This window comes from Eschrichtius robustus, chromosome 7 (genome assembly GCF_028021215.1).
Source record: "Eschrichtius robustus isolate mEscRob2 chromosome 7, mEscRob2.pri, whole genome shotgun sequence".
Classification (NCBI taxonomy): Eukaryota; Metazoa; Chordata; class Mammalia; order Artiodactyla; family Eschrichtiidae; genus Eschrichtius; species Eschrichtius robustus.
In genome coordinates, this window is record NC_090830.1 from 127,468,237 (window position 1) to 127,524,518 (window position 56,282).

The 56,282-nt window shown below is 44.9% G+C and overlaps 3 protein-coding genes across 7 annotated transcripts; 1 reads left to right on the top strand and 2 right to left on the bottom strand.

Annotated features, from left to right (window-relative positions):
- Positions 1–4,156: 4,156 nt before the first annotated feature.
- Positions 4,157–22,582, top strand: DENND10 (DENN domain containing 10). 3 transcript variants are annotated; one of them, XM_068548637.1, is made up of 9 exons: positions 4,157–4,258; positions 6,333–6,529; positions 7,865–7,944; positions 10,892–11,040; positions 12,382–12,493; positions 14,098–14,198; positions 17,464–17,571; positions 19,474–19,568; positions 21,034–22,582. In XM_068548637.1, the coding sequence occupies exons 1-9, from the start codon at positions 4,204–4,206 to the stop codon at positions 21,208–21,210; spliced, it is 1,074 nt and encodes a 357-aa protein (XP_068404738.1). In that variant the 5' UTR covers positions 4,157–4,203; the 3' UTR covers positions 21,211–22,582. The 3 variants fall into 3 exon arrangements, with proteins under 3 accessions (XP_068404738.1, XP_068404739.1, XP_068404740.1); XM_068548639.1 differs by having other exon boundaries at positions 4,172–4,258; positions 6,313–6,529; XM_068548638.1 differs by lacking the exon at positions 17,464–17,571.
- Positions 19,236–43,570, bottom strand: SFXN4 (sideroflexin 4). 3 transcript variants are annotated; one of them, XM_068548641.1, is made up of 14 exons: positions 41,970–42,784; positions 40,014–40,088; positions 39,085–39,111; positions 38,947–39,001; positions 38,358–38,383; positions 37,378–37,431; positions 37,236–37,292; positions 37,038–37,103; positions 36,292–36,370; positions 35,195–35,310; positions 27,881–27,966; positions 26,003–26,120; positions 24,827–24,906; positions 19,236–19,705 (listed from the first exon to the last, which is right to left on the bottom strand). In XM_068548641.1, exons 1-13 carry the CDS (start codon positions 42,150–42,152, stop codon positions 24,829–24,831), a joined length of 1,020 nt encoding a protein of 339 aa, XP_068404742.1. In that variant the 5' UTR covers positions 42,153–42,784; the 3' UTR covers positions 19,236–19,705; positions 24,827–24,828. The 3 variants fall into 3 exon arrangements, with proteins under 3 accessions (XP_068404742.1, XP_068404743.1, XP_068404741.1); XM_068548642.1 differs by lacking the exon at positions 19,236–19,705 and adding an exon at positions 43,405–43,570 and having other exon boundaries at positions 24,502–24,906; positions 41,970–42,035; XM_068548640.1 differs by lacking the exon at positions 19,236–19,705 and having other exon boundaries at positions 24,502–24,906; positions 41,970–42,782.
- Positions 43,571–46,060: 2,490 nt separating this feature from the next.
- PRDX3 (peroxiredoxin 3) lies at positions 46,061–55,106 on the bottom strand. The gene is made up of 7 exons (XM_068548643.1): positions 55,025–55,106; positions 53,497–53,632; positions 51,817–51,958; positions 50,717–50,852; positions 49,777–49,880; positions 47,472–47,637; positions 46,061–46,818 (listed from the first exon to the last, which is right to left on the bottom strand). Exons 1-7 carry the CDS (start codon positions 55,058–55,060, stop codon positions 46,765–46,767), a joined length of 774 nt encoding a protein of 257 aa, XP_068404744.1. The 5' UTR covers positions 55,061–55,106; the 3' UTR covers positions 46,061–46,764.
- Between the last annotated feature and the right edge of the window lie 1,176 nt (positions 55,107–56,282).

Consider the following 56,282-nt stretch of genomic DNA (forward strand, 5'->3'; position numbering starts at 1 on the left):
ACTATTACTAGTAGCACTGTATGAAGATCCTTGCACATGCATATTTGTGTCCATGTGTAGTATGTCCTAAAAGTAAATTGCTGGGTATGCACTTTTCCATTTTGATAGATACTGCCAAACTGCCTTTTAAAAAGGCTTCATTAACATTTTTTCTTTAAATACATAAAACCCATATTAAACAAAATGGTATTTCCTAGTTAAATCAGTATGAACTACCGCAAACTCTATAAGCAATTATGTTCATGTTGCTTTTATCTGTCGTATGAAATTCTAGAGAATCCAGCTGCCTTATTAAGGGTTTCTTTCCAATTGTCCCAGATGCCCAGCAAACAAATCCAGGGAGTTTGTGAAGTAGTTCTGGGCATTCCACATGTGACTGTGGTTCTCACAGCCCCACAGATCACTGTTGAAAGACTAAGCCTGCAGCATCCGCTACAGTACTGGACCCTGTGATGTTCCTCAGGGCATGGATCCTTGTGCTGATTTTTGTGGGGGACCCTGAATCTCTGAGGAACTCTTGCTCTGGCTCCTCAGGGGAACCAGTTGCCTCAGGAGCAGCAGGTTATGTAGGGCTGGTTTCAGGGTCCATCACTCCATGCACACAGACCCCATGTTACTTTCTCTCCTTGGAGGTGTTGGGATCCCTTCAGGTGTCTGGCACATTTCCTCTTAAACTCCCAAACACAAAAGGAGGTGACTATATGTCTTAATCCCAGATGAGGGAACAATTGCCCATCCAAGGAAGACTATCTAGGTGAACTCAATGGCCCCACCCCTTTACTGCAGAGATAATGACTCAAAGGTAATTTTCTCAAGCTTCTCTGTTATAAGAGAACAGGGGGAAAGCCCCACAGAGATATAATATCCAGCAGAGCACTCCATATGCATCTAAAACTAATTGCCTAAGAGTAGCTATATTAGTTTGCTAGGGCTGCCATAACAGAGTACCACAGACTGGGTGGCTTAAACAACAGAAATTTAATTTTTCACTATTCTGGAGGCTAGAAGTCCAGGAAAAAGGTGTCAGCAGGTTTGGTTTCACCTGAGGCCTCTCTCCTTGGCTTGCACAGCAGCCTCTCTGGTCCTCGCGTGGTTTTTTCTCTGTGTGAGCTCATCCCTGGTATCTTCTTGTGTGTCCAAATTTCCTCTTAAAAGGACACAGGTCAGGGGCTTCCCTGGTGGCGCAGTGGTTGAGAATCTGCCTGCCAATGCAGGGGACACGGGTTCGAGCCCTGGTCTGGGAAGATCCCACATGCCGCGGAGCAGCTAGGCGCGTGTGCCACAACTGCTGAGCCTGCGCATCTGGAGCCTGTGCTCCGCAACAGGAGAGGCCACGATAGTGAGAGGCCCGCGCACCGTAATGAGGAGTGGCCCCCGCTTGGCGCAACTGGAGAGGGCCCTCGCACAGAAACGAAGACCCAACACAGCCAAAAATAAAAAATAAAATAAATAAATAAATTTTAAAAAAAATTTAAAAAAAGACACAGGTCAGATTGGATTAGAACCCACACTAACAGCCTCATTTTAACTTAATCACTTCTTTAAAGGTCCTATCTCCAAATAAGTCACATTCCAAGGTAATGGGGGTTAGAACCATACTATATAACAATGGCTTATTTCAGCTCATATCAGTAACTGCTATATGTGATTTTATATAGTTATCCTAGTTGATTGGGTGGCAGTGGCCTTCTCTAAAAGCAGGTACTTAAGGCGCAGATTGATGCAGGCTGATGTATTGTTGAGGCTGTTAAAGGGAATCCACAAGAGGATCTGTTTTCCTTGTAAACACGTTTTCTGTAGAACCCCACTAGACATTTCAAAGGCCAATGATACAGGAGTGCAAATGTCTGCTTGGCTTACAAACTGATTCCGACTCTGCATCCCACTCCTCAGCCCCCAATACTTGCATATTTTCTGTGGGAACTAGAAACATTAACAACTATTTACTACAATAGTGAGCACAAGGAATCCAAAAGTGCATGCCCTCCAGGAATTCAGTCTAATGGGAGAAACAGAAGAGCCATATACACACCTAAGTATACACCAATCCTAGCTCTCCGGCCGAATACTATTAGGCTTTGGAAGAGAGACAATGTAGTTTTGCCTGGGTTTAGGGAAGAAATCATACTTGAGATGTGATGATGAAGAATTTCTCAAGGTAAAGAGCAGGTAGAATGAGGAGACGTGTTTAAAATATAGCAGCACTGTAATGATACAGTAAAAAGCAGGAAACAAACTTAATGTCCATCAACAGACAATGGAAATAATCATATTTTCACGTGCAAAATATCACTCAACAGTTAAAATTACTGAACCAGAGCTATAAATATTAACTTGGATAAATCATAACGCTGAGCAAAAAAAAAAGAAAGAAAAAAGAAAAGCACTTTACAAACGAATACAAACAGCACGCCATAGCATGGGAGGCTGTGTAGCACAGTGACCCGGTGTGTGGCTAGAATCCCACGGCCTGGTGTCACATCCTGGCACTGCCACTTGTTATCCTGAGCAAGTTGCATCTCCTTTCAGCTTTCTCACCTGTAAATTGGGGATCATAATAGGACTTACAGGCAGGGGTACTGTGAGAATTTATGAAAGTAATACAAGTAAAGCACGGGGAACAATGCCTGCCACCCAATAAATGTTAACTATTGTTCCAATGGTATAAAGTTTTAGAAGGAGTATAATACTTTGTTGAGTGATACATACACATATACCAAAGTTTAAAAACATACGGGAAAACAACAATTAACAAATTTAGAATAGTGGTTACCTCTGTAGGACAGGGAAGTTTAAGAGATTAGGGAAGAGGAGAGTGCTTCAACTACATTTGTAATACTTTATTTCTTTTTACTTTATTATTTTTTTTTTTGGCTGCTCCTTGAGGCATGTGGGATCTTAGTTCCCCGGGATCCAACCTGCTGCCCCTGAAGTGGAAGCACGGGGTCTTAACTACTGGACTGCCAGGGACGTCCTTGTAATATTTTATTTCTTAAGCTGGGTGGTAACCATATGTTTTTCTTAGATTGGTATGTGTGTATGAAATATGTCATATTAAAAAAAAATTTTTTTTTAAAGATCGAATGAGATGAGGGTGGGATTGTATTCCTACAGACTCCAAAGATCTTTCCCTGATTAGTTTTGTGTGATTTGGGTTTGGAGGCACAGAGAATCCAGAAGAAAAGATCCTGCAGCCACCCAAACTGTCTGGTTCCTTCCCATCATTCAGATCTTGGTTCAAATATCCCTTCCTGAGGGATGCCTTCTTAACACCCATTTCAGATCAGCGCGCCCCTATCCACTCTCTAACAAACGGCACTATTTTATTGAATAGGCTTATCCCTCTGGGCTGTTTTAGTAAGTTCCCCATTGGAATGCTCTGTCTTGGTCAATACTATATTTCTAAAGCCATTTTATTTTTATTTTTTAAATTAATTAATTAATTTATGGCTGCGTTGGGTCTTCGTTGCTGCGCACGGGCTTTCTGTAGTTGCGGCGAGCGGCGCCTACTCTTCATTGCGGTGCGCGGGCTTCTCATTGCGATGGCTTCTCGTTGCGGAGCATGGGCTTTAGGCGCGTGGGCTTCAGTAGTTGTGGCATGCGGACTCAGTAGTTGTGGCTCGTGGCCTCCAGAGCGCAGGCTCAGTAGTTGTGGCGCACGTGCTTAGTTGCTCCGCGGCATGTGGGATCTTCCTGGATCAGGACTGGAACCTATGTCCCCTGCATTGGCAGGCGGACTCTTAACCACTGCACCACCAGGGAAGTCCTAAAGCCATTTTAAATTCTCAATTATTTTTTTTGTTTTGGATGGCTGGATGAATAAGGGACTGAATGAATGGAGTCCATTCCTTCATCCTCAGGACGCCTCTTTTGAGCCAGACTGGAGGGCAGAGGTAGAATGAGGAAAGCCTGAAGAGAAGAGCGAAGATTGGAGTGGGCTGAGGAGGGGGCAGAATGAAGATCTGGAGTAGAGAAATGCGGGCGATCTCTGAGGGTGAGGAGCCTGGGGTGAAGGTGAATGGAGGGGCAGACCCCCGGCAGAGCGGGGCGGAGGCGGGGGCCTCCAGGGAGGGGGCGGGGCCTGGAGGGAGGGAAGCGGGGCGGGGGCCTGCGGGGCGGGGGCCTGCAGGCGGGCGGGCCCCGAGGAGAGGCGGAGCTTATGAGCAGAGAGCTGGGAGCGGCGCTCTGCGGCGGCGGCGGAAGATGGCGGCACCTGAGGCTGCGGACCCTCTGCTGATGCTTGGAGTCGGGCTGATCGGTGAGGAGGAAGGCGCCCTGCCCCTCAGGCCCTCACCCAGTTCTGTCTCCGCCTGGCTCCGGGACGGCCCCTGCTCCCGCGGTCCCTGGCACCGCCCGCGGTGGGGAGGGCGCGGCCCCCTCCATGTTGGGCCTGGGCTAGGGGCTGCGGGGCCCGGCCTCCTCGGCGCAGGGGCCCGGCCTGCCGCCCTGGGCCCGTGCGCCCGCGGCCTTGTGTGGGGCCTGTCAGGCCGGGAGGCGGGGCCAGGTACCCTGGAGGCCTCCTAGGCTCTGGGAGGGAGCTCCTCCTGGACGCCCCGGGCTGCAGAGGAGCCCGGACGTGGAGGGTGACCGAGCCGCGTAGGCGAGTCGCCGGTCATGCAGAGAGGAGCTTGCAGGCCGCGCGTTTGTGAGGCTGCAGGGCCGGGGTCCCTGCGAACGAGGGAGGGCCACGCGTGACTGCCAGCCCGGCGCCCGGCTGGCCCCAGTCATGTGATCGAGCGATTCCAGACGCGGTGGCCAACTCCCAGCCCGCGGTGCTGCACGTTATGCATGGATTATTTCCCGTTTGACTCTCACCTCGGCTCCAGGGGATCTGGGTAATGTTTGATGCCCACTTTACGCAGCAGGTGGAGGCCCAGGGTGTCATTTGTGCAAGAACGCACATTAGGAAGTGGCAGACCCAGGATGGGGGACACTTGCAGTCTAGCCCCACAACCCCAACTCATACCAGTGGAGAACTGCATCCTAAGACAGAGGTCGTGCATATAACACAGGTGTCTACATAATCACAGTGGGTGGAATCCCAGTTCGTTTTGAGGAATTAATGGATGGGGAAGTGCGTTGGGATCTTTGGGCAGTCTGGAGTGTGTGCCGGAACCTTGTGCAGGGTTTTTGAAGCAACCATTCATCCGACAGCGACAGTGAGCACGGGGTTGCTTGAATGAACTTCTGTCGGTTCCCTGAGTGCCATTGTCCTTTGAAAAAGTATTCTTCTGAGATTTTTATATACCCCTAAACCCTAGTACCCAAGCACATTGCTTGGATCTAGCAAAACTGGCGGAAATGCGGCGAAATGTTGCTGATTATTTTCACTGTCTCAAAGGAGTGCGTTTATCTGGGAACGGCTTCCTGTGCTCATCTCTAATGTGATTTTTTAAAACTGTTTCAAAGCAAAACCTAATTACCTCAGGCATCTTAGTCCTTCTTGAAGGTACCTCGGAATTAAGGCTGAATTAAACTCTGACTTTATCTGGTAACAGCAAAGAAAAAGATGGCTTACCGTATTTTCAATTCAGTTTTTTTTAATTTTTCATGTGGACATGAATTTAAAAGGGATTTGCTTAAAAATAAGGGGTGGGGGGAAGGGGCGCTCCTTCCCCTTATGAACCAAGGAGTGCCAGGTGTTGATAACTGCTGAAGCTGCGTGATGGAGGCTCATTTATCCTTCTCTCTACTTTTTTTATGCTTGCTGTTTTCAATAATAAAAGGGTTTGTTTTTAAGTCCATAGATCAAAAACTGGATTTTTACTGCTGTATGTTCAGTTACTGTTTCTCTAAAGTTTAGGCTATTTTTGCCTGGAGTTATTATTAGCAAATTGTTCCTATTTTGTTACTGAAGTGTTGACTTTGATGGTGAAACTACATATATGACTGTTTAACCATTATTATTAAAATTTTAAATATAGAATACATACTATCAGTACATAGCATATGACAGAGATTTCACCATTTTCTTAATTTCCAGTTTTCAACAAACCCATCCATTCTATATATTTATTAAAGATCCTTCCAACTAGATTAAAAGGTAAAGTGTGGGAGGAGTTAGGGAAGACCCCTAGCAAACCTCTAAGGCTACATTTTCATTCATGATTTGTTAGAAAAGCTTTTTACTCAGGTGGCCTAAAATTCAAGATCAGGAGAGCTAGCTAATGTAACCAGGAGAGGTAGGTGAGAATTGGGGGGTCTCACGTGCTCTAGGTTGCTTTGTAAAATGGGGTGTTAAAACTGATTCCACGAAGTGCTTCTGAGTAACCAATCAATTCACTTCCTTGCTGCTGTTTGACATTCTCACAGTGACCATCTTTCCACCGTAGAAAAGGACACAAATGGAGAAGTTCTGTGGGTGTGGTGTTATCCTTCCACGACAGCTACTTTAAGGAACCTACTGCTGAGAAAATGCTGCCTTACAGAGGAAAACAAACTTCTCCATCCCTTTGTCTTTGGTCAGTACAGAAGAACATGGTTTTATATCACAACAGTTGAAGTTCCAGATTCTTCCGTTTTGAAAAAGGTATGACTGTATGAGGGTCAAAAAACAAAAAATATTTTAAGTGATGTAAGATTCCAGTAACCCTTAGCTTTAGACTTCATCATTCACAATACGGTTTGGAAAAGTATTAAATATATGACTTTAATTGGGAATGTTCTCTTTTACATTTCACTCTCATTCATTATATTTATTGGTGTATATTATTTGACTGACCTGTGGTTGGTATAGCGAAGCCTTTCCCAGGTTATACTTGGATGGAGTAGAAATGTAGAAATATTTTCAAAGCCTGGATTCTGATTAAAAGTGGGAAGAAGTATTTTTCCATAATTAAAAACTATTTTAAAGGATGTAATTATCCTAGTTAAGAAAACCTTTTCATTTGTTTATGGATGATAAGGATATGTTAAGAATAGAAAGGATAATTAAGGAAATTCATGTGTTCTGTAGACTTTGTGTGTGTGTGTCATTTCATATGAACACCATCAAGGTGACAGACTAAAAACCAGTAAGTATGTGGTCGTTGTGGACTTTCCGAGTCCCACACAACCAGTGGCTTTTTCAGAGGAAAGAATATTGGGAAGAAGTGGCTGAGCTCCTGGTCGGTTTCTGGGTGGGGACTTCTTTTACAATTTCAGGGCTGATTTTATAGTCAGTCACCAGACAGTATGAAGCATGTCCAGTTTAAATGTAAGGAATTACGTTTAAAGTAACAGGAAGGCAACAATTTAGAAACTGTAAGAGGTTTAAGATAAAACAAAGATTAATAATTAGAAAATGTAAATTGCAGAAAGATACTCATTAATGGGAATAATAGGTATATGATTATCAGAAATTTATATGTATAGTAATAGAGGCATATGAATAAATGAAGGTTATTATAACAATGCCCTTTAGCCTATATAGCATTTTACAGAGAATTGACTATTTTGGGAACTGTATGATTTTTACTGTATGAATTTTACTGAAACGTATTTTTGTTGTTTTCCATCCTTCTATTTCATTAGTGAAAAACAGTCACTATGTGGTAGGTCTGATGTAGCATTCTTAGTTCTGCTTTGATGAGGGTGGGGGGCTTAAATAGAAAGTCACATTTCTGATATTTTTGAAATATTTTTATGTTTTTGAGGAAAAAACTCTAACTCTAAAAAATTAAATATATATGTATATATAATTTTTTTTTATGTGTGTATATATACATAAAAGTATAAAGAGGCAAGTGAGGACTTGGTACATTTTGGTCTTTTCTTTTTAATGCTGGTATGTCTTATACAAGAGGCTTGTTAGGATATAGTAATAAAGATTAATTCTATTAAAGTGTCTTTAAAGAGTGTACTTTTTTTTGTTTGTTTTGGACAGGTGACTCATTTTTCTATTGTTCTGACCGCCAAAGATTTTAATCCAGAGAAATATGCCGCCTTCACTAGGATATTGTGTAGGTCTGTATGAAAACTATTAAATGCTAATATACAAAAATGAAGATCTTACTCAATAGTAATACAGCAGATTTCTACACTGAGGAAGCATATTTCAGCCTTCTGTTTCCCCAACTTAATCTTTACTGGCCCTTTGGACACTGTTTTATAAAGAGGAACTTTGTCTTCTGCTTCCATGGTACTGCTCTTATTAGGGAAAATGGTAGAGGGGAGGAGAAGAGGCAGTTTGCACAACGATTGTAATTTCTGGGTACTTTGAGTCACTTGCCACTTTTGGTCCGTTACTTCTACTCATTTCCAATCTGGAACTTTCCTTAGGATGGAAGTGGTAAGCTGGTTCATTTGTGTCAAGGTCTGTGTGTGGGAGTCATTTGGGGAAAGTCAGTGGGCATTTTGAATTATGCTAAAGCACAGGAAAATATTTCTTAGCTGGAATGCTGAGGAGCTGAGAAACTGATTTTTTGGTTAATCGTTAAACTGAAGGATAGACTCCTTCAGTTTCATCCCAGCTGTTGAAAAAATTTAACTAAAATATACAGTCTGCTTTTTTGCCTTGATAAGTATATCTGGTGGAATTAATGAAATCCGTCTTATATGTTAGGGATATTGGCTTTTTCTTTAATCAAGGCTTTTTCAGGGTTTGGGGTTTTGGTTTTTTTCTAATATCGTTACTAGATAGAATTATAATTCTCAGTGTTACGTATTACTCTCAGCCCTCAAGTTTATGCCCAATAAGTAGGTTTTTTTTAGGGGGGGTGGATAAGGGGAGTTGTTTCTGTTTTTCTCACTATAAGCCTGATAAATGGTTGCCTTTTTGCCATTTCTGTGTATGACCACGTGCACATGCACGCATGCGTGCGTGCACAGCGCAAGAATACAATCTCATCACCTAAGTGTTTCGGTTAGGTTGTATTTTGACAAAATGAAGTTTTAGTGTTTTTGCAGTCAGCTGTGATAAGATAAGGCTTCTTGCTTTCAGTGAGATAAATTCCAGGTGTACGGCTCACTGTGGAATATAAACAGTTTTCTGCAAATGCGGCACTGACACAAAGGGAGATTATTATTGTTAGAAGGGGCTCTATCCAGAAGCCGTGAACTAAAAACACTGCAAAGGTGTTTTTGAACAACCGTTGGACTCCTATTTCATTTGATTGAGTCAGGGTTAGGTTACTCAACTGAATTCACTGGGAAATGTTCTGGGGCCCAGAAGGCGAGGTTGCTTTAGACCCCACTTCCTGCCCAGGAGGAAGCCCAGAGGGTTTCTCCGCTTGTGCAATGCTGTGGCATTGTCACATTCTGGATTCTCTTCTCTGTCGTCGCAGTTACAAGAGAAATGAGGGCTCAAGCTATTGCCAGCCACCTGCTCTGCCCCCACCCCTTACAGCACTTGAGTGCTTGCCCTAGCGCCTGTCCACGCTCACGTGCTCGTGTGCACACACACTCACTCTCCCCGTGTGCACATGTGCCTGTTCACACACACAGAGACAAGCACTTTATTTTTCACTTTCCCTTTATTTTCTATTTTACTTTTATTGAGGTATAGTTGATTTACAATGTTGTATTAGTTAGACACACACTTTTTGATGGTGGTGAAGTGCTCCCTCCCATTTCTGGTGAGAGGTGCCCTCCACAGCGCGCTGCTCACCGTGGCCATGGAAGCCCGCATGGAGGGGTTCATTCCCTCTGTGGGATCTGGGTCCAGAGCTATGACCCCTTTCTATAAGTTTAAATTTAAAAATTTTTTAATAAATTTTATTTTATTTAAAAAAATTTAATGATTTTAATGGTGTTTTTTGGTTTCCTGCTTTGTTTTGGTGGTGGTTATGTAAGCACATCGTAAAAAGAAATGCAAATAATACCGAAGAGTATACAGTGAAACCTAAGTCCCTTCCTTCCCCTATTCCCCATCTCTAGTTCTACCTACCGACTCCCCACCCCAAGGCAGCTCCTGGGCTTCCCTTCTCTATATCTTACTGGAGATATTTTCTTCATATATAAGCATGTATATGGGGTTGACTGTTCTATATATATGATAGTTTACCATATTCATTGTTCTTTGCCTTTTTTCCCCAATTTATGCATTGAAATAATTTAAAAACACTGATGATTGACAAAATTTAGTAAGCAGTTAAATCACATGCTTTTTTCACTTAGTCTACAGTAAATATAGTTTTCAAGTGATCTTTCTTGAACAATTATTTTATTTTCGTCCCAATTTTCTATCCCTTCAGCTACTAAAATGCCCAAGTAGACCCAGTCCTGCTTCTCCAGAAGAATTTACATTTACTTACTTACAGGAAGATATTTCAGGGGAAGGGGCTGATTTCACATGTGAGCTATAAATGTAGCCAGTTTCCTGTCAGCATTTTCTGGAAGTTTTAACTTGATGAATGTGTCTAGTGTGCATTTATCACCGGAAACTTAAAGGAGTTTGATTTCTTAATTATCTACATACAGCTACCTCTGAGAACTCTGATAATAAATATAGGTTCTACACCTAATTACTGCTTTCTTTGTGAACAATGCATAAAACTCCTTTCTTGTCAGAGGATATCCAGCAGTAAAACAGTTGTTATGACTAACAAAAACAGTTGTGAATGTAAGACATAAAAAGAGATAAGGATACAATATCCTTGAGAACAGCAGGGCCTCAGAAAGTCCACAGTTCATTCTCCTGCCTAAGTGGACCACAGCAGGCCTCCCCAGATGTAACAAGAGAGCCGACTTCACAGAACTGTTGAAGGTTGTTCAAGTGGTTGTTTTGTTTTTCTAGTACATTTTCTAATTAAATTTATAGAAGTAACCACATCATGCAAAGATTCAGGCATTCAGAGGTGTATTAGCAAGTTGGCTTAGATTCTTTAGAATATACCTGTGCCTGGCCTTGGTGCGTTTCTCCAGGTGGTTCATGCTAACTAGTAGCATGCTTGCTTTTTGTCCTTTCTCACAGAATGTACCTGAAACATGGGAGCCCAGTTAAGATGATGGAGAGTTACATCATGGTTCTCACAAAGGGGATGTGCCAGAGTGAAGAAAATGGCTCTTTCCTTAGCAAGGATTTTGATGCCCGAAAGGCATACCTTGCAGGCTCCATCAAAGGTAAAAAATAAATAAATAAATAAAAAGAAGAAGCAAAAAAGAAACAAAAACCCATCCCAGATGAGTCCATCCCAACAACAACAAAATCCCCAAGCCAAGGACAATCTGTCATTAGACTCTGTTATTTCATCTTTCCATATATTTTCATCTACATTATATTTGTTTCCTATGCAGGAGGGTAGTTCAACTTCTACATTTCCTTATGTGGTTAGAACTCTGTCAGGAAAGCAGACTTTTGTGGTGTTTCTCTTCATATGATTCCAGCTGTTAATATAGAAATGTTCTTTCACCACTGAGCTAAAGTTCACAGGTCAAGGTCTCCACTGGCTTCCATCATTTTCCTTTCCTTAGATCTTAGCAGTGACCTGTTCCACCTGGGGAGCTCAAGCCCCTGCCCCAGAGTTCCCATTCTAACTCCCCATCACTCTCTCCTCGCTGGAAAGTCCAGCCTAGGGCTAAACCGAGACATCGCGCCCTTAAGAGGGAAGAGAGGGGAACTCCAAGGGCGATGCTGGCCTTCGTTCTCATCCTCCCACAGCACCTGTCTTCACTCTTTTTTTTTTTTTTTTTTTTTTTTGACTGTGTGGGATCTTCATTGCTGCGCGCAGGCTTTTCTCTAGTTGCAGCGAGCGGGGATTACTCTTTGTTGCGGTGCGCAGGCTTCTCGTTGCGGTGGCTTATCTTGTTGCAGAGCATGGCCTCTGGGCACGCGGGCTTCAGTAGTTGTGGCTCGCGGGCTCTAGAGCACAGGCTCAGTAGTTGTGGCGCGCGGGCTTAGTTGCTCCGCGGCATGTGGGATCTTCCCAGACCAGGGATCAAACCTGTGTCCCCTGCATTGGCAGGCAGATTCTTATCCACTGCGCCACCAGGGAAGCCCTGTCTTTCACTCTTGATCCTACTGTTTTATATGGTTTCTAAGCATCCCTGTTGAGGTGTTAGGTGTTTGTCCAACTGTCTCACAAGGACTTATGCAATGATGTGTATGTGGGTTTGGGGGGGTGGTGTCAGTGAACATATTTTAAAATTTAAGTTTGCACGACACCGAGGATGGTGGTTCCCTTCATATAATTCCACTTTCTTGTGAGTCTGGCTTCATCTGTGCATCCAGCATGCCGTCCCTTGCGGGAGCAGGTGTAGCTACGGTAACGCCCATCCTGGGGAGCAGATGTATGGATTGATATGCCCATCCACCAAAGAAGGTGCTTCTGTACTTATAACATTTACCTAAATGTATTCTCTGTGTTGAAAATAATTTTGCATTCATACAAGAATAATTTCCAATAAAAACTTGATTTCCTTATATAATGTTTAATGCAGTAACATAATTTTTTTTGTTTTAAGACATTGTATCTCAGTTTGGAATGGAAACTGTTATCTTACACACAGCACTGATGCTAAAGAAAAGAATTGTCGTCTATCACCCCAAAATAGAAGCTGTCCAGGAGTTTACCAGGTATGGTCTCTTATCATTAAAAAGTGTAAACTTTGTTGGCAGCCACTTTGGGGCCCTCTGTGTCACTGTGTGCCCTGTTCCTTTGCACATTGGTATAAACAGGCTGCGTTAGGTTGGGGGTGAAATATCATTTTGCTGTAATGTTTTAGTTTAGATTTAGTAGTTCAAGGTTACTGAATTTGAACAGATTCTTCTTTAAATTTTGAAATATGAATATTTTGGAGCGGGGAGTTTGCAAACTTTCCCTTGCCAGAGAGTAAATATCTTAGGCTTGTAGCCATACGCTGTCTGTCCCGACTACTTAACTGCCACAGGTTGCATAAAAGCAGCCATGGACAATACATACGTAAATGAATGAACTCGGCTATGTTCCAGTAAAATCTTATGTGCAAAGATGGGCAGCCGACCCATGGGCCATAGTTGCCTGACCCCTGTTTTAGGTAAGTTGTTTCTTCCATTCAATTTTATTACAGACTGTATTATTTATATAATAAATATAGTTTGTTTTGTTTTCTTTGCCAAATCTAACTTGTTCTTAGATTCTTCTATAAAAGCAGGGGAACTAGTATTTATGCTGTTTACTGTATGCCAGGCATTGTATAAGTCACCTTAAATTATTAAATTTACTCATAACAAGAACCCTGGGAGGAAGTGTTACTGCCCTGTTTATAGATGAGAAGATGGAGGCTAAGGGTTAGATATTGAGAAGAAGAAAGGCTTGCTAGTCAGAAGGACCTGGGCTAAAGTCCTGGGAGGCAACTTCTTAGCTGTGTGACCACATAAAGTGTACGTAATGTTTCTACGCCTCAGTTTCTTTACCTGTAAAATGAAGATGATAATACCTGCCTCGTAAGCTTGGTTTCAGGATTGGAAATAATTTGTGTAACGTGCTCAGCATGTACCTTGTCCATAGTGTGTACTCTAGAGACAATCATTGTTATTATGATTGTGATTGCCTTAGATATTAGGTAACAAGACCAGAATTTTTACCTGGCTCTGACTCCCAAACCCTGTATTTCTCCACCCAATTACCCTTTTCCTCTCCATTTGTGCTTCTGAAACTGGAGTGTCCACAGCTTCTGAGATATGTAGCAGGCCACCAGGGGGCTCACAAAACCACAGATAAATTCGGCACATACTTCTTCCTGAATGAAGTAGCTGTTTTATTGGAAGTTTCTTTAAGAAAACTTACTTCTGTATAAACACAAAGTAGTTTGCAAGTTTGGCTGGAATTTTAAATACGAAATGCGAGACTTCAAAAAAATTTCTTGTTTGCAGGGCCCACTTTGGATTTTACCCTCAGACTCCCTCCATGGCAGTCTGCAGAGCGGGCGTTGGGAGGAACATTTTAGAAGCATCCTTCCTTGCCACCATGGAGATCTTTTGAAACTTTACCTTGAGCTTTTTGTAGCCAATCTGACCCAACAGTCGGTGTTTAAAACATTGCATTACTTTACTTTGAAGCCTGGAGGTGTTGGCATGTGTAGGGTTTGTTCTCCCTCTGCATCTGGTAGCCAGTTTCCTCCCCCAGAAGAAGAGGGAAGAGGATGGGCTGAGTCTCAGGTGTGGGCTGGCAGCCATCTGTGTTCTCACCTTGACCCCAGGACTCTGCCTGCCCTGGTGTGGCATCGACAGGACTGGACCATACTTCACTCCTACGTGCACCTGGACGCCGATGAGCTGGAAGCCCTGCAGATGTGCCCAGGTAGACAGCAGGCTCCCAGGGGATGAGAAGCTCAGCTTTACCAGGGTTGTTTGTTTTGGGGGATTTTTTTTTTTTAAGTGCATTCCTAAGGGGCATACTGATCATTTATTTTTTTTGGTAAATGCAACCAGTTTTTTCCCTTAAAAAGTTTTTTTTTTTTTTTAATTTTATTTATTTATTTATTTATTTATTTATTTTTGGCTGTGTTGGGTCTTCGTTTTTGTGCGAGGGCTTTCTCTAGTTGCGGCAAGCGGGGGCCACTCTTCATCGCGGTGCACGGGCCTCTCACTATCGTGGCCTCTCTTGTTGCGGAGCACAGGCTCCAGACGCGCAGGCTCAGTAGTTGTGGCTCACGGGCCTAGTTGCTCCGCGGCATGTGGGACCTTCCCAGACCAGGGCTCAAACCCGTGTCTCCTGCATTGGCAGGCAGACTCTCAACCACTGCGCCACCAGGGAAGCCCTAAAAAGTTTTTTTAATTAAAAAAAAAAAATTGTGCACCTGAAACCAACACAACATTCTAAATCAACTATACTCCAATAAAAATTATAAAGTACAAAAAAAAATTGGTTAAAATACACATCACATAAAAGTTACCCTCTTTTTTTTTTTTTGGCCGTGCCTCATGGCTTATGGGATCTTAGTTACCCGACCAGGGATCGAACCCACGTCCCCTGCATTCGAAGGCAGATTCTTAACCACTGGACCACCAGGGAAGTCCCTAGAAATCTTAATTTTAATGTGTTGGGATTTTTTAGGCTTTTATGATTTTATTTTTTATATTTTGTTTAAGAAAAGTTCTATCCCAACAGTAGAAAGGTATTCTCCTATATATTCTACTAAAATTTTTTAAAGTTTTTTCATCCCCATTTAAGTCTTTAATCTACCTGGAATTACTATTTTTTGTAGGGTGTGGGTTTGGGATCTGGTTCCATTTTTTTCCATTTGGATAGCAACTTGGCTGAGGAACACTTATAGAATAGTGTCCCCTCTCCAGGAATCTGCAGTATCATTTCATTTCATTTCATTGATTGATTGATTGATTTATGGCTGCGTTGGGTCTTTGTTGCTGTGCACGGGCTTTCTCTAGTTGCGGCGAGCAGGGGCTGCTCTTCGTTGTGGTGCGCGGGCTTCTCACTGCGGTGGCTTCTCTTGTTGCGGAGCACGGGCTCTAGGCGCAGGCTCAGTAATTGTGGCGCATGGGCTTAGTTGCTCCGCGGCATGTGGGATCTTCCCAGACCAGGGATAGAACCCGTGTCCCCTGCATTGGCAGGTGGATCCTTAACCACTGCACCACCAGGGAAGCACCAGCACCCCCCATTCTTAGGGGCTTTTTTTGTCACTTCATTAACAAAAACTCTGGTGTGGTTGAAAGGGGGCTTGTTATAAATAATAAAAGACCCTCCGTTCACCTTTAACACTCTGGAACTATTTCAGGAACTGGGGACAAAATCCAGGTATTATAACAAAAGGTGCTCCTTTAACTCTTATCACTTAGGAAATTACATGTGTTGTAGGAGCTCTGGCCAGGAGCCTGGATAACCAAATATACATTTCTTATTATATCACAATATTATAGCCCCTTTATATCCCAAATGATGGAAGAATTATGGTGTGTATTAGTCAAGGAAGCAAGTCATCATGCAATAAACATTTGTTAAGCACCTAGTGTATGCTGAGGTCTTGGCAAGTTGCCGTATTATATAAGACAAGACGCTTTTCCTCAATGACTTTATGATCCAATTGGCAAGAAGAAATTGAAACTGAGCAGGGCCCTATGGGCCTCCCAGGCACAGAGGCCTTTTTGTCCCCCATTTTTTGCAGACAAGACTCCAGCCTCCATGACCTTCCCTGAGTTCCAAAGGGCAGATTCGAACAGTTGCAAATCAAGGCAGGAGCAGCCCGGTCACCACATCTAACTGCAGGAGACTACAGATATCTTCTGTGAAGATCCAAATTGGCTTCGGCCATTTTCAGCTTCCTCCCCGCCTCTGGAGTCCGTCCCCAGCAAGGGTCCTTCTGCCCAGTGTCATTCAAGCCAACAGAATGAGTTTTCGTTTCGGAAGCAAAGGAAAGCTTCATCCTTTGATCAAAGAAGGGAGAGGTCGCAGCCGGTGCATCCACGCTCGCCCCCGCAAGCCGTGGTTGGGGCTGTTTTATAGGGATCTCGTTTTGTGGGTGGGACAGCAGAGCTCTCGCGAGTGGCCTGCAGAGCCCACGTTCCAGGTGGCAGTGCCGGGCGCAGTCTCTCTGCCCACGACCCACCGCTGCCATCTTGAGCTCCAGGTTTTTGATTTTGTTGCTGCTGCTGTTTTTTTTTTTAATATATAAATTTATTTATTTATTTATTATTTATTTTTGGCTGTGTTGGGTCTTCGTTGCTGCGCACGGGCTTTCTCTAGTTGCGGCGAGCGGGGGCTACTCTTCGTTGCGGTGCGCGGGCTTCTCATTGCGGTGGCTTCTCTTGTTGCAGAGCACAGGCTCTAGGCGTGCTGGCTTCAGTAGTTGTGGCATGCGGGCTCAGTAGTTGTGGCTCACGGGCTTAGTTGCTCCGCGGCATGTAGGATTTTCCTGGACTAGGGCTTGAACCTGTGTTCCCTGCGTTGGCAGGTAGATTCTTAACCACTGCACCACCAGGAAAGTCTGCTGCTGTTGTTTGTTAAATGTTGTCACTTGGTGAAGTAAAATTGGTCCTCAAAAAAAAAAAAAAAATTTTTTTTTTTTTTTTTTTTAATCATACTGCTCTGTGAAATCCGAAGTCTGGGAACCATTGTCTTAACACCAGTTCCAAAAGTCTGCTAATTCTTGAGTTGCCCTGATTCCTTTACCATTTATTGTATCAGATCTGAAATTGGTGAAGATCATGCTGTTTCCACCATGCTATCCCTGAGGAACCCGAGTGTTTGGCTATGACTTTCCTGTTGACAGAGACCTAGGGGGGACAGTGGTCAAGAGAATCCTTGCTGCCTGCTGCCTCCTCTGTCATTCTTGACCCAAATAGCAATGACTGAAAAGCAGATGCTTTGCTTCAGCCTTCCTCCTTGACACGGAAACCTAGTTTTGGAACATTTTGAGTTGCTTGAGTTTCTTCAGGCAATTGGCAAAAATGTCATCTTAATAAATGCCACGGGATATAGCTAAAATGCCCTGGATAAATAAAGCAGAGAAGAAAAGCAGCTGATGAGCTTTTAGACTCACTCCTTTTTTGGTATGTTCAAAATGTGATTTCTTCCTACTCTAGTAACGTTGGTCCTCTCTGTAATGCAGGTTACGTCGCTGGATTTGTAGACTTGGAGGTGAGCAATAGATCAGACCTGTATGATGTGTTTGTGAATCTGGCAGATAGTGAGATTACCATTGCCCCGCTTGCAAAAGGTTAGTTCTCTGTTCTGTTCTGTTGTTGACACAAGATGTAAGCCAAGCAGTTGTATTTTTTAGGCTGATTCTCCCTTTTGAAGGCCTGCTTCACCTGTTGTGCTGGAGGGATTTTTCTGTTTCTAGAACACAGCATTCATTTTAATAGACCTAATAACGCTTTTAGGGATACATCTGAGTGCTTACGCTGTACGGTATATGTTAATAAGATAAATGGTCTGTTTATCTTGTTTCTTCAGTTTCGTATTCAAACAAGGTGTATTTGTTATCTATTGCTGCATAAGAGATTACTTCTAAACTTAGTGATTTAAAATAGCAAATACTTATCTCACAGTTTTGGTGGGCAGGAATTTATGAGTGACTTAGCTAGGAGGTTCTGATTCAGGGTCTCTCATGAGGTTTTAATCAAAATATTGCCAGGGCTGCAGTCAAATGAAGGCTCAACTGGGGCTAGAGAATCCATTTCCAAGCTAACTCACATGGCTGTTGACAGGAGGCCTCACCACATGGGCCTTTCCATAGGGCAGCTTGAGTGTTCTCACCACGTGTCTGCTGGTCTCCCCAACAGTTAGTAATTCAAGAGAGGGGGGGACCACAGTGCCTTCTGTGACCTAGTCTGGGAAGTCATACATGATCACTTCCTCCATATTCTATTTGTTAAAGCAAGTTATTAAGGGAGAAGAATTAGACTCCACCTTATAAAGGAAGGAGTAGCAAAGAGTGGGCAGACATTTGTCACTACACGAGGGTTGAATATGACTCCCGTGTGGAAAATCTTCTTGAAGGATGTCTCAGTAAGCACCAGGGAATGAGAGTATTATTGGGGCTAATGACCAAGAAAGGGTGTTCTAGTGTCATAGGGTCATCTCTGGCAACTGTAAATTATCCTAAATTACAGCTGCATAAAGTAGAAAAGATTGGGTTAAATATGTTTTGAGCCTAGGACACTATGAGGTATTGGTTTTAGACAGGAATTACATACAGATAACAGCTTTTGTAGTGTCATTTATCTTTCTCCTAAAAGTGGGAGCAGCTGAATGCCAGCCAATTGGGGATTTTTGTTAGCTAGGTTCTGATTATGTGAGGTTTTATCTAGCAACCTCAAATTAATAGAACCAGAACTTGTTTTCACTTTGAAATTACAAATATAATAAATATTCATGGTGGAAAATTCAAAATATAGTATCAGGTCTTTAGGGGATATTGCCTTTTGTAAAGCCAGAGTGATAGAAAACTAGCTGTGGCCAGGGCCACTGAAACTGCTGAAGCGTTAGGACCGGAAGGCGTGGCAACTCCCTGCTGCCCTCTGCTGCTCTGAGTCTATAAAACGGGCTCATTCCAGTGGAGTTTGTCCCTCAGAGTATCAAACAGAAATTTCTGTTAACCTTCTGGCTGCAGAAAATAGCAGTGTATATAATTAATGTAACTTGGGTTGTTGCCTTAGCTCGTTTCCAAGGGTCTTTACACAGTGAATGTTGAGCTGCTTCTGCAGAACTGACAGGAAGTGCTGCTTTCACAACATCCCTGCCAGAAAGATAAACATGAATTCTCAACTGCGAAGACCTGGACAGGAAAGTCAGGCTGTTGGCTTAGAGTCACAACCTATAGGCAGTCAGATTTCATTAGGTTTTGTCTAGAAAGAAAAATAAAAATTCTTGTCAGAATTTTGGTTTTGTGGTGGTGTATTTTTATTTTGGACGTGAAGTATATAAATCATGATCATGCCTTACCTCCTATTGTGTCACCATATTTGTGTGTAGTAATAAGATGGAAATGGGAGGGTTGTCAGTTGCTTTTTGAAAATTCCCTCTGTGTGATCGTTCAAGTTTTCAGATGGATGATTACTTTTCATTGTGTAAACATCTAAATATTCACACAACATATTCTTCTTGATCTCACCAGAGGCCATGACAATGGGCAAACTACATAAAGAAATCGGTCAGTTAATTGTCCAGTCGGCAGAAGATCCAGAGAAATCAGACAGTCAGGTTATACAGGTAATGCCTTAATCTTCCCACTGAGTCTCGAAACGGCATCGCTGGGCAGCGGCTGGTTATCTGCTGTTCACGGGCACAGAGTGAAGTGACTGGAGAGGCCGGTTGGCAGCTGCTGAGATGAGGTCTGCAGGATGGCCCTGGCGAAGATGAGCCAATCAGTTACCAGGTTCCAGGGAGAGATGGACAGAGGGCGTTGGTGCCAAAGCCAAGCGTTTATAGTGAAAGATGTGATTGCCAAGTGGTGAGAGGGGCCATAGGGTTTGGCGGGGACCTGCCAGCAGCAGTGTCCTTTCTCTTCAGTGCTATGGCCAGGAGGAGTGGGCAGGTTTTGTCCCGAGAACCCAAACACTGAGACTGTCTTACCGGACAGATGGTCATTGCCCACCCATTGCCCTGTCAACATTAGAGGGAAAACAATGTTGGTGAAATGTGTAAATTTGAGTTTTGTATTACTGTGTTTTTCATGGACTAAAAGTGATACACAGATGACTCAGTATAATGTATGATGAGAGTGCCTGCCATGTTGTACGGGTTCAAAATATTTGAATAAGTTAATGATGTCAGCAAACCAGGGGAAAGACATGACTTTAATGCGAGCTCTGCTGAGTCCTCAGCCACCCAAGGGGAATGTCAGTCAGTGAAGGGGAATAAAGCCCTTGCGGCAGGTGCTGGGTCACTCATCCCAGGCAGGAGGGGACTTTGGGGAGAGATCTGTTCTAAAGACAATAGCAGTTCCTCAAAAAGTTACACATCGCATTAACATAGATTTGGTAATTCTACTTCTGGGTATATATCAAAAACTCCAAGCAGGAACTCAAATAGATATTTGTGCACGCACGTCCCACAGCAGCATTATTCACAATGGCCAAAAGGTGAAGACAACCCAGATGTCCATCAGCGGATGAATGGATGAACAAAATGTAGTATATACATGTGGTGGAATATTACTCAGCCTTAGAATGAAGTTCTGACACGTGCTACCACATGTATGAACCTTGAAAACATGTTAAGTGAAATAAGCCAGTCACAAAAGGACAAATATCGTGATTCCATTCATATGAAGTACCTAGAATAGACAAATTCGTAGAGTCAGAAAGCACAGTGGTCATTGCCAAGGGCTGGGGAGAGGCCGGTGGGGAGTTACTTTTTAATGGATACGGAGTTTTGGTTTGGGATGATGAAGAAGTTCTAGGAATGGATAGTGGCGATGGTTGCACAATACTGTGAATGCACTTAAAATGCCACTGAGTTGCACACTTTAAAAATGGTTAAACCACCCCCCCCACCGACCCCACCATCACCACTGCTCAAAATTAACCATGACATGGGTTTTTTGTTGTTTTAAATGTTTCATTTTTTATAATTTATAAAGTTAGTCTGATAAACTTAAGAATAGCAGGAAGAATTCTGGAGCACTCAAATTTTTTGATACTAACGTATTGTGTATTTTCCTGTTCTATTAAAGGATATTTCCCTAAAAACAAAAGAAATCTTCACCAACCTGGCTCCATTTTCAGAAGTTTCGGATGATGGAGAAAAGCGAGTGCTCAATTATGAGGCACTAAAGCAAAGACGATTTCCACCAGCAACAGAAAACTTCCTCTACCATCTAGCAGCCGCGGAACAAATGCTGAAAATCTGATGGTGGGACAGAATGTATCACTGATAATTGATCTAAAGCCCTAGCACCATGATTATCCATTAACTGTGTAAAATACTGGAAATAACAAAGAAAATGTTATATTTTTAATGATTTATTTGAAAGCATTGCAATTTGACCTGAAAAAGCACTGAAACACATAAGAAGACACTTCTGATTTCCTCCTATCTGATTAATTTCATGCCTACTCTCAATGTTTACAAAGTGCTGTAACCACCTATATATATAACATTATAAAACAGCCTGATGTCCTGGAGTAAGAGCAGAACAGCTCTGTCAAGTCCTCCTGCAAATCACAGCAAATCTGAAAGCCTTCATTATTATAAGTTCCAGTTTGTCTCAGTGTGTAACCACAAACTAATGGTTTATTTTCAGAAAGCTGCCTGAAATTTTGCTTTGTATTCTTCTAGGAAGAACTTTAATTCCTCATGAGGAACTCTACTTTCTGAGCCAAACTACTAAGTTTTCTGCAGAACCATCTAGAAGATCATTCAAAAGACCCTGCAGTTGCACTTTCTTGTAAAAGAAATTTTTTTTCCTTAGCCTTTGAACATTTTGCCTATAGTATGAGGGTTCTGCATAGATTTTATACTTGAGTAGACAACTTAATAATCCATATTTATACTGTTGCAGAGGCAATAAGCATTTGGCAAACTTAAGCCATTAGTACTCTTTAATTAACCCAGTTGCTAGCAGTATTCTTTTGAAAAAGATGCCAGTCCTTATGTAGTAGAGTAAAAGAAGAAAGCCCATTTGGAATATAAATGTCTCTATGGCTGAAACAGCAGCCTTATGTAATTGGTGAGAGAGTGTGAGAATTACCTTCTTGTAAAGGCCAAAACCAGAGAATGTCTTCAAACAACATCAGTAAAAATAATGTGGCCACGTATGAAGGTAACCGTTCTTTGTTTAGTTAGGTAACTTTTTCATAATTGGAGACCTAAAAATTGCAAAATAAGCATGGGGGTCTAAATTATGTTCTTCTTATATGTATTCATATTAGTTATGAAAGGTTATTTTTCACTCAGTACTGTTGCCCTTAGAAATCTTACCCAGAAAAATGTTTGCAAAAAAGCTTGTCTTTATTGGATCTTTCATTTATTCCTGGTGTTAGACATTTGTTAAGGAAAAAATTTTTTAAATAGCCCCTCCTTGGGTGGGGGCAGGGGAGGATTTGAAATGAGATGATGTTTACTGAGGCAAACAATTGAAAATTAAATCTGCACTTTATGAGAATGAATACTAACATCTTTTTTGCCCTCGTTTTTTTGTATTACTCTATTAGCTAATGGTCAAAGTTGTTAAAATGACAAATTTATGATACAGAAATAAAATGAAATATTTTGATACTCAACAGTTTTAGGCATATGAAAAATTGTGCCCTCTTTCTCTAATTCTCCCCACCCCAAACAAACAAAAGAAAAAACCCTTTTTTGTCAACTGCAAACCCACCGGGGAATTATCCAAAGACCGATTTGAAAGTGAGGCAGTCTGGCTCCTTCCACCACTGGCTCAGCCCTTCTCTCTCTGCCCGGCCCTCCTCCACCCCCCACTTCCTGGAGCTGACTGTGAGGTCCATGTGCCTTCTCTGAAAAGATGCTCTCACATTACTACTCAGTTATCTGTCAGTGGCTGAACCTCCACTTGGAGCCATTACACATTTTGTTAAGTTTGTTTGGTATAAGCCTGTGGCTACATGGAGCTGACTGATAGATCACTTTTACTGATTTTGTCCTTTTAGGCTGTTGTGAAACATCTTTTACTTACCCAATTTGGAGATAACCGTCATTGTGGCCTAGGGAAAATGGAAAGCCACAGGTGCATTCTTAGATGACCTGGGGCAGGGTGTGTTGGAAACAGCCCTCCATCCAGTACGCATACGTTTGGGTACCTACTCTACACCGTGGACTGCGTATCCTGGGGCTTCCTTGGTGCCCAAGACAACAGTTCCTGCTCTCAAGGTGCACAGCCTGTGGGCACATAGGTTCAGCAAACAGGGGATTGCATGCGGTGTGGCAAGTGCTAGGCATGATACGAGCGCTATGGGAGCACATTGGAAGGGCACCTAATTCAGTACTGTGAATCCTGGAAGGCTTCCTGGAGAAGAGTGATTGACGTCCAAGTCAGACCTGAAGCACAGGGAGGAGTTAGCCCAGAACAGAGGGAACAGCCGGTGGGAAGGCCAGAGAAGAGAGACCACAGCACATCTGAGGAACTGGATGTCAGTCCAGAGTGAGGAGAGGGAGTGGCAAGAGATGAATAAGGTAAAGGCTCCTGCCTGCCACGGCGAGGAATTTGGACTTGATCCTGATGTACTGGGAAGCCATTTAAGGCTTTTAAGCAGGTGTGGTTTAGAAGAGCGGGCTGGAGATGGACTGACGAATGACACCAGCAGGGGATATGCTGTTGGGCTGGGCAGTGGACGCGGAGGGGTGAGTTCTAGAGACTTAATAGACTAAGCCCAATGGTGCTGAATGGGGTAGGGCGATGGGGGAGTAAGGCTGAGGCCAGTGATCCTGTCTGATGAAACTGGTACGCGGTGGTGCCATTTCCTGAGGTTGGGAGGGAAAGATGGTCTCAAGTGGACATCCAGATGGCAAAGCGCAGGGGGCCACTGGACGTGGGCCTGTTGGGCAGGGGAGAGCAAGCCTCACGACAGGCCTGCACAGGGGGCAGTGGCAGTATGACCAGCATCTGGGGGGGCACGGATGACAGCAGTCTCAGCAGTGGAGGGCGGGGTGGAAACAGTGAGGGTAGAAAACTCTTTGAAAAAGTCTGGCTACAAAGGGAGGGTTTTGCTTTTCTCATGAAGCAGGTGACTCAAGCAGTTGAAATGCTACTGAGAAGGAACAGAGGGGGGGAGGCTGGAGCCAGAGGAGCAGTGGAGGCTGCAGAGCAAAGGCCCTGAAGAAACAGGAAGGGTCGGGCTCAAGCCCAGGGCACAGCTGACTTTGCACGAAGGAGGGGAGGCCGGGCGTGTGTGGAGGTAGGTCAGCAGGTTTGGTGCCAGGAGGCCAATAGCCTTGGCTTTCACAGTGGAGGAGGAGACAGGGTCACCTGCCAGTGAGGAGAAAGAAGGAGCTGGGCAGCAGCTGGCAAAGATTTTAAGCAGCTGTCCAACAGGAGTAAGCTGAGAAGGGAAACAGGATTGCTTTGGGGGTTGGAGGCCTTCATTGGCTCCCCACATATACACCTCGAGATGGGCCATCAGTTTAATACCTGTGCCTTGGGCACATGGGCATTGGTGGACCTTTCTCCTTTGTTTTCCAATACTCAACTTTAGAAAAGTTTATTAGTTCACAGTATCCTTTCACAGGCTTGACGAATAGAAAACTGAATCTTATATCACACATGCATCCCCTCAGCAACCCCGTGTGGTGGGTTAGACAGGACAGCCCCCGTTTCTCTCCTTCCACCCAAGCTTGTTTAACCCTAGGCACGATCAGCCTCAAAACAGTCTTGGCATGTGTAATCGGAAGCCATCCTGTTGGCGCAGACACCTCTGGGGGTTCCAGGACACTTCTGGCAGGGCTGTCCAAACTGAAACCTTGGAGGAAGGTTTTCACGCAGGTACCAAACAAATTCACCTAAAACTCACCCCTACACCCCTCTGTTATAGAAGAGTTCTGTTTCTTCTGTTGCAGATTGAATTTCCTTTTCAAGCTCACTGCACTGTATCTAAAACACAAAGTTAAATTCTTAATATTCACATTAAGACGTTTTCTTGCCTTAGAAGCCAAGTTTAAAAATAAAACAACACAATTTCAGAAAGCATCTATTTCACATAACCTTTTCAGTGATGTCTAATCTATAACAAAAAAACATTAACCTAACTTCTTAAGAAATTTCTTATGGAAAATTTCAAATATAAACAAATGCTGTGGCCCATGTAATGTCCAAGGAGGTGCCCTGGGCAGGGGCCTGGCAGAATCCCTCTTAGCCTTGGGCTCTCTCTGCAAACCACCCTAGGCAGGACAGGACCACCATTCAGCTACGTCATGCCCACCTTGGACCAACAAGGTATTTTAGAAGTCCAGCAAATGCCAAGACTTGCTTGGTGGGGTTTGGGGACGGGGGTGACAGCAACAAGCATTTGAAATGTTCAGCCAAGAAATGCTAGAAATCGATATCTACTACATCAATAATGTCCTTGATACCAGCAACAAGGCTTTGCAGAGGTACTATGATCATCATCTGTCTTTAATAGAAACTAAGCCTCAGAGCGTTTAAGCAGATTGACCAGGGTCATGGAAGAGCTGGGAATCTGAGTGCAGGCAGTCCGACGCACCATAGGTCATAATACACCCTGGTCTATAGAACAGCAGCCACTAGCTGCATGTGAGCACGTAAGATTAAATTAAACTAGATTAAAAATTCAGTTCTTCAGTCACACTAGCCACGTTTCAAGTGCTCAACAGCCGCATGTGATAAGCGGCTACACACATTGGACAACACAGATATAAAACATTTCCATCACTGCGGAAAGTTCCATTGGGTGGGGTGTCGCTATAGTATATTATGAAGTATTTAAAATATCTCAAAGGTTTTTTTTTAACGTCCCAGAAAAATGCTTCAGATATATAGTTAAGAAAAACAGAATCCAAAACTGTACAAGTGACCTGGGAGATGGGATTATGCATAAATAATGTTACTTTGTTGTATACTTTTGTAAATTTCGCAGATTTTTTCGGAGAATAATTTATTTCACTCTGATAACTAGGGGAAGAAAGAGTTACACATAGATTTTTAGAGGCAGTCGAAGGGGGACACTTACCCGTCCAATCTGTGGGAATACACTAAAAGAAACTGGCACCATCAGTCCCATGACAAGAATAGTACAAGAAAGCTTTAGGGTCCACAGTGACCATGGACACTGCAGGAAAAACTGGGTCCTGTAAGAGACAAGGTACCAGGGCTTTTTTTAGAGGCCGGCCCTCTGCTCGAATGGTGTCCAATTGTCTCGCCAGCAGCTGCAGGCCCGGACTTGGTTCCCACTTGCCCCACAAACAGGCGATACTAGCAGCTGCACCCACAGAGCGCTCACTACACGTCAGGCCCGGGTCAAGCACTTCACACGCATTTGCTCATTAGATCCTCCCATGACCCTATGAGGTCTGTGTTATCATCATCCCCTTCACACGAACAAGAGGCTGCAGCCACAGACCGTGAAGTCCCTTGTCAAAAATCTCCAAATTCTTAAAAGTGAGAGGTCAGATTCTAGAGCCTGTGCTCTCCCCTGGGCTACACTGACACGGATGTGACATTCTGACCATGGCCTTTGAGAGTGTGGGAAGAAGGTGCAAGAAGCCCAGCCTGGGAGTCAGAGACCTGGGGTCCTGGGGTCCGGCTGGGGCTCGGCCACTGACAGACTGTGTGCTCTTGGGCAAGTCACTTTCCCCTTCTGAGCCTTGGGTATTTTCAGATGCAAAATGAAAGGGTTGAGTCGGAAGAGCCACGGTGGTCACTCCAGCTTGGACACCATCATGGCTGTGGGATGACATGAGGTCCTTCCAGGCACCCAAGGCCCACTGGGAAATGAGGACCATCTCTCGTCACCAGACAGCGGGTGCCATTGTGCAGGCCTCAGGGGACGAACCGCAGGACCCCCGCTTTTCCAGAAGCCCCCACTCTGAGGCCAGCCAGAGAGGTTCAGGAAGATCCCGACCCAACAGAAGTCCCCACACCCACCTAGCTGGATCGACCACGGGAAGTAACAGTTGGCTCTGCTCAGGACACTGCTACTTCCTGAAATGTGTTCCTCGTGTGGTCCTAGCAGGGACTTCCTAGCTCACCACCTGGACAGAGCAGACTGGTTCAGCACCAGGCAGGTGACCCCTCTTGGGCCAATAGAATCCTTCCTTGGGAGTTTGTGAAGTGAGTGGAAGACATTCCCTGCCTCCAAACCCCCAGGGTTTGCTGTGTTTTTCTCTCATCAGGACACTGCAAGGATATGAGCTGGGAGGTGGCTGCAGTCACGCCCCTCAACATGAAGAAGCCAGTGTGTGGTGGGAGAGAAGGAAGACAACACCCACGAAGGAGAAGAGAGGACCGTCCTGCACCAGAGCTTCTGATCAGCTGCCACAGGCAACGTACCCTGACCGTACCCAATATCTAAACCAACGCATCTCCCTTCTGCCCTAAGCTACTCACTGCAAGTGGGGCCTCTCGTACTGGCTGATCCCAGGCTCTCCTCCTAACAGGCCATGTCTCGCTTCTCAAAAGGGATGGCAGTCTACTGATTCTGGGCCACTTAAGCTAATTTAACACATGCTTGGAATGAAGGGGGAAAAAGGGGCTTGAGCAATATTCATAGCATATCAGAGCTGGGAGAACCCGCAAATCATCCACACTCATTCATTCTAGAAGCGAGGAATCGAGCCTCAGCAGGTGCCGGGACATGCCCAAGGAGCAGACGTAACTGAGGACAGGGCCTGGGCGAGATTCCAGGTTTGTTGGAATGTGCACATCGGGATTTGCACATCTGCCCTAAATCAGTCCTACTGTCTTAACTGTGATGAAGCGTGTTTAGAAGGAAGATTCCTGAAACAACTTATTCCCACCTCTCCAACCAGGTTCAGTATTTGACAAGTTTTATACAATTTTGATTGTTAAAATGTTTATTCCTACCTGGGGAGATGAGCGTACCTCTTACCTTTTAAAAAAGTATGAGAAGACTTCAGGGATAAAAGCTGAGGTCCCAAACAGCACAACTCTGGATGTTGCCGTGTCTTTAATGGCCTAGTGGAAATGAAAAGCAAGCAGCTTAGCACGTGGAGTGAGACAGTTTCCAGGCATCTCGCAACTCATGACAGAGGCTGGCAAACAGGAGCTCTCCCTTCTCTCTTAGAAAAACAATGCATGTGCAAAGAAGTGAAGGCAGCGCCTGACGTGCGCACGTACAGAGGATGCCTGGGGTTGGTGCCAGAGGAACCGGAGATGGGATTTACCTCCCTGACTCCACAGTGGTCTCCATCACTCCCACCAACCACCCCAACTAAAATACCAGGCACAAGCAAAGGCAGCTTACAGACAAATCCTTACTTAGAAGCAGATGGCAGTCCGTTTGATGGAAATGCTGGACTTGCCACTGAGGACCCTTCCAGACTAGGACTCTGCCACTGGCCTTCCTCTCCCGAACAGGCCCCCCCAGTTATTCCCACCCCTTCCAGTGGAGGAAGCCCGGCTCCGAGTGCACTGGTGTGGCATCACACCCACATGCAACATGAATATGTCTTCCTGTATGCACCCATCTTTGGCTTGTGTAATTAACAATGTGCTATAAAATTTTATTTTGTGTAAACACGTAGGTATATTTCCTACCATGTTGTCATCTTTTCTAGAATATACATTACTCTCTATATTGAACATTTAAACATATGATTGACTGGGTTATATGCACAAAATCATGCATATTTAAGAACAATGTCAGAGACTTTCAAGGGAAATTTTTGACTATAAATGACACTTGCGTGCGAACTTCAGAACCCAAGCCCTGGACAAGACGCAGCTCCACACACAGCACCGCTCAGTGCAAGATGGACAGGCTCGCTCCCCACCGCCCCCTCCCCTGAACTCTGTTCTGTGCACTTCTGTCCTCCCATGACCCCATGACCCTGTGACCCTGGGGCTACAGCCCGCTGTCTGGGCTCCTCTGCTGTACCCAGCGCGCCTGTTCTCTGCTTAGGACACTAACGCTCAGCTCATCCGATCCTCTGCGGGAATGTCCTTCCCCCACGAGGACACAGGGCGCCAAGAAAGGTGGCTTTTAAAATAAACTTTCAGGAATACAAGATAAAGTTGTTCGACTCCAGGAGGAGAAAAGTGGCTGCTGAGCAAGCTGTGTTTCGACGTCAGTGAGGCGAGGCCAGCCTCACTCCATCTGTCTCGTGTGGAAGAGAAGACATTCCAAACCAGACACCGGTCATGAGGAGACACTGCAAGACGCGTGACAGCTTGCAACTGAGTAGCTGACAAGGCCAGGCCAAGGAAAACAGCACGGACTAGGATCCTGAAATCTGATCAAAGGTGCCCCATTACAATCAGATATTGCTGGTTACGCAGTTTCTGAAACTTTAGCCAAAGAAAATAAACCTTTCGGTGACAGGGAAGTGATAAAAGAATGCTTCCGCACGGTCGCAGACACTTTATTCTTAAGAGAAAGATAAACATTTAAAAAAGAGCAGACCATCAAACCTTTCTTTTACCCTAAATTGGCCTTCATGCAAAAAAGGAAGTTTCTCTCGATGAGCTGGGCTAGGTAAGTGGGTAGCAGGACCCGAGGCTGCCTCCCCGCCCCCAGCCCCTGGAGAGGAGGGACGCTGACTGGTGAGGGTGTGGGTCTCCAGAGCCCAGCACAGCGCCCAGCAGGGAGGAGGTGCTGAGGAACAACTTGTGGATTAAACATTTGCTGTCACTCTTCTCTCCAGCTCTGTGAACAGTTCACAACAATACCCATGCCCTGCACTTAAATTTGAGTTGAAGAGAAATGCAAACATATATCCACACGAAGAGTCGTACATAAATGGTCAGAGCGGCATCACATGTAATAGCCAAAAACTGGACACAATCCAAATATCTATTGCCTGGGGAGTAGACAAGCAAAACGTGGTACAGCCATACAATGGAACACTGCTCAGCAATAAAAAGCCACACACTACTGATGCCTTAAAAGTTGGACGGACCTCAAAAGTCAAAGAATCCAGACACAAAAATATTGTATGATTCACTTGTATGAAACTTCTAGAAAAGGTAAAACCATGACGATAGAAAGCAGATCAGGGGACTTCCCTGGTGGCACAGTGGTTAAGAATCTGCCTGCCAATGCAGGGGACACAGGTTCGAGCCCTGGTCCGGGAAGATCCCACATGCCATGCAGCAACTAAGCCCGTGCGCCACAACTACTGAGCCTGCACTCTAGAGCCCATGAGCCACAACTACTGAGCCTGCACTCTAGAGCCCGTGAGCCACAACTACTGAAGCCCGCATGCCTAGAGCCCGTGCTCCGCAACAAGAGAAGCCGCCGCAATGAGAAGCCCATGCACCACAACGAAGAGTAGCCCCCGCTCGCTGCAACTAGAGAAAGCCCGCGTGCAGCAACGAAGACCCAACGCAGCCAAAAATAAATAAATAAATAAATTTAAAAGCAGATCAGTGTTTTCCTGGGGTTAGGGGTGGGAGGGAGAGTGACTGTATATGGGCACATGAAAAATTTTTAGGGTGGTGAAAATGTTCTAAAATTGGACTGTGGTGATGGTTGCACAACTGTTTGAATTTACTAAAATTCATGAAACTGTACTCTTACAATGAATTTTATACTATGTAAATTCCTCCTCAATAAAGCTGTTTAAAGATGTCTCTTTAGGGTGATTCTTTTTTTGTTTTGAATTTTATTTAATTTATTTTTTATACAGCAGGTTCTTATTAGTTATCTATTTTATACATATTAGTGTATACATGTCAGTCCCAATCTCCCAATTCATCCCACCACTACCCTACCACCACCACTTCCCCCCTTGGTGTCCATACGTTTGTGCTCTACATCTGTGTCTCTATTTCTGCCCTGCAAACTGGTTCATCTGTACCATTTTTCTAGATTCCACATATGTGCGTTAACATACAATATTTGTTTTTCTCTTTCTGGCTTACTCTGTATGACAGTCTCCAACTCCATCCACGTCTCTACAAATGACCCAATTTCGTTCCTTTTTATGGCTGAGTAATATTCCACTGTATATATGTACCACATCTTCTTTATCCATTCGTCTCTTGATGGGCTTTTAGGTTGCTTCCATGTCCTGGCTATTGCAAATAGTGCTGCAATGAACACTGGGGTGCATGTGTCTTTTTGAATTATGGTTTTCTCTGGGTATATGCCCAGTAGTGGGATTGCTGGATCATATGGTAATTTTATTTTTAGTTTTTTAAGGCACCTCCATACTGTTCTCCATAGTGGCTGTATCAATTTACATTCCCACCAACAGTGCAAGAAGGTTCCCTTTTCTCCACACCCTCCCCAGCATTTGTTGTTTGTAGCCTGTAACTGATTTCTAATCTCATAGCACTGTGGCCGGAAAAGATGCTTGATATGATTTCAATTTTCTTAAATTTACTGAGGCTTGATTTGTGACCCAAGATGTGATCTATCCTGGAGAATGTTCCGTGTGCACTTGAGAAGAAAGTGTAATCTGCTGTTTTTGGATGGAATGTCCTATAAATATCAATTAAATCTATCTGGTCTATTGTGTCATTTAAAGCTTGTGTTTCCTCATTAATTTTCTGTCTGAATGATCTGTCCATTGGTGTAAGTGAGGTGTTAAAAGTCCCCCACTATTATTTTGTTACTGTCGATTTCCTCTTTCATAGCTGTTAGCAGTTATCTTTTTTTTTTTTTATTTTTTTTATTTTTGGCTGTGTTGGGTCTTCATTTCTGTGCGAGGGCTCTCTCTAGTTGCGGCAAGCGGGGGCCACTCTTCATCGCGGTGCGCGGTCTTCTCACTATCGCGGCCTCTCTTGTTGCGGAGCACAGGCTCCAGATGCGCAGGCTCAGTAGCTGTGGCCCACGGGCCCAGTTGCTCCGCGGCATGTGGGATCCTCCCAGACCAGGGCTCGAACCCGTGTCCCCTGCACTGGCAGGCAGACCCTCAACCACTGCGCCACCAGGGAAGCCCAGCAGTTATCTTATGTATTGAGGTGCTCCTATGTTGGGTGCATATATAATTGTTATATCTTCTTCTTGGATTGATCCCTGGATCATTATGTAGTGTCCGTCCTTGTCTCTTGTAACATTCTTTATTTTAAAGTCTATTTTATCTGATATGAGTACTGCTACTCCAGCTTTCTTTTGATTTCCATTTGCATGGAATATCTTTTTCCATCCCCTCACTTTCAGTCTGTATGTGTCCCTAGGTCTGAAGTGGGTCTCTTGTAGACAGCATATATATGGGTCTTTTTTTTTGTATCCATTCAGCGAGCCTGTCTTTTGGTTGGAGCACTTAATCCATTCACATTGAAGGTAATTATCGATATGTATGTTCCTATGACCATTTTCTTAATTGTTATGGGTTTGTTTTTGTAGGTCCTTTTCTTCTCTTGTGTTTCCCACTTAGAGAAATTCCTTTAGCATTTGTTGTAGAGCTGGTTTGGTGGTGCTGAATTCTCTTAGCTTTTGCTTGTCCGTAAAGCTTTTGATTTCTCCGTCGAGTCTGAATGAGGTCCTTGCCGGGTAGCATAATCTTGGTTGTAGGTTCTTCCCTTTCATCACTTTCAATATGTTGTGCCACTCCCTTCTGGCTTGTAGAGTTTCTGCTGAGAAATCAGCTGTTAACCTTATGGGAGATCCCCTGTATGTTATTTGTCATTTTTCCCTTGTTGCTTTCAATAATTTTTCTTTGTCTTTAATTTTTGTCAATTTGATTACTATGTGGCTCGGCGTGTTTCTCCTTGGGTTTCTCCTGCCTGGGAATCTCTGCGCTTCCTGGTCTTGAGTGGCTATTTCCTTTCCCATGTTAGGGAATTTTTCAACTATAATCTCTTCAAATATTTTCTCGGGTCCTTTCTCTCTCTCTTCTCCTTCTGGGACCCCTATCATGCGAATGTTGTTGTGTTTAATGTTGTCCCAGAGGTCTCTTAGGCTGTCTTCATTTCTTTTCATTCTTTTTTCTTTATTCTGTTCTGCAGCAGTGAATTCCACCATTCTGTCTTCCAGGTCACTTACCCATTCTCTGCCTCAGTTATTCTGCTATTGATTCCTTCTAGTGTATTTTTCATTTCAGTTATTGTATTGCTCATCTATGCTTGTTTGTTCTCTAATTCTTCTAGGTGTTTGTTCTTCAGTTCTTCTAGGTCTTTGTTAAACATTTCTTGCATCTTCTCGATCTTTGCCTCCATTGTTTTTCCGAGGTCCTGGATCATCTTCACTATCATTATTCTGAATTCGTTTTCTGGAAGGTTGCCTATCTCCACTTCATTTAGTTGTTTTTCTGGGGTTTTGTCTTGCTCCTTCATCTGGTACCAAGTTCTCTGCCTTTTCATTTTGTCTATCTTTCTGTGAATGTGGTTTTCCTTCCACAGGCTGCAGAACTGTAGTTCTTCTTGCTTCTGCTGTCTGCCCTCTGGTGGACCGTTTAGGGTGGTTTCTTAAACATAGAACCTTCATTTCCAAAACAAGGTATTTTATTTCTGGCAGCAATTTCTCTCCCGTTACTTGCAATTATGATGTCCCTGTTGTAATTCATTTAGAAAGGTGGCCACTATTTCCAGACCTGCTATTAGATGGGCTGGTGGGAATACTGTAGCACGTATCCAGTGGTTTACAATTCAGCTTTGTAAATCGGTGACAGGATTTAGAGTAACATGTTTCACGAGCCAAATAATGATGTATTTAGCGATCGACTGAGAGGCCATCTTACCTGACCACCTCTCCCACCAGCATTCTGGGCAGAAGGAGGTCAAGCTGGCTCAGGGAGCCCCCTTGAACGCAGACACTGTGAGAAGCCCAGCTACTCCCTTTGCTTTGTGAGCAACTGCCTCACGTTACAGTTCTTTAGCTAAAGTCACTTCACAGAGATCAAAAAAGATCTCACTTCCTGAAAGGTATTTTTTTTTTTTTAAGTCTATACCCAAAATGAAACCATAGACTACTGCAGGTTCTTTGAGCTGAATGCAGACAGAAGCTACTGTGTTGGATTGAGCAAAAGAATAAACTATTTAACAATAAGAAGTCTTAGAAATGGAGGCCTTTTAGAGGAGTTTTAGGTCAGAGCATTGGATTTCCTCAGGCCATTCTTGACAGCAGACTGGTCCTTAAAGATGAAGACTCTAAGAAAATCCACTGGGAGGTGGACACGGAGGGCTTCTCTTAAACCCAGAGACAGTGTCCACTGACTTCCCCGAGTACAGAGCAGGCTGGGAGGGCAGATGCTGAGCTTGGGGGACAAGATCTCACCTTCAGACAGGGGCCAAACGTTTGGCGGACATCCATCTGTGACACATCTTAGGGGTCAGTTTGGCTGGGATGTAGTTCCCAGGTATTTAATCAAACACAACCGAGGTGTTGCTGTGGGGGTGTTTTGTAGATGTGACTAACATCTACAATCAGTTGACTTTAGGTAAAGGAGATTGATTACCCTCCATAGGGTGGATAGACCTCATCCAATCAGTTGGAAAGCCTTCAGAGCAAAATCTGAGGTTTCCCAAAGAAGAAATTCTGCCTCAAGACCACAGCATCAGCTCCTGACTTTCCAGCTTTCAGGCCTGCCCTACACATTCCCAGTGCAAAAACTGCACAAGCCAATTATTTAAAATAAATGTCTTACTATATATATAGATAGGTGATAGATAGATAGGCAGATATCCTATTGGTTCTGTTTCTCTGGAGAACCCAGACTAATGCATCACCTTTTAAACATCAGGGTGGGGCTTCCCTGGTGGCACAGTGGTTAAGAATCCGCCTGCCAATGCAGGGGACACGGGCTTGAGCCCTGGTCCGGGAAGATCTCACATGCCGCGGAGCAACTAAGCCTGTACGCCACAACTACTGAGCCTGAGCTCTAGAGCCCGCGAGCCACAACTACTGAGCCCTCGTGCCACAGCTACTGAAGCCCACGCACACACAGCCCGTGCTCCACAACAAGAGAAGCCACCGCACCACAGAGAAGAGTAGCCCCCGCTCACCACAACTAGAGAAAGTCCGCGTGCAACGAAGACCCAATGCAGCCAAAAATAAAAAATAAATAAATTTATAAAAAGAAAAAGATCTTACTGCAGAGAACAGATTAAAAATTTTTTTAAATTTAAAAATTAAACATCAGGGTACAAAATGTAAACTCTCTCTCTCAGCCTCCTAAGAAAAGACAGATAAGAAAAGGTTAAAGGGAGACATGAATTTGTTACCAGCTCTCAAACAGGCAATTCAATTCTTTTCCCAAAAGGCAAGCAGCTTACAGCTCCATCTCATGCGTCCCCCTACCTTTGTCCCGGCTTTTCTGGAATAGCCTATGACACTGCCTTCCTTGTCCATGACCTCAATCCCTCGCAGAGGCTCCAAACTTCTCGATGCAACCACATTCAGTCCACTGAGTTGGGCTGTGGATGTAAAGAAGAAAACACACAACAGAGAGGTAAGTGTCGGTCCAATAAAGCAACATCTTTTCCAGTGTCACGCCTGTTTCTTTGATGGTTGCACTTCCTGATCCTCGGGTGGTACTGGGCCAACCAAGCTCTCCTCTGGGCTGTGGGGTAGGGTCAGAACTGCTGGGCTCTCAGTCTTGGATCCTGACCACAAACCAGCACCAGGTTCTGACACCCCTGACAGGATTCCCGGAGAAACCCTGGGGTCCTTGAAATACGCCTACCTGCTTTGCTGAAGCTGGTTTGTTTTTTTTTTTTTTTTTAATGTTTCTTTGGCCGCGCCACGTGGAAGGTGGGATCTTAGTTCCCTGACCAGGGATCGAACCTGTGCCCCCTGCAGTGGAAGCGCAGTCTTAACCACTGGACCACCGGGGAAGTCCCTACTGAAGCTGGTTTGACCAAGTTTCCGTAACATAATTTCCCAAAGTTTACCACTGACATAATTCTGCTAACTCTTCAAGCTGCTATGATTCCCAAACCCAAATGTGGAGCGTGAACTAGTGAACTTGCAGGCTGGCAAACTTAAAACAGTTGGTTAATATCTCTGTCACTCCCTTGGAGTCAGACCACTGGGTTGGAATCCCCTAGACCACCACTTTCTCCCTGTGAAACCCCAGAAAAGTTCCCTAACCTCCCCTTGACTCAGTCTCCTCATCTGTAAATGGGAATAATAATATTACCTACCCTAAGTTGTTGTCAAGATTAAACGAAATAATACATGGATAGGGCTTGTACAGAGTCTTTCAAATGTAATTTGTGTTTCTAGGTTTGTGTTCACCCTTGGACAACTAAAGGGGTTATCTACAGAGACAAGTGTCACCTCCCAAACCAAAGACCTAACTTGGGCCTGGGGGCACCGGCAAGATGCAAACAGCGGCCCTCATCAGCCACAGGGACTTGGGTATCCCTGAAGATGGAGGGAGGCTCCCTGCTTACCGAGAATGATGACAGGAATGACGTTTCTGCTCAAAACGCTATTCAGTGAAAATCTTACTTGGAGCAAACGAGGGAATAACTAGAAAATAAGAGAGAAAAACCATTACTGCATGGGACCAGCAGAGAGCTAGTGTCAACTTACTTCCTGTTACAGGTAAGACCCCTGCAAGTGCTCTCCGTGTATTTCTTGTTTTAATTCCTGCAACACTGACGTGTTCTCCCTGATCATCAGAGGAACTCTTGGAGACTTAAGAGAGGCTAAAGAACTTGTCCAGAGTCACTAAGCCATTAAGAATTTGAGCCAAGATGTGAACCCAGGCTTACCGGACTCTGAAATCTAAATTTTCTCCCATTAGTGTCCTGACATCTAAAGCAATACACAATTTGTGTAACATATTTATAAACGTGAATAAATTTTTTTTTTTTTTCCTTTGGCTGTGCCGCGCTGCCATGTGGGATCTTAGTTTCCTGACCAGGAATCGAACCCACAGCTCCTGCGGTGGAAGCGCAGAGTCTTCACCACTGGACCACCAGGGAAGTCCCCCGGATTAATTGTTTTTAAAGATAACAGTACTGAGTCCATGCCTAGAAACGTGGAAAATAATCACACAATTTTGGGGTGATAGGATTACAGATGACTTTTATTTTCTTCTTCATGTCTTAATCACACCTTCTAAATTAAATTGGAACGTAAAATTTTCATTCTGAGGAATAAAAAAGACTTGACAGATTTTTAAAATACATACTCCAAAAAAGGTGGAAGAAGCAATCACTCCTGCTCCTAGTAATATACTCTCATGGGGTCGACGATCCTAGGGGAAAACAAAAGTTCCTATTTAGCAAATACCAGAGTTCTACCCAGGAAAGATAATTAAAACAAACACACAAGATCGCCAAAAGAAACAATATGAAATTGCATACCCTGTGGGCCTCATAATACTCACATAACTTGCATTTCCATTGACAATGTTGAAGACTGTACTGTAGGTGTAGAAGGAAACCTGCAGGAAGGCAGAGGCTAACATGTCACATTTTGGTTTCAAGCACAAAAAAATTCAATAATTATGAAATAGACAGAGTTGCTACCTGAGGTAAAATCATGGACTTTAGACTTTTTACTGGCAGCACTGACAGAAATACCTGTAAAGAAAATAAAGCAGATACGGACTACTATATGTATTATAAAATAAACAGACAAACAACAAGGACCTACTGTGTAGCACAGGGAACTAGATTCAAGAACCTGTAATAACCTACAATGGAAAAGAATCTGAAAAAAGAATAGATATATATGTATAACGGAATCACTTTGCTGTAAACCTGAAACATTGTAAATCAACTATACTCCAATTAAAAAAATAAATAAAAAAGAAAATAAAGCAGAGTTGTGAGTGTCTGGGGATAGGGAGGGCTTGTGGAGCAAAGAACTTCCCCAGGGTAGATGCAGACCTGAGACCCCAGGAGCAGGGAAAGTAGAGGAAGGTGCGATGCAGGGGGCTAGTGGGCAGTGGACAGGTGATGTTGGATGGGCACCCACGGGCACTGAGAGCCCCTGGGTGCTTCACAGTGGTCCCCATCTCCAGACAATTGAGCAGGGCAGCTAAGAAGCAGCACCTACAGGGGCAGAGGGGTGCTGTCACTTGGTGAGAGCACCTCATGAGAGCCAAGGTGGACGGCCTCGCGGGGGGCGATTCCGGTTTCCAGGGGAGGGCCTGAATGAAGGGGAGGGCTTGCGGAGAGAAGGTGACAGCCAGTGACATGGGCTTGTGCCAGGGAGCACATCTTAACTCATCAATCTGCTCCATAGTGCTTTGCACACGCTAGGTGTTCAAAGAAAGGATTACCTTATGACACTGTGTACCCTCAAGAGGCCCTGGTGCCCGGGGGGGATATGTGGGAGTGGGGTGGGGAGTGGACAAGGGTCGGAGGTGCAGGGTCCTAACCATCTATCAGGCAGTCACGGGACAGAGGTCCAGAGCTGGAGGACACCAGCCACTGAGCTTAGGAGATGGGTGGACATCTTCCTAAACCCCCAGCTTCAGAGCGGTGAGCGGCAGCTTACTCACCATGGGCGCCGTGAAAGGCAGGAGAGCTGGCAAAAAAGACAAGAGGGTCAGTGACAGCAGAGCGGGTGGAAAACCACCCACCTAAAAACCTCTTCTCAGGCCGAATGAAGGCACGGACGCCAAAGGGTACTTTTTACACATGCTTTTTTGTTCCTAATAAAAATAATAGCTGTGCATGTGGCAGAACTTTAAATCAGCACAGCAGAGTTAGATCTGACCAGGCTCCTGCTCACTGAAGGTAAGTGGTCACTTGTTCCAAGTCCTTGTTCACCCTTCCACATGAATTCAATACATCCGTGACACTGTGACTTATAATAAGACATGTATACTTGCTCTTCCTCTCTGTTCCTGGCACACAGCCTAAAACCCTTGAAATGTCCTAAGTGAGAAGGGCGACGAAGGTGAAAGGAGTGTCTCTTATTCTTCATAACAAGCCCCTTTCAACCACACCTGAGATAATGTCAATGCAGTGACCTTGGGAAAGCACCTAAGGAAGGGGGCTGGTTGCCAGGGGGACCAACCACTTGACTAGAGGGAGGCAAGGTTTTCTAAAGGTTACAAACCACTCTGAAAATTAGAATCAACTCACCTGCAGGTCGAAAAGGACCAGGGATCAGCTTGCTATTGTCAGGATGCACTGTTGACTTCAGAAGGGAAAACACAAAGGTGAGTCTGATGTTTGGTTTTGTTATCTTAGGCTAAAAATTAGGATGGGGCTGAAACTTACAAGACTTCTCTTCCAAGCTTCTTGTACCTAAAAAGAGAAAAACCAAGCAATAGCTTTTAAAGGTGGCTTAGCAGCCAGAATATCTCCTCTACAGTCTCATTTCTGGTGCCACCTTTGCTCCACCTTTCAGAGACTGGAGGGCAAACTGTTCTCTACCACACGGACCGAACAAATCAAAACAAGTGAATCAAATGAATCAAACAAATGAACTGACAGGAAGCAAAGAGAAGATCCACATGAAAATGACCAAAACATTAAAAAGCCCGAAGTCTCTAACCTGGGAGAGTCCAACACCTAACTCGTCCCTCGGGTGAGTCCCCGAATGCAGCCAGCCTCCCCTGGCTCAGAGCAGAGTGGCCTGTGTGCAGACCACGCCATTAGCCAAGTCACTTGTAACAGAGCCAGGCTGTGAGCTCAGAGGCCCCAACAAGTTCTTAGAAAAACCAAGTTTAAACGTGTGAGCTTTCCGCAGGCTGCCTGGAGGGACTGATGTCTGCGGCCTCCGGAAAGCCCTGTACACTGCAAGGTAGATAACAAACACTTGGTTTGAGTCTTTGGGCAGGACTATCACCTCACTGCCTCTAGTAGGAAGTAGCTTCTGACTCTGGAGGCCTGCCTGCGTTCTGGAATTTGCCATGGGGCTCCAGGAATCAGCTACAGAGAATCCTCACAACAGATACTGCAACTGCAAATATCTGTTGCACAGGAGGAACCCTATACCTTTTCTTCTTAATACCAGCTCCTAACACTAGTAACTAATATTAATCTGGTTTACAAGAAGGAATCCTACCTACATTTAAAAAGCTAACCCAACTGGGCAGTGTTTACAATGGCAAAATCCCACCTGATTTCACGCCATGCAAGTAAAATCACCTAAAGGCAACCCTACTCAGCCTTGAGCCAGGCACACCTGGGAACAAGAGCCATACCGTTTTGTCCTCCAAGTCACTTCTGGATGCATCTTCATGTGTTAACAATAGCTGCCTTGATTTTTCTATTTTTTCCTATAATCAGAGATAAGGAAATCAAGCAATGATCTCAACATTGTTCAGATTTATCCACAGATTTAAGCAGCACATGCTCACTCACACCTGATTTTAATTTTAAAGCAACGTGTAGCTAAGGCTCTGTACCCCCTGAGTTTCCATTAGATAGTCCTGTGTGTCATTCAGATTCAGACCACCCAGGTTCTTTTTTTTTTTTTTTTTTTTAATTTTTATTTATTTATTTTTTGGCCACACCTTGCGGTACGTGGGATCTTAGTTCCCCAACCAGGGACTGAACCCCCACCCCCTGCATTGGAAGCTTGGAGTCTTAACCACTGGACCACCAGGGAAGTCCCCCACCCTGCTTCTTAGACAGCTCCAGCGGCTTACCCCACTGTTGCTGCCACCTGCCCCATCCCCTCCACCAGTTCCTCTCCGACTGTCACCATCCTCCTGACTACACAGGTCAGAAACCTGGAAGTCCCTTCTCTCTCTCTCATACCCACATCTAATCAGTTTAGTCTTATTTTCTCTCTTCTTTTTTACTTAATCTGAGAAAAAAAATTAAATAAGGAAATTTAAAAAATGATTACATACAATCCCCTCACCCAGAATTAACAACTGTGAACATTCAGTTATATTTGTTTCTAATTTTTTCCCCCAAAAGATCCATCACCCCCAGTCTCAATTTCCTCCCCATTCTATCAGAGGTAACCACTATTATGAATTCAAGGTATAAACTTCCAGCCCATTGTTCGTATCTGTACATACATGAATACATGTATCCATAAAACAAATATGTAGTTTCGATTTTTTATGTTGTAATTTGCATAAATGCTGTACTATATGCATCTTGAGTTCTTTACAAAACATCATGGATACCATGTTTTTCCATTTAAGATCACACATATCGTATGTTTCCACTTCATATCATAGGTTGATCACCAGATCATCATTTTTAACAGCTGATCAGTATTCCACTGCATGAATATACTACATTATACTTCTCTATTTCCCTACTGACGGGCATTCAGCTTGTTTCTTGTTTTTCTCTATTATAAACAAGACTATACGGAACACTTGAGCACAAGGACAGGAGCATCCCTGTGGATCTGGCCCCGAGGATCATTGCTGGTGACAGGGTCTCTCCTCCTCTCCATCCCTCAGCCACACCTGGTTCAAACTCTCATCTTTCACTCGGACCGCTGAGCCATCCATCCCCTGAACTGCTCACAGTCTGGTCCCTTCTGGTTACTCACCACATGGCTAGGTACAAACCCCCCTCGTCTGAATGACACACAAGGACCTTCAAGAAGTGCCTGGTTCACCTGAATTAAAATAAAAGCCCCAGTAGGACTTCCGTGGCAGTCCAGTGGATAAGACTGTGCTTCCACTGCAGGGGACACAGGTTCGATCCCTGGTCAGGGAACTAAGATCTCACATGCTGCGCAGCACGGCAGAAAAAACAAAAAACAAAAAACCCTAGTAACTGGGTGACCTGGCCCACCTGGCCCACCCTCCCCCATTTCGCTTACAGTCCGCTCTTCCTGACATTTCCTCCCTGGCCCTCCCTCCCTCCCTGCCTTCTCTAAACAACCTCCCCCAATTCCTTGCTATACCTTGCCCTTAGAACCCTAGGTCAAGGTCTGCAACTAGCTTTGCCAGTCTGTCCTCCATTACCAGGGAGGTTTGTTTGGATCCCCTTTGTTACTACCTGTTAAATAGATGTCTGCTTTTATGTACCACCCTTCCAATCCAACAAGCTCATTCGCAAGGAATAAAAACATGATAACATATATGAATTCTGTTATCTCAACTGCTTTCAAAAGGGACACACAGTCTTCACGTTTCAGAATAAAATGTGAAATTCACTATCTCTGAAAACAAGAAAATACTTACAATTGAAACGACCAAATTTGTAGGATCCAATAATTCTGTCCACTGAAGAAATCTTTGAATAAAAGACTTAAGAGGGGCAAGAGCACCAGAGAGGTTACTGGCAGCAGAAAAACCAAGATACACGATAATAATAACAGTTAACATTATTTTTGAGAACCTAATAGGGCCTTCTTCTTGCAGCATCTCCTGGAATCCTCACAACATCCCCATCTTACAGATGAGGAAACTGAGGCTTCCAAGGACTCATGAATGGATTCAAGGAAACCCAACCAGGAAATGACCCAATGGCCTGTGCTCTTAACCACTCCAATATCAAAGTGCTCTTGAGGGTTAAAAGCCCAGACTTTGGGGTCAAATGGGCCTATGTTGACACCCCATATATGACCTTGAAGCACTACCTAGAAAGGTCTCAGAATCTGTTTCTTCACCCTCCTGTGGTGGTTATAAGGCTTAACTCTAGTCATAACGAGTTAGACATAAAGACACCCCAGTGAAGGCTCAATAAAGGCAGTTCACATATGGAGAAAGCAGGCACGGTTTGCTCCCAAAAGTCCCCAAATTTTGCAGTGGTTTCAGCTTTGAGGTCTGGCTCTGCCAGGACACCTGGAGTACCCTGTCCTTCCTCAACATCCCCACCTAAGAGAACCAGGCTAGGCTCTACTTTAGGTAAAGGCTGAAAGAGAACACTCTATAACTGTGCTGTCCAATTAGCCACATGTGGCCAGGCTAAATTGAGAGTGCTGTATGTGTAAAAACATACACGGGATTTCGAAGACTTCCTACAGAAAAGGATGTAAAATATCTCATTCATAATTTTCTATATCGACTACATGTTGAAATATTAATATTTATATCTTTTGGGCTAAATGCAATATATTATTAAAATTTAAATTTTAAAAGCCATGTTTTTTAATGTGGATACTAGAAAATCTGGAATTACCTATGCGGCTCCCATCCTGTCCCTACTGGACAGCGCCGCCCAGCCCCACTCTGAGATGGGGCCTAGGTTACTTTCCGGCCATGGCGGCTTCCCGCAGCCCCGAGTCTCACTGTCCGTTGGCTGAGCCTACAGACTCAGGGAAGCTGGGGCCTCCTGGGAGGACCTGTTCCTCTCCAACCTGATGCTCAGCAACAGCTTAGGCAGCGGAAGGCAGACCCCTGAGTGGTGGGGAGTGACTCCTCAGTTCGTGCGATCTGCAGGGGGATACTGTGCGACCCTCGCTAGCGAGACCTGCGGCAGAGGCCACGCACGGTAACAGCCATGGCCGTCGGCATCCGGCAAGCTTGGGTTTCCTTCGTCCCCTCCCGGGGTCTGAGATGGGAAGGCGGGTGCTGCGACCACGTGGCCTGCCCAAGGTCACCGCGGCCAGCTGCGACTCCACGCCGCGCGGCCCACGCCCTCCCCGTCCCCAGACGCGCCAGGCCCGGGCCGTACTTGGCGTTCGGTGATCCAGAAGCGCACGTTGGGCTCCATGCGGGCTGCGGCGCCGCTGCACCCTAGGAGCCGCCCGGCCCCCGCGCTTCTTCCTCCTGCTTGCTCCTCTTCCTGAGACCTACGAGGAGCTGCCGGGAAAGGCCGCGACCGCCCGGCCCGGCGCGGAGGAGGAGCCGGGCGGCGAGCCCCGCCCCGGGCGCGCGCGTCCCCTATCCCCGCTCCCGGGGCCGCGCGCCCGCCGCTCCTCCGCGTCACGCGCCCGCTGTTCCCGCGCCCGGGTCCCCGCACGCCCGCTGCTCGGCGTTACCACGCGCCAGCGCCCCGGGCCCCGCGCGCCCGCTGTTGCCGTGAGCCCACCTCTCCCACAGGTCAAGGCCTCCCACCCTTGCTTCGCCCTTTCGGGTAGCCTGGTCGCCTCCAGGCCTAGAGGGGTCACCTATGGAACCCCCAGATCACGGTACCTACCGCGAAGACCCGATCAGGTGGCGTGTGGCGCCTTCCACAGCCTCGCCCTGCGCTCCTGCAGCGTCCAACCCCCGCCCAGCACAGGCTTTTGGATATCACCCTCGAAAATCCCTTCAATTGCACCTAAAGTCCAGCGTACACGGGATCAGGGGTAGTCAGGACTCGCTACATAATTTGCGTGGCCCAGTGAAAAATGAAAACGTGGCGCCCCTTATTTAAAAAAGATTGCGAATTTTCAAAAGTCGACATCAGAGCATTAAAACAAGCCCCGGGGCCCCTCTAAGTTAAGTGTCGGGCCCTGCCGCCAGCACGTGAAGCTGGCCCTGATGTCAGTGCACTATCCCTCTCTCTGCCCAAGGGTTTTTCCCCAGCGCCGGGGCAAATCCAGCTCCTTCTGTTGAATACCAGATCAGGTAGGGACCATTTGCAGAGAAAAACGTGCCTTCCTTCCGCCTTCCGCCCCCTTCCCCAGCACTGGGGTGGGTGGGGGTTATGTGTGTTTGTGGAAGACGTGTGGATGTTCAGGGTGTTCAGGGGGCTCCTCAGGAGTCCTGGGTTGGGGACCCAGCACCATCCATTACTTGGTTGTGTGACCCTGGTCAAATCAATATCTCCAAATCTACCTTCTCATCTGTAAAATGATGACAGTAATTGTACCTATTTTGTTTTTGTTGTGGATCCAATGAGATAAAACATGTAAAAGCCCTAACAGTGCTGGCTCAGTCTGGGCCACTTACAGGCAGCTGGCCTTTGCCCTCCCTTGCTTTGCCTTCCCCTCTGGGAACATGAAACCAGCTTATTAGAGGCCCATGTGGCCTCTCAGCTCCCACTTTTGCTCAGCTCACTTGGCTCACTTTTCCATAGCCTTCAAGACTTCATCTCGTCCTCCAGGAAGACTTCCTTGATGTCCATAGCTGGGTAAGGTGCCCCCTCCTCACTGTTCCCCAGTGTTCTATGCCCCAGGAATGTATCTATTGTACCACAGTTTAGCACACCTGTATTATCCTGCTGGCTCTACCTGCAAGTATGTCACAGATCCAGCCCACCTGACCTGCTTCCATCTCTGGACTGTCTAGCCTTAACAAAGGAGCCAGAGTGATCCTCTTAGAACAATTTGATGTAACTCTTCTCAAAAACATTCCTGACATTTCCCATCTCAGAATAGAATCCAAAGTCCTTAGCTTGCCCATAAAGCACCCTGGGCTCCCCATTACCATGCTTCTCCTTCACAGCTCTGGTCACATGGCCCTTCAATTCTTCACCCACCCGAAGTCCACCCTTGCCTCAGGGCCTTTGCACCTGCCATGCTCTTTGCCTAGAACCTTCTTATCCTCCTTATTCCCTCACCTACATGTTTTATCTCATTTGATCATCAAAACCCTAAGATAGGTACAATTACAGTCCTCATTTTACAGATGAGAAAACAGACCTGGAGAGACTGACTCCCTGAAACCCTTTTAGAACACACCTGCAACACTCTGCTCTAGTCCCTTGCTCCACTTTATTGTCCTTTCAAACATCCTATGTATTTTTTTTTTTTGGCTGTGCCACAAGACATGTGGGATCTTAGTTCCCCCACCAGGGACTGAACCCGCGCCCTCTACAGTGGAAGCGTGGAGTCTTAACCACTGGACCGCCAGAGAAGTCCCCCTATGTATTTTTATTATGTTTACTACCTCTAGAATTTAAGTGCATAAAGGAAGGGGTGTGTCTTTTTTGTTCACTCTCTTGCCTCCAAAATAGTACCTAGCATATGGTAGGAACTCCAGGATTTATTAAAATTAATAAATGCTTCCATATTTCTTTTGCCCCCTAAACTTGAGTTCCTTGGAAGTGGAGCCAGCGTCTTATTCATCTTTGTAGCCACTGAGTTAAATGTTCAATAAATGTTTGTTGATATAATCAGAGAAGGAAAACTAGAGTCCCACAACATAAGCTGAACCAATAAATTAATGGTGTTAAAAATGCAAGTATTTTAAAATGTTTATTTTTTATTATATTTTTTACACTGAACACTTCAGGAAAGAAAATAATTACAATGATTCAAATGCATGAATGATTCAAATTCAAAATGCAATCCCTGGATTCAATAATTATCCTTTATAATTATGCCCAATCAATATTAGAAATGTATGTAAGCACTAAGTCAGCTAACAAAATAAGTAAAATAACTATATAAAGTATAAATCTCAGGACTGGGGAACATACATGATCAGTTAAGTCACTTGGCCACTGTCGGTGGTTTTTTAAAAAACATGATTCACATCTGCTTCAATCACATACACATTCATTGCAAGTGTTTTTTTTTTTTTTCTGGCCGCACTGCATGTTATGTGGGATCTTGGTTCCCTGACCAGGGATCGAACCCGCGCCCCCTGCATTGGAAGCACAGAGTCTTAACCACTGGACCACCAGGGAAGTCCTGCAAGTGTTAAATTAGACCATTGATGCTAACAACTTAAAACCATGATCTTAAAAGAAAATTCAGTTTAATACAAAGAAACTCAAGAAGAAAATTTCAGGACCCCTGATCAGAAGCTTTTGATGCCTGTCATACTACTCTGTTGTACACAAAGGTTCAAGTAAGGCTGATAAAGAAGAGTTGTTTCCTTTTCCCTTTGAAGACATGATCCAAGAAATAGGGGAACTGCACATTCTATAGCAACCAGCCATCCATCCATACACTGCCAATAAAGGACTCCTTACGTTAGTACCTAACCACATTTTAAAAGCCTTGGCCAATGTTACAAAAACAAAACATTTAGAGTAATATTTATGAATACAAGCATAATTGTTTTTTTGCCGTCTATAAATAATAATCTTTGAAATGCTAAAAGTGAGTTCCAGCTGTGGTTCTTTTCTGGTGTGGGAAGCTGCAGGTGCACATGGGATGGTCTACTGATTTACCTTCTCAAAGTATTCTTTGGAAGCAGTCGGATGGGGCTTGATCTGAAAATACAAAAACATTTCACTGGGTAAGTGACTTTATGATCTCAAAAGTGAGTTGAAAGCCCTCAATTTTTAATCTAAAGTTCTTTAACTTTTTAAAGATTGGTCTGTTTCCTTTAAAATACCTGGATGAAACTTACATTAACAGCCTGCCTGGTGCCTGGTCCCACCCTCACCTGCACCAGCTTCACCCATTTGCACACCATCTACACCCTTGCCCCAAGGGTGGGCTTCTTTTGTGGATATTCCAGGCCAGCAGCCCTTGAGGCAGTGAGGACCTGGGACCCTCTGCTGGGGTCCCATTGCTTTTGGAAAAGAAACCTACTGTAGGGGCTTCCCTGGTGGCGCAGTGGTTGAGAATCTGCCTGCCAATGCAGGGGACACGGGTTCGGGCCCTGGTCTGGGAAGATCCCACATGCCGCAGAGCAACTGGGCCCGTGAGCCACAACTACTGAGCCTGAGCGTCTGGAGCCTCTGCTCCGCAACAAGAGAGGCCGCGATAGTGAGGCCCGCGCACCGCGATGAAGAGTGGCCCCCACTCGCCGCAACTGGAGAAAGCCCTCACACAGAAACGAAGACCCAACACAGCCAAAAATAAACACAATAAATAAATAATAAATAAAAATTAAAAAAAAAAAAAAAAAGAAACCTACTGTAGGAGAATCTGGTGTCCAGTTGGCTGGGCAGACTTCTCCATGGGTTTCTACAAACTGGAATGCCTTCACCAAGCGGAGGGTCTCTTCCACGCTTCGGCCCACTGGGAGATCATTGACGCTCAAATGCTTGATGACTCCGTTGGGGTCAATTATGAAGAGACCTCTGCACCAGAATTTATCATCATCAGTATTTCAACATTACCAGAGCTAGAAAGACTCTAACTTCTACCCCTTTTTGTCTTTAATTATCCTTGATAGAGCATTTATTAAACTCTATCATATGCTTAAAAATGGGGTTTTCCTTGCTGTACAAACAGCTTATCATCTCTTATTGATGACAGATGCTTTAACAAAGACAGGACTGGACAAGGCCACCATGGAAAACAGGCAGTATGGTCACATTTACAAATGTGACCTAGATGTCGCAGAATCTGTAAGTCACTGAACTACAGAGAGCAAAGACTTCTTATTAGTGATGTAGTAAGCATTCTTTGGGCTGCTGCATCAAATCTTGGCAAGAAACCATAGGCAATTGGGAAGGGACAGAGATGTATTTTATCTGTATTCAGTAAGTACTTATGAAGTGAGTGAATTCTTGCGTAGAGGGGGAGAAAAAATCCCATGGGAAAATTTACTGGCCTTGAGGCTATGCAGAGCAGAAATCTAAAGGAAAAACCAAGCCCATCACTTTTATTTATTTTGGTTACACTGAGATACAGTTTGTACAGGAAAGACAGAATGAGTGCTTAGTACTATTCCATTATTAATAGTTTTCAGAATAATGAATTGGTTCCCTGGAACTCTTCAAATCATCTATTTAAATATATTTGATGTGTTTCAGTCACTTATAGTTATTATTTTTATTGTCAGATTGTCCAAGCCCATCACTCTTTATCACTTGGCAGCCATGTAATGAGGTGACCCACCCTGGGGTCTGTGCTCATCTTCCATATGAGTGTTGGTGTTACTATGACATATGCAGATGTCATAAAACTCCTAGGTTTTTAACAGTCCCTCTTTAAAAGGGTGTGGCATTCCAAGTGTTAATCACTCAGGAAAAAGGCAAGTTAGAGAAAACTCAGAAGATAAAACTCAGAAGATAAAAAGGTGGTTCTCCCTCCCTGGGCCTGGGCCTGGCCTTTGGGGGTCTAGGCTTTGAGGCTAAGAGGTCCTGGTGCATGCTCCTGCAGGGTGCAGCCAAGGTGGAGTCCGCCATTTAGATGCAGACACAGGGCTAGGATGCTCAGCGCCCACAGACTCCAGAAAGAAAGCCTTATCTTACAAGTCAGACTCGACTCCTCTCCCTATGTCAATCCTAATAGAGAAACCAGTAGGGAGGTAACTGCAAAATTAGCATGACTCTACAGGGGAGGGGATCCTGGGAGGAAAATGCCAGCACTCTTCTCCTTCCCTTGCCAACTCTGTCAAAGCTAGGCTTTAGTTTATTAAAGGAAGACCGTAATCCCCTTGGAGTCAAAAAGGCCCAAGCCCCAAGGTGGCTCCCGGAGCTAAAATTTCAGGTGTAACCCAAGCAGGCCAGACGTCAGCTACAACAGCAGGCAGGTGAGCGGGTTCAAGCCAGCCCCCAGCAAAACTGTGAGGCACATCAAAGTGGGGTTCTCGCTTCCTTCCTGGAGGTAAAGTTTTGCCCAATCCCTCCTTCATTCAGCAGCCATCAAGACGCCAGTTCTAAGGCCTAAGTTCTCATCCCTCCCAGCAAGGTTGACAGGCTGGGACAGGTACTAGAACCTGTGCCAAAAACTCTGTAGCTGCCTCACCTTATTTAATCCTCACAACCAACCTGGGAGGTACATTCTCATTTTAGTTACAGGAAAAATGGGACTCAAAGAGGTTAAATATCTTGCTCAAAGTCATACAGCTATTAAGTAGCTGAGTTTAAACAAATTCAAACTCCGGTCTGGTTCCAGTGCTTGTACAAGATCCTAACCATTCCAGAAAACTGACTCCTACCCTTGCTGGCCGCCCCCATCTCCAAACAGTCTGATGGCTTCAGCGCCAGGAGTGGCTCCCAGACAGTCAGGGAGAGTGGAGCAGTGTGACCATCAAGACATGATATCCTTCTTCAGAAACAGGCCCAGGGTGACGCAGGGGGCACACATGTCTCAGCCATTTCCGAAAGACTGCCAACCCTTGCAGGAGGCATCCATCAGTGCTTATTAAAAGACAAATTAAGGATTTGGGGTTCTAAAAATTCCCTACCAAGGTGTCTATAAATCCCCTATGAAGTAGGATGATGCTAAACATGAAAACCAATTTTAAGTTCATAAGAAACGGATCTTACCGTAGTGCAAGGCCGGGACCTTCCAACAGCACACCGTAGTCTCGGGAAATCTGTTTGGTCAAATCTGACAAGAGCGTGATGTGCATGTGGCCCAAACCGCCATTCTAATAAAAATGCAAACAGGGCTGGTTGGTATACTGTGGCTCCCACAGCATCCTCGGCCAGGCAACACGATGTCTGACCGACAGTGGCAACGGACAGCAGTAACTGAGCCCCAACAATGGGCCGAGTGCTGCTCTAAGCTCTTTCTATTGTCTCACTTCCTCCTCCAAGCATCCTGGAGTAGCTACTATCATCACCACCACTGTACAGATGAGGAAACTGAGACACACGAAGGTTAAGTAACTTGCTCCAGGTCACAGCTAGAAAGGGGCAGAGGCAGGATTTAAACCCAGCTGATACTACAGACCTTTCCTTTTCTAATTCTTACAGTATCCTTTTGGTTGAAGATTAATTTCTGAAGCACAAAAATGGAACAGTTAAAAAAAAAAAAAGAATACTTTGAATAATTTGATATTGATAGTCCAGCAGCATAGCTAGAAATTTTGATTCTCCCAAGTAAGTTTCTAGGCAAGAATACTGATCGTGCAGAGCAGTGAAATCAGAAAATGTAATCACTGTCCCACATGGCTCGCAGGGTCCCGGGGATCTACAGGGTACAGGTGAGAGGGGAGGCAATGGACCCCAGCTGTTCCCCTGCCCTGCAGAGTCTGTTCTCTGTTACTGTTTGTACTCTGGAAAATACAAGTGTAGTGGGGAGTAAATACATGCAATGTTAAAGGAGATATGGGTAGAGTTTAACAGAATTTGCCAGTAGGTTAGGCCTGACAAATAGCCCATTTCAGACTAGTCATGCTTTAACAACTTCTACGTTGGTCTTTAATGGGATTATTTGAGTTTTTAAGATCAAGTGCAGACACAGCGTGAATGACGTGTATACCTTCCTTGGTGTGTTTATCCAGGCCAGGTGGGTGAAGTGGGAATCCACTGACACTGCAACGACTTCACAGTTCACATCGTGAAATTCATTGGCTTTGTCACTGAAAGCAATAATTTCTGTAGGACACACAAAGGTGCTAGGGAAAAGGGTAGAAATTCTCATCAGAGAATTGAAAAACAAGGGTTTAAAATCTGAACAATAGGTGTCTAAAAACTAGTTCAGGGACTTCCCTGGTGGCACAGTGGTTAAGAATCCACCTGCCAATGCAGGGGACACGGGTTCGAGCCCTGGACCAGGAAGATCCCACACGCCACAGAGCAACTAAGCCCATGCACCACAACTACTGAGCCTGCGCTCTAGAGCCCACGAGCCACAACTACTGAGTCTGCGTGCTGCAACTACTGAAGCCCGCGAGCCTAGAGCCCCTGCTCCACAACAAGAGAAGCCACCGCAGTGAGAAGCCCGCTCGCCGCAACCAGAGAAAGCCCGCACGCAGCAATGAAGATCCAACGCAGCCAAAAATAAAATAAATAAATAAATGATTAATTAAAAAAAAAAAAAACTAGTTCAATTTGCTTCAAGGTGAGAAAGGCAAAATGGTTAACCATCCTCACTGGACTCCTGGTCACAATGATACTCCAGTTTAAAAAAAAAAAAGATTTATCACCTTTCTATTTAAGAATCATATTAAAAACATGGGGGTAGGGGAGGCATATTCCAAGAATAAAGACAAAATTTTATCTAAATAAAGTAGCTTCATGAGAAAATTCATTTTATCCTTACTTTTCTCATTTTCCCCCGAACCAGTGAAAACTTCCTCACAAGCTGGCTTACAGGAACCACTACTCCAGAGTACATACATAAAACAGAGCCACGTTAAACCCCTGCCCCATTAAAAGGAATGCCACCCCACCCCCTATATTTATCACTTGTAAATTAGCTACAGATGCAAACTGTATCAACAAGGCCATCAGTGATAAAGGGTCGGCAGCAACCCTCCCCTTGACAAGAGTAACTAGAGACAGGCAGTGTCAGCGGGGAGGCAGGGATCTCTGCTTGCTCCCAGAATGACATTAAAGCATCACAGAAAATACACTTACAAATCCAAAGGATAGAAGAAGAACACTAAATATTTCCCCTTAAAGTCATCAAGGCTTATTTCTTTGAACTCTCCATTGACAACAGCTGTACCCTTAAAATAGGGCGCGTGCTGGGTGACGGCAGGGGCATGGCATGAGGAACCTGAAAACAAAACATAACACACACATATAGAGTTCATTTGTTAAGCCAAGCACTTATTTGATTTTATTTAATCCTCTCACAGTAATTAATTAATAGTATAATTAAAAGTTCAGTTCAATTGTACATCTTAGGTAATTTTTTCTCTTTTCATAGTTCTAGACTGAACACATATTCAAAGTGCTGTGGAAACTAAAAAGACAGGAGACAGTAGGGATGGAATGAACATAGAATTAAGGACAACATGAGCCTGGAGGTGGATTCTAAGTGTGGTTCGGATTTTGCCAAGACCAGGGCTAATGGCACAAAAGAAAGAACAGGGCAGGTGTGGGGAACAGCCCGTGGCAGAGCTTGATCTAGAGAGCAGGTGTGCATGGAGGGAAGACGTGTGGGAGACAAAGCAAGGTTGGTGAAGGCCATGCTGCAAGGGCCCTTATGTATCAGGCCAATGAATCTGTTCTTAAAAGAAGAGATACAGGAATCACCGGAGGCTTTCGCGTAGGAGATGGATGATGCGTCAGCTGTTCTTAGGAAGATCAGTCTGCAGGGGAGAGTAAGAGGAGCAGGGAGGGGGGCACCTGATGTTAGGAGGTGACTGCAGGCATCTAAGTGAGAGGTGTGGAGGGAAAGGGTATGGCAGAAGGAACAGAAAGAAAGGAAAGGATGTAAGAGCTGTGTCAGAATTGGAGAGGACGTGCTTCTACCTGGGAAGGCGGGACAAAGTAGGCCAAGTGTCAAGATGCCTGGCTTCAGAAACAGGAGGAGCTGCTGGGAGGGGCGTTTGGGACAGGTGACAAGGAAAGTTTTCAACCTGTGGCATCAAATCGCTACCAGAAATTTCTTAAAGCTCCGAGGAAGTAAAATTGTAAACTTTTTTAGAACATTTCACCCACAAACAAAGGGTTTGCTCAAGTATATCCCCCCAAACCATTACATGTTAAATACACTCTTTTTAAAAGGTGCGACAGATCTAAAGGAGGCATTTTCAAATATCTGAGGCTGTACTTAGCAAACCTCATATTCTAGAGAATGGAGTGTAAATCTCAAGGAATAGCTGTGCATCACTCAGATCATGGAGCAGTCCATTAGACCGGCCTAACACGGCCAAGTGGAGCCAGCCCACAAGTTTGAATCCAAAAGCCTTTACAGGAGCTGCACTGTCAGTCCCCAGTCAGCTCACACCCCTTCACACACAGCAGGCCCAGAGGCCTCTGAGTGTTCTCACCCCCCTTCCAAGTTCCTCAACACCGGGGATTAAAACCTCTGGAACCAACAAGGAAAGGTGACACAAGGGCAGATTGCCTCAGTGATTCTCAACCCTTGGCTGCACATCAGAATCACCTGGTGAGCTTTTAAAAAATACTGATGTTCTGGTCTCACCCCAGAGATTGACTCATTTTGTTTGGGGTGGGATTGGGGCAGGGGTATGTTTGCAAAAGCTCCCCAGGTGAGTCTAATATACCGCCAGGGTTCAGAGCCCCCGTTCAGAGATGACAAATGTTGCCATTTTCTGGTTCAAACCAAAGCATGACAACACTTACTGGTGCTAAAGGCGAATTCTGCTTGAGCAGAACCAGACCACAATGCATTTGTCAAGCACGTTCTTCGAGAAGCAGCAGGCCTAAGGGCTGCAGAGGCAGAAATGCCCCAAGGAATGGCACTCACGTGTCGGACAAGCTAAAAAGAGAAACACTTTAAATTAGGAAGTATTCCCAGAATGGTGGCTGAATTCCTGCTGAGAGGGCATCAGGCCAGTAGTGGCCTCGGCTGTCCTTATTCCCGTGAACAAAAATACCAAATTCCAAACTCTAAGAGCATGGATTGAGTCTCCATGTTCTTAAAATTCCCTTCTGCTTCTTTATCCTTCAGGATTGTAAAGGGGGTTGGGGAGGAGGAAAGGGAGATGCTGGTCAAAGGGTACAAAGTTGCAGTTATGTAGGATAAGTCTTGAAATCTAATGTACAAGCATATTGACTATACTTAATAATACTGTATTGAAGCTGACAATATGTTAAGAGTAGATTTCAGGTGTAATCACACACAAAAAAGTAACTATGTGAAGAGATATGTCAATTGGTTTGTAGTAATCATTTCATTACGTATATCAAATCATGATGCACACCTCAAATATATAATTTTTATTTAAACATATATATAAATTAATGAATGGGAAAAAAAAAAAAAACCACTGCAAGGCAGAGGAGAATTATAAGAACATAAAGACTCCATGCTTTTAAGAGCAACCCAGAGGACTCAGAAACCGGGCAACCTGGCCAGGCCCTGTGTATTAAGCCCTTCACCAGCAGATCTGCTGAGCATGCTCTACTACGGTCAAGGTTGTCCCTAGAAAAGACAAGGGCCTTCCAGCTCCACAGAGAAGCAAACAAGTAGAGCAAAGTTCAGCCTCTGGGAAAGTTTGGACAGGGCTCAAGGGAAACGTTTGCTCAATTTCAGGGTCCAGCATGACTCAGGAAGAAGAAAGAGCCTGCGCTGAACCCCACCACGAGAAAGGGAGGGCGGGTAGCAAGAGGGTGCTAGGCTTTGCCTGGAGAAAACGGCAGGGACCGCCCTGGGCGGGGAGGAGAAAAGCGCCGTTTTGCACGTAAGCACTTTGGTTACTTTGGCATTTTGGTTTTCATCCAGCATTTAAGTGGCTGCTCACGGAAACATCATTCTTTCTGTGTTAAGGTGAGGAAAGTTAACTGAGGTTCGGAAAGCAGAAGTCACTTGTCCAAGGTCACAGAGTCGTTTACAGAACCGGGACCAGGGGCCAGGTCGCCTGCATCGAGAGCCAGATACTTAGGTGGAGAGCGGACCGGGGACCCACGACCTGGAGCGAAAGGGATTTGGGGAGGGGACCACAAGAGGGGTGGGGTGGGGGAAGGGCGGCTCTGCGCAGGCGCAGGGAGCCTTCCGTAGAGGAGGAGGCCTCTGCTCCGTTACCCTCCGATATCCTCCAAGAAGGGTGAAAGGCCCCAAGGCCGCAGGGGAGCGGGATCCCAACTGGGAAGCACGTTCTCGGAGCCACCACAGTGTCTCCGCGCCTGTGCCCCGCCGCCAGCCACTCACCGAAGTCCGGAGCAACCTTCCCGCCACGGCCGCCATCTTCAGGGTGCACGGCACCCACGGGGCAGACGGAGAAGCAGAGGAGGCGGGGTCTACAGGGAGGGCGGGACCAGGGGCGGGGTCTCGGTAGGCGGGGGCGGGGCCCGGCCGGAGCCGCGGCGGGGAAGAGCTGCATCCTCCTAGCCTTCTGGGGATCCTCCGCGTGTAAACGTTCCTGTGGTCGGGTCCCTTGACCCAGATTCATACGGGGCTAATTCCTGTTAAAGCTTCTAAGTAGCTGCATGCTTGGGAAAGCGACACTTTATTTCTATTTGTCGCCCCAACCTAAAAAGGTCTAATCCAGGTGGGAAGATAGATATTTCCATATTTGCTACTTTTTATGAACCTGTGGATTACTGTTTCTGTAAAAGAATCCCTTTCCTATTTCAGCCGGAGGTGTAGCCTTGTGGCTTCTGGATGAAATGGAATTAATTATTAATGCAGGGAATTCCCTGGCGGTCCAGTGGTTAAGACTCTGAGCTCCATAATGCAAGGGCCGCAGGTTGTGATCCCTGGTCGGAGAACTAACATCTAGCACGCTGCACGGCGTGGCCAAAAAAAAAAAAAAAATTATTAATGCAATTTTAGTCCGTTAATAAGATGAATGGGTCAGACACATCAAGGTTTGTGTTGTCCTCAAAACCTTTAGGATGATGCATGGGCTTCCATTTTGGCTTCTTTTGCCAAAATTGGGAGAATTAGGACATATCTAAAATTTGTTTTCTGTTGATTAGTAAAGCCAAGTTCTCAGTGGTGAGCACGGTACTTTGAAGCAAATTCATCAAACATGATAAAAATCACACAGCGGCCCTACAGTAAGTGTGACAAAATGTAGATTCTAAGTGAGTATTTTTCAAACACCAGACCTGTTACCTGAAAAACCAGGTTCTCCTCTTGGTGGGTGTGGAGCCAAAAGACACAACCCAGGCAAAGATGTGGAGGAGGAAGGATTTATTACTTGCAGCAAGTAAGGAGAACACCAGGGATCTTTCCCAAAGCAGTATCTCCTCAAACAGGAAAACTGGGGAAATTTTAAGCTAAAGGTACATACATATTCATGAAGGGGCTTGGGTGGTAGAAAGAGTCCAAGCTTTTTTTTTTTAAATTTATTTATTAATTTATTTATTTTTTATATTTATTTTTGGCTGTGTTGGGTCTTTGTTGCTGCATGCGTGCTTTTCTCTAGTTGAGGCGAGCAGGGGCTACTCTTCATTGTGGTGCA

Excerpts from the sequence above, each read along its gene's own strand:
- DENND10 (XM_068548637.1), top strand. The coding sequence starts at position 4,204 with ATGGCGGCACCTGAGGCTGCGGACCCTCTGCTGATGCTTGGAGTCGGG. Across the intron at positions 6,530-7,864 it reads ATTCTTCCGTTTTGAAAAAG|GTGACTCATTTTTCTATTGT; the intron begins GTATGACTGTAT and ends TGTTTTGGACAG. Across the intron at positions 17,572-19,473 it reads CATTGCCCCGCTTGCAAAAG|AGGCCATGACAATGGGCAAA; the intron begins GTTAGTTCTCTG and ends TGATCTCACCAG.
- SFXN4 (XM_068548641.1), bottom strand. The coding sequence starts at position 42,152 with ATGCTGCAAGAAGAAGGCCCTATTAGGTTCTCAAAAATAATGTTAACT. Across the intron at positions 37,432-38,357 it reads TGCCTTTCACGGCGCCCATG|GTATTTCTGTCAGTGCTGCC; the intron begins GTGAGTAAGCTG and ends TTTTCTTTACAG. Across the intron at positions 26,121-27,880 it reads TTCTCATACTTTTTTAAAAG|GACCCAGTTTTTCCTGCAGT; the intron begins GTAAGAGGTACG and ends TGTCTCTTACAG.
- PRDX3 (XM_068548643.1), bottom strand. The coding sequence starts at position 55,060 with ATGGCGGCCGTGGCGGGAAGGTTGCTCCGGACTTCG. Across the intron at positions 51,959-53,496 it reads AGAATTCGCCTTTAGCACCA|GTTCCTCATGCCATGCCCCT; the intron begins GTAAGTGTTGTC and ends TTTTGTTTTCAG. Across the intron at positions 49,881-50,716 it reads GGATAAACACACCAAGGAAG|AATGGCGGTTTGGGCCACAT; the intron begins GTATACACGTCA and ends CATTTTTATTAG.